Raw genomic sequence first — 72,089 nt, 5'->3', positions numbered from 1 at the left:
TACAATTTAGTCTCAGAAATCAATTTCCGACTTATAACGAAGTGTGTAGACTTTTTTGAGTTAACGTATATAAAATTCAACATTTTTATGAACTCTTTCTTTTTGTGTTGGCTTTGTCTTTCTATTTGATTCAAGATAGATGAAATTTGTTAGGATTTGGATTAGTTCTGCATGGCCTTTCATCTTTCTTCTATTGTGAAATTTGACTTCCTTCATATTTTCTTGAATCAACGTACATAGAAATGCAATTTTTACTAAACGTATTGCCTTAGAACATATTAATTGTAATTCCAATACATTTTTATAACTTTTTATGTTAAAGATGAGTTTATCTAGTTTACAATTTAGTCTCATAAATCAATTTCCGACTCATAACGAAGTGTGTAGACTTTTTTGAGTTAACGTATATTAAATTCAATATTTTTATGAACTCTTTCTTTTTGTGTTGGATTTGTCTTTCTATTTGATTCAAGATAGATGAAATTTGTTAGGATTTGGATTAGTTCTGCATGGTATTTCATCGTTCTTATATTGTGAAATTTGACTTCCTTCATATTTTCTTGAATCAACGTACATAGAAATGCAATTTTTGTTAGACGTATTGCCTTAGAACATATTAATTGTAATTCCAATACATTTTTATAACTTTTTCTGTTAAAGATGAGTTTATCTAGTTTACAATTTAGTCTCAGAAATAAATTTCCGACTTATAACGAAATGTGTAGAATTTTTTGAGTTAACGTATATAAAATTCAACATTTTTATGAACTCTTTCTTTTTGTGTTGGCTTTGTACTTTTATTTGATTCAAGATAGATGAAATTTGTTAGGATTTGGATTAGTTCTGCATGGCCTTTCATCTTTCTTCTATTGTGAAATTTGACTTCCTTCGTATTTTCTAAAATCAAATTACATAGAGATGCAATTTTCACTAGACGTATTGCCTTAGAACATATTAATTGTAATTACAATACATTTTTCAAACTTTTTCAATTAAAGATAACTTTATCTAGTTTACAATTTAGTCTCAGAAATCAATTTCCGACTTATAACGAAATGTGTAGACTTTTTTGAGTTAACGTATATAAAATTCAACATTTTTATGAACTCTTTCTTTTTATGCTGGCTTTATCTTTCTATCTGATTCAAGATAGATGAAATTTGTTAGGATTTGGATTAATTTTGCATGATATTTCATCTTTTTTCTATTGTGAAATTTGACTTCCTTGATATTTTCTTGAATCAACGTACATAGAAATGAAATTTTTATTAGAGGTATTACCTTAGAACATATTAATTGTAATTATAATATATTTTTTCAAACTTTTTCTATTAAATATGAATTTATCTAGTTTACAATTTAGTCTCAGAAATCAGCTTCCGACTTACAACGAAGTGTGTAGACTATTTTGAGTTAACGTATATAAAATTCAATAAATTTATTAACTCTTTATTTTTGTATTGGCTTTGTCTTTCTGTCTGATTCAAGATAGATGAAATTTGTTAGGATTTGGAATAGTTCTGCTTGGTCTTTGAACCTTCTTCTATTGTGAAGTTTGACTTCCTTGATATTTTCTTGAATTAACGTACATAGAAATGAAACTTTTATTAGAGGTATTACCTTAGAACATATTAATTGTAATTACAATATATTTTTCAAACTTTTTCTGTTAAAGATGAGATTATCTAGTTTACAATTTAGTCTCAGAAATCAATTTCCGACTTATAACGAAGTGTGTAGACTTTTTTGAGTTAACGTATATTAAATTCAACATTTTTATGAACTCTTTCTTTTTGTGTTGGCTTTTTATTTCTATTTGATTCAAGATAGATGAATTTTGTTAGGATTTGGATTAGTTCTGCATGGTATTTCATCCTTCTTATATTGTGAAATTTGACTTCCTTCATATTTTCTTGAATCAACGTACATAGAAATGCAATTTTTGTTAGACGTATTGCCTTAGAACATATTAATTGTAATTCCAATACATTTTTATAACTTTTTCTGTTAAAGATGAGTTTATCTAGTTTACAATTTAGTCTCAGAAATCAATTTCCGACTTATAACGAAATGTGTAGACTTTTTTGAGTTAACGTATATAAAATTCAACATTTTTATGAACTCTTTTTTGTTTTTGTGTTGGCTTTGTCTTTCTATTTGATTCAAGATAGATGAAATTTGTTAGGATTTGGATTAGTTCTGCATGGCCTTTCATCTTTCTTCTATTGTGAAATTTGACTTCCTTCGTATTTTCTTGAATCAAATTACATAGAAATGCATTTTTCACTAGACGTATTGCCTTAGAACATATTAATTGTAATTACAATACATTTTTCAAACTTTTTCTGTTAAAGATAACTTTATCTAGTTTACAATTTAGTCTCAGAAATCAATTTCCGACTTATAACGAAATGTGTAGACTTTTTTGAGTTAACGTATATAAAATTCAACATTTTTATGAACTCTTTTTTGTTTTTGTGTTGGCTTTGTCTTTCTATTTGATTCAAGATAGATGGAATTTGTTAGGATTTGGATTAGTTCTGCACGGCCTTGCATCTTTCTTTTATTGTGAAATTTGACTTCCTTCATATTTTCTTGAATCAACGTATACAGAAATGCAATTTTTACTTGACATATTTCCTTAGAACATATTAATTGTAATTACAATATATTTTTCAAACTTTTTCTGTTAAAGATGAATTTATCTAGTTTACGAAGAGGAAAGAGAATGTCCGTTTTTTTCTCTTTTTGGAGACTTTGGAAAACCAATTTCACGTTTAGGGTTTCAAGATTTACGTATTTGGATTATCAGAATCAATTCTTTGATTCATGATGATTCATTCTTCAGTTAACATTCCTAGTAGCTCAAATCAGAGCCATGCTAAAACAGTTTCTTTTGCTGAAAAAGTTAGGGAACGTAAAACCCTAAATCCAACTTCAGTTGATATTTCTTTGTTACCAAACCCTACTCTTGTTGAGGGTGAGCCAGCTCTTGTCATTCCTAATGATTATTATCAGGAAGGGTGTAAGCCATTTCAACATAGCTTCATAGCTAGGCTGGATGCTACAGGTTTAAAGTTTGTGGAGGTTCAAAAAATCCTTGAAAATCAATGAAAACTTAAGAATAGGTGTAAGTTTATACCTATGAGCAAAGGATTCTTTGTTATTATGTTATCATCAGAATTGGACAAGGAGAAGATACGTGCTGAAAAGTGGTTTGTCAATCAACAAATTCTGAGGTTGATTGATTGGTACCCAGATTTTAATCCTGATAAACAAAGAACGTCCCATGCAGCTGTTTGGGTACGTTTTCTTGGTCTCCCTATTGAGATATGGACTGAGAGATCATTACTTTCTATTGGGAAAATCCTTGGAACACCAATTGTGGTGAATCAAAGAACCCTAAATATGGAATATGGTCACTTCGCAGCTGTTTTGGTAGATATAGACTTCGCAAAGCATATTCCTGAGCGCATCTCTATCATTGCAGGAGGTAAAAAATTTTGGCAATATGTTGATATACCAAATTCACCTAAATTCTGTTTATCTTGCAATATTATTGGGCATGTTAATGGTGAATGCAAAAAGAAGAATAGCATGAAGACTGCTGGTAAGGAAAAAAAAATGTTTATAAACCTACAATCCAAGTTTGGCAAGCAAAATCAGCTAAAACTGATGAGGAAGAGGAGAAGTCTTTGAATCTGGATAATATGGAGGATAATACGATTGGTGCTTCAGCTGATGATACACAGTTGAAGGAGGAGCTTGATCGCTCTGAATCTGAGGTTTGTGAAGCTCAGCTTAGATTGCAAAACGCAATTGCAGCCAAGGAAGCGCTTGCTGCACGTACACAATCTGCTCATGCAGACCATGCAAAAGTTACGCAAGTGACATCTAATACTCAAATTCAGTCCGAGAAGAAGCAAAACTCTGAAGTTCAGTCCGTGTCTGAGTTGGAAACCCAGACAAGGGTCGTGAACAAACAAAATTTCGTGGCTAAATCTGTGACCAAAGATGGGATACATGCCGTGAACAAACCAAAACCTAAATCTTTTAAAACTTCAGAAACTGTTGGGTCTCGTGAAACTACATCTAAAGAAGATAATGCACGTACAGATTCTATCAATGTAGGCCATGCAGATGCACTTGAGTCTGGTGCTCAGTCCGTGGTTGAATTGATAAAACATAAAAACACTCCTACTGAAGTTATTGATGAAGCTAATCAGTTGGAAAAGGAGCTTGCTAAATCTGCTGTTGAGTTGCGTGAAGCTCAGATGAAGTTTATTCATTGTAAAAATGCTATTGCAGCTCAGAAAGATATAGCTTTACGTAAAAATCAGGAAGACATGGCTGCACAGAGTTTTTCTAATGACGAATGGACTGAAGTGAAAGGAAAGAAATCCCCTAGTAAAGGTACTTATTTCTCTTTTACTCCTTTTGAGAATGATTATACTCCTTTTGTGGATGAGTTGATGCAAACTGAAGTTGTGGTTAAAAACAAATTTGATGTCCTAGCATCTGAGTTAGGCCTTGATAATGTTATTATTGAGGAGGAGGAGGAACAATTGGAATCTAGTGACTCAAATGTTAGTATGGGCTCTAAAAATTGGTGTGAGGTTGATGCTGACATTTTAGCAAGGAAAAAAGCTAGGAAAGTTTCCAAACAGGCTGCTAATATTATAGCAAAGTGTTCATTGCAATCTAATTCAAGTTTGGAATCTTCTCCCAGCAAGTCTATTGAGGAATCTCCGAGCCGTGACACTAACATGGAAATTCAAGCGGGGTTGGTTGATACTGTTTTTGATAAGAATAATATTTTGTCTAAGGAAGAATTAGAGGTGGCAAGCAATATTCAGTTGGAAGATGTGCGTGCTCAGTTCATTAGAAGTCCATCTTTTAGACAAGAATATTTCAAAGAAAATAGGGAGCAAATGGAAAGAATGAATTCAAAGAAAAAATCTCCTAGTAAGTTGTCTCCTATTAAGCTTGTTCCTGGTAACTCCACTGAGGATGAAGACGGAGAGTTTTATGTGGATGAAGATGAAGATATCTTGGGTAATTATGCTTTTGATACGGATATTTTGGATGAAATTTTTTCTAAGAGCAAATCGTATAGAGTTGGTAGCAGCAGAAGTAAATTGAAAGGAGTTGGCTATAGATATAGGTAGATTCTTTTAATTTTCTTTTTTTGTGGTTATTACTTTTGTTATTTCTTAAAAGTTATTTAGAACCCTTTGGTTTATGGGGGTAGGGAGTTTTGTGCTCCAAATTTGTAATTCTTGTAATTACGTTTTTTTGTTATAATAAACTTTGGACTTAACAAATTTTTTTTTTTTATCTAGTTTAAAATTTAGTCTCAGAAATCAACTTCCGACTTATAAAGAAGTGTGTAGACTATTTTGAGTTAACGTATATAAAATTCAACATATTTATGAACTCTTTATTTTTGTATTGGCTTTGTCTTTCTATCTAAATCAAGATAGATGAAATTTGTTAGGATTTGAATTAGTTCTGCTTGGTCTTTCAACCTTCTTCTATTGTAAAATTTGACTTCCTTGATATTTTCTTGAATCAACGTACATAGAAATGAAATTAATATTAGAGGTATTACATTAGAACATATTAATTGTAATTACAATATATTTTTAAAACTTTTCTGTTAAAGATGAATTTATCTAGTTTACAATTTAGTCTCAGAAATAAACTTCCGACTTATAACGAAGTGTGTAGACTTTTTTCAGTTAACATATACAAAATTTAACATTTTTATGAACTCTTTCCTTTTGTGTTTGATTTGTCTTTCTATTTGATTCAAGATAGATAAAATTTGTCAGGATTTGGATTAGTTATGCTTGGTCTTTCAACCTTCTTCTATTGTGAAATTCGACTTCCTTCATATTTTCTTGAATCAACGTACATAGAAATGCAATTTTTACTAGATGTATTGCCTTAGAACATATTAATTCTGATTACAATACATTTTTCAAAATTTTCTGTTAAAGACGAGTTTATCTAGTTTACAATTTAGTCTCAGAAATCAATTTCCGACTTATAACAAAATGTGTAGACTTTTTTGAGTTAACGTATATAAAATTCAACATTTTTATGAACTCTTTATTTTTATGTTGGCTTTGTCTTTCTATCTGATTCAAGATAGATGAAATTTGTTAGGATTTGGATTAGTTCTGCATGATATTTCATCTTTTTTCTATTGTGAAATTTGACTTCCTTCATATTTTCTTGAATCAACGTACATAGAAATTAAATTTTTATTAAAGGTATTACCTTAGAACATATTAATTGTAATTACAATATATTTTCAATCTTTTTCTGTTAAAGATGAGTTTATCTAGTTTACAATTTAGTCTCAGAAATCAGCTACCGACTTATAAAGAAGTGTGTAGACTATTTTGAGTTAACGTATATAAAATTCAACATATTTATAAACTCTTTATTTTTGTATTGGCTTTGTCTTTCTATCTGATTCAAGATAGATGAAATTTGTTAGGATTTGGATTAGTTCTGCTTGGTGTTTCATCCTTCTTCTATTGTGAAATATGACTTCCTTCATATTTTCTTGAATCAACGTACATAGAAATGCAATTTTTACTAGACGTATTTCCTTAGAACATATTAATTGTAATTACAATATATTTTTAAAACTTTTTGTATTAAAGATGAGTTTATCTAGTTTACAATTTAATCTCAGAAATCAATTTCCGACTTATAATGAAATGTGTAGACTTTTTTGAGTTAACGTATATAAAATTCAACATTTTTATGAATTCTTTCTTTTTATATTGGCTTTGTCCTTCTATTTGATTCAAGATGATGAAATTTGTTAGGATTTGGATTAGTTTTGCATGGCCTTTCATCTTTCTTCTATTGTGAAATTCGACTTCCTTCATATTTTCTTGAATCAACGTACATATAAATGCAATTTTTACTAGATTTATTACCTTAGAACATATTAATTGTAATAACAATACATTTTTCAAACTTTTTCTGTTAAAGATGAGTTTATCTAGTTTACAATTTAGTCTCAGAAATAAATTTCCGACTTATAACGAAATGTGTAGACTTTTTTGAGTTAACGTATATAAAATTCAACATTTTTATGAACTATTTGTTTTTGTGTTGGATTTGTATTTCTATTTGATTCAAGATAGATGAAATTTGTTAGGATTTGGATTAGTTCTGCATGGCCTTTCATCTTTCTTCTATTGTGAAATTTGACTTCCTTCATATTTTCTTGAATCAACGTACATAGAAATGCAATTTTTACTAGACGTATTGCCTTAGAACATATTAATTGTGATTACAATACTTTTTGCAAACATTTTCTGTTAAAGATGAGTTTATCTAGTTTACAATTTAGTCTCAGAAGTCAATTTCGACTTATAACGAAGTGTGTATACTTTTTTGAGTTAACGTGTATAAAATTCAATATTTTTATGAACTCTTTCTTTTTATGTTGGCTTTGTCTTTCTATTTGATTCAAGATAGATGAAGTTTGTTAGGATTTGAATTAGTTCTGCATGGTCTTTCATCCTTCTTCTATTGTGAAATTTGACTTCCTTCATATTTTCTTGAATCAACGTACATAGAAATGCAATTTTTACTAGACGTATTGCCTTGGAACATATTAATTGTAATTACAATACATTTTTCAAACTTTTTCTGTTAAAGATGAATTTATCTAGTTTACAATTTAGTCTCAGAAATCAACTTCCGACTTATAACGAACTGTGTAGACTATTTTGAGTTAACATATATAAAATTCAACATATTTATGAACTTTTTATATTGGTATTGGCTTTGTGTTGCTATCTGATTCAAGATAGATGAAATTTGTTAGGATTTGGATTAGTTCTGCATGGCCTTTCATCTTTCTTCTATTGTGAAATTTGACTTCCTTCATATTTTCTTGAATCAACGTACATAGAAATGCAATTTTTACTAGACGTATTGCCTTCGAACATATTAATTATAATTACAATACATTTTTCAAACTTTTTCTGTTAAAGATGAGTTTATCTAGTTTACAATTTAGTCTCAGAAATCAATTTCCGGCTTATAACAAAGTGTGTAGCCTTTTTTGAGTTAACGTATATTAAATTCAACATTTTTATGAACTCTTTCTTTTTCTGTTGGCTTTGTCTTTCTATTTGATTCAAGATAGATGAAATTTGTTAGGATTTGGATTAGTTCTGCACTATCTTTCAACTTTCTTCTATTGTGAAATTTGACTTCCTTGATATTTTCTTGAATCAACGTACATAGAAATGAAATTTTTATTAGAGGTATTACCTTAGAACATATTGATTGTAATTACAATATATTTTTCAAACTTTTTCAGTTAAAGATGAATTTATCTAGTTTACAATTTAGTCTCAGAAATCAACTTCCGACTTATAACGAAGTGTGTAGACTATTTTGAGCTAACGTATATAAAATTCAACATATTTATGAACTCTTTATTTTTGTATTTGCTATGCCTTTCTATCTGATTCAATATAGATGAAATTTGTTAGGATTTGGATTAGTTCTGCTTGGTCTTTCAACCTTCTTCTACTGTGAAATTTGACTTCCTTCATATTTTCTTGAATCAACGTACATAGAAATGTAATTTTTACTTGACGTATTGCCTTAGAACATATTAATTGCGATTACAATACATTTTTCAAATTTTTTCTGTTAAAGATGAGTTTATCTAGTTTACAATTTAGTCTCAGAAATCAATTTCCGACTTATAACGAAGTGTGTAGACTTTTTTGAATTAACATATCTAAAATTCAACATTTTTGGGAACTCTTTCTTCTTGTGTTAGATTTCTCTTTCGATTTGATTCAAGATAGATGAAATTAATTAGGATTGATGGATTAGTTCTGCATGGTCTTTCATCCTTTTTCTATTTTGAAAATTGACTTCCTTCATATTTTCTTGAATCAACGTACATAGAAATGCAATTTTTACTATATGTATTGCCTTAGAACATATTAATTGTAATCACAATACATTTTTCAAACTTTTTCTGTTAAAGATGAGTTTATCTAGTATACAATTTAGTCCCAGAAATCAATTTCCGACTAATAACGAAGTGTGTAGACTTTTTTCAGTTAACATATATAAAATTTAACATTTTTATGAACTCTTTCTTTTTGTGTTGGCTTTGCCTTTCTATTTGATTCAAGATAGATGGAATATGTTAGGACTTGGATTAGTTTTTCTTGGTCTTTCATCCTTCTTCTATGGTGAAATTTGACTTCCTTCATATTTTCTTGAATCAACGTACATAGAAATGCAATTTTTACTAGATGTATTGCCTTAGAACATATTAATTGTAATTACAATACATTTTTCAAACTTTTTCTGTTAAAGATAAGTTTATCTAGTTTACAATTTAGTCTCAGAAATCAATTTCCGACTTATAACGAAGTGCGTAGACTTTTTGAGTTAACTTATATAAATTCAACATTTTTATGAAAAGTTTCTTTTTGTGTTGGCTTTGTATTTCTATTTGATTCAAGATAGATGAAATTTGTTAGGATTTGGGTTACTTCTGCTTGGTCTTTCGTCCTTCTTCTATAGTGAAATTTGACTTCCTTCATATTTTCTTGAATCAACGTACATAGAAATGCAATTTTTACTAGACGGAATGCCTTAGAACATATTATTTGTAATTACAATACATTTTTCAAACTTTTTCTGTTAAAGATGAGTTTATCTAGTTTACAATTTAGTCCCAGAAATCAACTTCCGACTTATAACGAACTGTGTAGACTATTTTGAGTTAACGTATATAAAATTCAACATATTTATGAACTCTTTATTTTTGTATTGGATTTGCCTTTCTATCTGATTCAATATAGATGAAATTTGTTAGGATTTGGATTTGTTCTGCTTGGTCTTTCAACCTTCTTCTACTGTGAAATTTGACTTCCTTCATATTTTCTTGAATCAACGTACATAGAAATGCAATTTTTTCTAGACGTACTGCCTTAGAACATATTAATTGCGATTACAATACATTTTTCAAATTTTTTCTATTAAAGATGAGTTTATCTAGTTTACAATTTAGTCTCAGAAATCAACTTACGACTTATAACGAAGAGTGTAGATTATTTTTTATTGGCTTTGTCTTTTAATTTGATTCAAATAGATGAAATTTGTTAGAATTTTGATTAGTTCTGGCGGTCTTTCATCCTTCTTATATTGTGAAATTTGACTTCCTTCATAATTTCTTGAATCAACGTACATAGAAATGCAATTTTCACTAGACGTAATGCCTTAGAACATATTATTTGTGATTACAATACATTTTTCTAGACTATTTTAGATAGATTGATGAAGTGCGTGCTAAATTCATTAGAGATCCAGTTTATAGACAAGACTATTTCAAAGAAAAAAAAGAGCAACTAGATAGAATGTTAACTAGAAAAAAGCTCAATCTCCTATTAAGCTTGTTCCAGGTGGTAGTTATGCTTCAGATGAAAATGAAGAGAATTGTGACTATGCTGAAACTTATGCTGATTATGAAGATGATTACAAAGAGACTTATGGTGACTATGATTTGACTCAAATTATGGTTGGTCTCATTCCCAAGAAGAAGAATTTTAGATTTGGAAATAAGGGGCGAAAACGTTTCTAATTTACCTAGTTTTCTTCTTTATGTTGTTTTTAAGTGTTTAGGAGCTTATTTTATGTGTTTTAAATATTTTTTTGCCCCTTTGGTTTATGGGGGTAGGGAGGCCTTGAGCCTCCCATTTTGTAATTCTTGTAATTAAGTTTTTTTGCTTTAATAAACCATTTTGACAGAGCAAAAAAAAAACATTTTTCAACCTTTTTCTGTTAAAGATGAGTTTATCTAGTTTATAATATAGTCTCAGAAATCAATTTCCGACTTACAACCAAGTGTGTAGACTTTATGAGTTAACGTATATAAAATTCAACATTTTTATGAATACTTTCTTTTTGTGTTGGCTTTGTATTTCTATTTGATTCAAAATAGATGAAATTTGTTAGGATTTGGATTAGTTCTGCTTGGTCTTTCGTCCTTCTTCTATAGTGACATTCGACATCCTTCATATATTCTTGAATCAACGTACATAGAAATGCAATTTTTACTAGACATACTGCCTAAGAACATATTAATTGTGATTACAATACATATTTCAAACTTTTTCTGTTACAGATGAGTTTATCTTGTTTACAATTTAGTCTCAGAAATCAACTTCCGACTTATAACGAAGAGTGTAGACTTTTTTGAGTTAACGTATAAAAAAATCAACATTTTTATGAACTCTTTATTTTTGTCTTGGCTTTGTCTTTCAATTTGATTCAAATAGATGAAATTTGTTTGAATTTGGATTAGTTCTGGCTGGTCATTCATCCTTCTTATATTGTGAAATTTGACTTCCTTCATATTTTCTTGAATCAACGTACACAGAAATGCAATTTGAACTAGACGTAATGGCTTAGAACATATTAATTGTGATTACAATACATTTTTCAAAATTTTTCTGTTAAAGATGAGTTTATCTTTTTTAACATTTAGTCTCAGAAATCAACTTCCGACTTATAACAAAGAGTGTAGACTTTTTTGAGTTAACGTATACAAAATTCAACATTTTTATGAACTCTTTTTTTGTATTGGCTTTGCCTTTCAATTTGATTCAAATAGATGAAATTTGTTACAATTTGGATTAGTTCTGGCTGGTCTTTCATCCTTCTTCTATTGTGAAATTTGGCTTCCTTCATATTTTCTTGAATTAACGTACATAGAAATGCACTTTTTACTAGACGTAATTCCTTAGAACATATTTGTGATTAAAATACATTTTTTAAACTTTTTCTGTTAAAGATGAGTTTATCTAGTTTACAATTTAGTCTCAGAAATCAATTTCCGACTTATAACGAAGTGTGTAGACTTTTTTGAATTAACATATCTAAAATTAACATTTTTGGGAACTCTTTCTTCTTGTGTTAGATTTCTCTTTCGATTTGATTCAAGATAGATGAAATTTGTTAGGATTGATGGATTAGTTCTGCATGGTCTTTCATCCTTGTTCTATTTTGAAAATTGACTTCCTTCATATTTTCTTGAATCAACGTACATAGAAATGCAATTTTTACTAGATGTATTGCCTTAGAACATATTATTGTAATCACAATACATTTTTCAAACTTTTTCTGTTAAAGATGAGTTTATCTAGTATACAATTTAGTCCCAGAAATCAATTCCGACTAATAACGAAGTGTGTAGACTTTTTTCAGTTAACATATAAAATTTAACATTTTTATGAACTCTTTCTTTTTGTGTTGGCTTTGCCTTTCTATTAGATTCAAGATAGATGGAATATTCTAGGACTTGGATTAGTTTTTCTTGGTCTTTCATCCTTCTTCTATGTGAAATTTGACTTCCTTCATATTTTCTTGAATCAACGTACATAGAAATGCAATTTTCACTAGACGTAATGCCTTAGAACATATTATTTGTGATTACAATACATTTTTCTAGACTATTTTAGATAGATTGATGAAGTGCGTGCTAAATTCATTAGAGATCCAGTTTATAGACAAGACTATTTCAAAGAAAAAAAGAGCAACTAGATAGAATGTTAACTAGAAAAAAGCTCAATCTCCTATTAAGCTTGTTCCGGTGGTAGTTATGCTTCAGATGAAAATGAAGAGAATTGTGACTATGCTGAAACTTATGCTGATTATGAAGATGATTACAAAGAGACTTATGGTGACTATGATTTGACTCGAATTATGGTTGGTCTCATTCCCAAGAAGAGAATTTTAGATTTGGAAATAAGGGGCGAAAACGTTTCTAATTTACCTAGTTTTCTTCTTTATGTTGTTTTAAGTGTTTAGGAGCTTATTTTATGTGTTTTAAATATTTTTTGCCCCTTTGGTTTATGGGGGTAGGGAGGCCTTGAGCCTCCCATTTTGTAATTCTTGTAATTAAGTTTTTTTGCTTTAATAAACCATTTTGACAGAGCAAAAAAAAAAACATTTTCAACCTTTTTCTGTTAAAGATGAGTTTATCTAGTTTATATATAGTCTCAGAAATCAATTTCCGACTTACAACCAAGTGTGTAGACTTTATGAGTTAACGTATATAAAATTCAACATTTTTATGAATACTTTCTTTTTGTGTTGGCTTTGTATTTCTATTTGATTCAAAATAGATGAAATTTGTTAGGATTTGGATTAGTTCTGCTTGGTCTTTCGTCCTTCTTCTATAGTGACATTCGACATCCTTCATATATTCTTGAATCAACGTACATAGAAATGCAATTTTACTAGACATACTGCCTAAGAACATATTAATTGTGATTACAATACATATTTCAAACTTTTTCTGTTACAGATGAGTTTATTTGTTTACAATTTAGTCTCAGAAATCAACTTCCGACTTATAACGAAGAGTGTAGACTTTTTTGAGTTAACGTATAAAAAAATCAACATTTTTATGAACTCTTTATTTTTGTCTGGCTTTGTCTTTCAATTTGATTCAAATAGATGAAATTTGTTGAATTTGGATTAGTTCTGGCTGGTCATTCATCCTTTTATATTGTGAAATTTGACTTCCTTCATATTTTCTTGAATCAACGTACACAGAAATGCAATTTGAACTAGACGTAATGGCTTAGAACATATTAATTGTGATTACAATACATTTTTCAAATTTTTCTGTTAAAGATGAGTTATATTTTTAAATTTAGTCTCAGAAATCAACTTCCGACTTAAAAAGAGTGTAGACTTTTTTGAGTTAACGTATAAAATTCAACATTTTTATGAACTCTTTATTTTTGTATTGGCTTTGCCTTTCAATTTGATTCAAATAGATGAAATTTGTTACATTTGGATTAGTTTGGCTGGTCTTTCATCCTTCTTCTATTGTGAAATTTGGCTTCCTTCATATTTTCTTGAATTAACGTACATAGAAATGCACTTTTTACTAGACGTAATTCCTTAGAACATATAATTGTGATTAAATACATTTTTAAACTTTTTCTGTTAAAGATGAGTTTATCTAGTTTACAATTTAGTCTCAGAAATCAATTTCCGACTTATAACGAAGTGTGTAGACTTTTTGAATTAACATATCTAAAATTCAACATTTTTGGGAACTCTTTCTTCTTGTGTTAGATTTCTCTTTCGATTTGATTCAAGATAGATGAAATTTGTTAGGATTGATGGATTAGTTCTGCATGGTCTTTCATCCTTGTTCTATTTTGAAAATTGACTTCCTTCATATTTCTTGAATCAACGCACATAGAAATGCAAATTTTTACTAGATGTATTGCCTTAGAACATATTAATTGTAATCACAATACATTTTTCAAACTTTTCTGTTAAAGATGAGTTTATCTAGTATACAATTTAGTCCCGAAATCAATTTCCGACTAATAACGAAGTGTGTAGACTTTTTTCAGTTAACTATATAAAATTTAACATTTTTATGAACTCTTTCTTTTTGTGTTGGATTTGCCTTTCTATTTGATTCAAGATAGATGGAATATGTTAGGACTTGGATTAGTTTTTCTTGGTCTTTCATCCTTCTTCTATGTGTGAAATTTGACTTCCTTCATATTTTCTTGAATCAACGTACATAGAAATGCAATTTTCACTAGACGTAATGCCTTAGAACATATTATTTGTGATTACAATACATTTTTCTAGACTATTTAGATAGATTGATGAAGTGCGTGCTAAATTCATTAGAGATCCAGTTTATAGACAAGACTATTTCAAAGAAAAAAAAGAGCAACTAGATAGAATGTTAACTAGAAAAAGCTCAATCTCCTATTAAGCTTGTTCCAGGTGGGGTATATGCTTCAGATGAAAATGAAGGAATTGTGACTATGCTGAAACTATGCTGATATGAAGATGATTACAAAGAGACTTATGGTGACTATGATTTGACTCAAATTATGGTTGGTCTCATTCCCAAGAAGAAGAATTTTAGATTTGGAAATAAGGGGCGAAAACGTTTCTAATTTACCTAGTTTTTTTTATGTTGTTTTTAAGTGTTTAGGAGCTTATTTTATGTGTTTTAAATATTTTTTGCCCCTTTGGTTTATGGGGGTAGGGAGGCCTTGAGCCTCCCATTTTGTAATTCTTGTAATTAAGTTTTTTGCTTTAATAAACCATTTTGACAGAGCAAAAAAAAAACATTTTTCAACCTTTTTCTGTTAAAGATGAGTTTATCTAGTTTATAATATAGTCTCAGAAATCAATTTCCGACTTACCCAAGTGTGTAGACTTATGAGTTAACGTATATAAAATTCAACATTTTATGAATACTTTCTTTTTGTGTTGGCTTTGTATTTCTATTTGATTCAAAATAGATGAAATTTGTTAGGATTTGGATTAGTTCTGCTTGGTCTTTCGTCCTTCTTCTATAGTGACATTCGACATCCTTCATATATTCTTGAATCAACGTACATAGAAATGCAATTTTTACTAGACATACTGCCTAAGAACATATTAATTGTGATTACAATACATATTTCAAACTTTTTCTGTTACAGATGAGTTTATCTTGTTTACAATTTAGTCTCAGAAATCAACTTCCGACTTATAACGAAGAGTGTAGACTTTTTGAGTAACGTATAAAAAATCAACATTTTATGAACTCTTTATTTTTGTCTTGGCTTTGTCTTTCAATTTGATTCAAATAGATGAAATTTGTTTGAATTTGGATTAGTTCTGGCTGGTCATTCCTTCTTATATTGTGAAATTTGACTTCCTTCATATTTTCTTGAATCAACGTACACAGAAATGCAATTTGAACTAGACGTAATGGCTTAGAACATATTAATTGTGATTACAATACATTTTTCAAAATTTTTCTGTTAAAGATGAGTTTATATTTTTTAAAATTTAGTCTCAGAAATCAACTTCCGACTTATAACAAAGAGTGTAGACTTTTTTGAGTTAACGTATACAAAATTCAACATTTTTATGAACTCTTTATTTTTGTATTGGCTTTGCCTTTCAATTTGATTCAAATAGATGAAATTTGTTACAATTTGGATTAGTTCTGGCTGGTCTTTCATCCTTCTTCTATTGTGAAATTTGGCTTCCTTCATATTTTCTTGAATTAACGTACATAGAAATGCACTTTTTACTAGACGTAATTCCTTAGAACATATAATTTGTGATTAAAATACATTTTTTAAACTTTTTCTGTTAAAGATGAGTTTATCTAGTTTACAATTTAGTCTCAGAAATCAATTTCCGACTTATAACGAAGTGTGTAGACTTTTTTGAATTAACATATCTAAAATTCAACATTTTTGGGAACTCTTTCTTCTTGTGTTAGATTTCTCTTTCGATTTGATTCAAGATAGATGAAATTTGTTAGGATTGATGGATTAGTTCTGCATGGTCTTTCATCCTTGTTCTATTTTGAAAATTGACTTCCTTCATATTTTCTTGAATCAACGCACATAGAAATGCAATTTTTACTAGATGTATTGCCTTAGAACATATTAATTGTAATCACAATACATTTTTCAAACTTTTTCTGTTAAAGATGAGTTTATCTAGTATACAATTTAGTCCAGAAATCAATTTCCGACTAATAACGAAGTGTGTAGACTTTTTTCAGTTAACATATATAAAATTTAACATTTTTATGAACTCTTTCTTTTTGTGTTGGATTTGCCTTTCTATTTGATTCAAGATAGATGGAATATGTTAGGACTTGGATTAGTTTTTCTTGGTCTTTCATCCTTCTTCTATGGTGAAATTTGACTTCCTTCATATTTTCTTGAATCAACGTACATAGAAATGCAATTTTCACTAGACGTAATGCCTTAGAACATATTATTTGTGATTACAATACATTTTTCTAGACTATTTTAGATAGATTGATGAAGTGCGTGCTAAATTCATTAGAGATCCAGTTTATAGACAAGACTATTTCAAAGAAAAAAAAGAGCAACTAGATAGAATGTTAACTAGAAAAAAGCTCAATCTCCTATTAAGCTTGTTCCAGGTGGTAGTTATGCTTCAGATGAAAATGAAGAGAATTGTGACTATGCTGAAACTTATGCTGATTATGAAGATGATTACAAAGAGACTTATGGTGACTATGATTTGACTCAAATTATGGTTGGTCTCATTCCCAAGAAGAAGAATTTTAGATTTGGAAATAAGGGGCGAAAACGTTTCTAATTTACCTAGTTTTCTTCTTTATGTTGTTTTTAAGTGTTTAGGAGCTTATTTTATGTGTTTTAAATATTTTTTTGCCCCTTTGGTTTATGGGGGTAGGGAGGCCTTGAGCCTCCCATTTTGTAATTCTTGTAATTAAGTTTTTTTGCTTTAATAAACCATTTTGACAGAGCAAAAAAAAAACATTTTTCAACCTTTTTCTGTTAAAGATGAGTTTATCTAGTTTATAATATAGTCTCAGAAATCAATTTCCGACTTACAACCAAGTGTGTAGACTTTATGAGTTAACGTATATAAAATTCAACATTTTTATGAATACTTTCTTTTTGTGTTGGCTTTGTATTTCTATTTGATTCAAAATAGATGAAATTTGTTAGGATTTGGATTAGTTCTGCTTGGTCTTTCGTCCTTCTTCTATAGTGACATTCGACATCCTTCATATATTCTTGAATCAACGTACATAGAAATGCAATTTTTACTAGACATACTGCCTAAGAACATATTAATTGTGATTACAATACATATTTCAAACTTTTTCTGTTACAGATGAGTTTATCTTGTTTACAATTTAGTCTCAGAAATCAACTTCCGACTTATAACGAAGAGTGTAGACTTTTTTGAGTTAACGTATAAAAAAATCAACATTTTTATGAACTCTTTATTTTTGTCTTGGCTTTGTCTTTCAATTTGATTCAAATAGATGAAATTTGTTTGAATTTGGATTAGTTCTGGCTGGTCATTCATCCTTCTTATATTGTGAAATTTGACTTCCTTCATATTTTCTTGAATCAACGTACACAGAAATGCAATTTGAACTAGACGTAATGGCTTAGAACATATTAATTGTGATTACAATACATTTTTCAAAATTTTTCTGTTAAAGATGAGTTTATATTTTTTAAAATTTAGTCTCAGAAATCAACTTCCGACTTATAACAAAGAGTGTAGACTTTTTTGAGTTAACGTATACAAAATTCAACATTTTTATGAACTCTTTATTTTTGTATTGGCTTTGCCTTTCAATTTGATTCAAATAGATGAAATTTGTTACAATTTGGATTAGTTCTGGCTGGTCTTTCATCCTTCTTCTATTGTGAAATTTGGCTTCCTTCATATTTTCTTGAATTAACGTACATAGAAATGCACTTTTTACTAGACGTAATTCCTTAGAACATATAATTTGTGATTAAAATACATTTTTTAAACTTTTTCTGTTAAAGATGAGTTTATCTAGTTTACAATTTAGTCTCAGAAATCAATTTCCGACTTATAACGAAGTGTGTAGACTTTTTTGAATTAACATATCTAAAATTTAACATTTTTGGGAACTCTTTCTTCTTGTGTTAGATTTCTCTTTCGATTTGATTCAAGATAGATGAAATTTGTTAGGATTGATGGATTAGTTCTGCATGGTCTTTCATCCTTGTTCTATTTTGAAAATTGACTTCCTTCATATTTTCTTGAATCAACGTACATAGAAATGCAATTTTTACTAGATGTATTGCCTTAGAACATATTAATTGTAATCACAATACATTTTTCAAACTTTTTCTGTTAAAGATGAGTTTATCTAGTATACAATTTAGTCCCAGAAATCAATTTCCGACTAATAACGAAGTGTGTAGACTTTTTTCAGTTAACATATATAAAATTTAACATTTTTATGAACTCTTTCTTTTTGTGTTGGCTTTGCCTTTCTATTTGATTCAAGATAGATGGAATATGTTAGGACTTGGATTAGTTTTTCTTGGTCTTTCATCCTTCTTCTATGGTGAAATTTGACTTCCTTCATATTTTCTTGAATCAACGTACATAGAAATGCAATTTTCACTAGACGTAATGCCTTAGAACATATTATTTGTGATTACAATACATTTTTCTAGACTATTTTAGATAGATTGATGAAGTGCGTGCTAAATTCATTAGAGATCCAGTTTATAGACAAGACTATTTCAAAGAAAAAAAAGAACAACTAGATAGAATGTTAACTAGAAAAAAGCTCAATCTCCTATTAAGCTTGTTCCAGGTGGTAGTTATGCTTCAGATGAAAATGAAGAGAATTGTGACTATGCTGAAACTTATGCTGATTATGAAGATGATTACAAAGAGACTTATGGTGACTATGATTTGACTCAAATTATGGTTGGTCTCATTCCCAAGAAGAAGAATTTTAGATTTGGAAATAAGGGGCGAAAACGTTTCTAATTTACCTAGTTTTCTTCTTTATGTTGTTTTTAAGTGTTTAGGAGCTTATTTTATGTGTTTTAAATATTTTTTTGCCCCTTTGGTTTATGGGGGTAGGGAGGCCTTGAGCCTCCCATTTTGTAATTCTTGTAATTAAGTTTTTTTGCTTTAATAAACCATTTTGACAGAGCAAAAAAAAAACATTTTTCAACCTTTTTCTGTTAAAGATGAGTTTATCTAGTTTATAATATAGTCTCAGAAATCAATTTCCGACTTACAACCAAGTGTGTAGACTTTATGAGTTAACGTATATAAAATTCAACATTTTTATGAATACTTTCTTTTTGTGTTGGCTTTGTATTTCTATTTGATTCAAAATAGATGAAATTTGTTAGGATTTGGATTAGTTCTGCTTGGTCTTTCGTCCTTCTTCTATAGTGACATTCGACATCCTTCATATATTCTTGAATCAACGTACATAGAAATGCAATTTTTACTAGACATACTGCCTAAGAACATATTAATTGTGATTACAATACATATTTCAAACTTTTTCTGTTACAGATGAGTTTATCTTGTTTACAATTTAGTCTCAGAAATCAACTTCCGACTTATAACGAAGAGTGTAGACTTTTTTGAGTTAACGTATAAAAAAATCAACATTTTTATGAACTCTTTATTTTTGTCTTGGCTTTGTCTTTCAATTTGATTCAAATAGATGAAATTTGTTTGAATTTGGATTAGTTCTGGCTGGTCATTCATCCTTCTTATATTGTGAAATTTGACTTCCTTCATATTTTCTTGAATCAACGTACACAGAAATGCAATTTGAACTAGACGTAATGGCTTAGAACATATTAATTGTGATTACAATACATTTTTCAAAATTTTTCTGTTAAAGATGAGTTTATATTTTTTAAAATTTAGTCTCAGAAATCAACTTCCGACTTATAACAAAGAGTGTAGACTTTTTTGAGTTAACGTATACAAAATTCAACATTTTTATGAACTCTTTATTTTTGTATTGGCTTTGCCTTTCAATTTGATTCAAATAGATGAAATTTGTTACAATTTGGATTAGTTCTGGCTGGTCTTTCATCCTTCTTCTATTGTGAAATTTGGCTTCCTTCATATTTTCTTGAATTAACGTACATAGAAATGCACTTTTTACTAGACGTAATTCCTTAGAACATATAATTTGTGATTAAAATACATTTTTTAAACTTTTTCTGTTAAAGATGAGTTTATCTAGTTTACAATTTAGTCTCAGAAATCAATTTCCGACTTATAACGAAGTGTGTAGACTTTTTTGAATTAACATATCTAAAATTCAACATTTTTGGGAACTCTTTCTTCTTGTGTTAGATTTCTCTTTCGATTTGATTCAAGATAGATGAAATTTGTTAGGATTGATGGATTAGTTCTGCATGGTCTTTCATCCTTGTTCTATTTTGAAAATTGACTTCCTTCATATTTTCTTGAATCAACGCACATAGAAATGCAATTTTTACTAGATGTATTGCCTTAGAACATATTAATTGTAATCACAATACATTTTTCAAACTTTTTCTGTTAAAGATGAGTTTATCTAGTATACAATTTAGTCCCAGAAATCAATTTCCGACTAATAACGAAGTGTGTAGACTTTTTTCAGTTAACATATATAAAATTTAACATTTTTATGAACTCTTTCTTTTTGTGTTGGCTTTGCCTTTCTATTTGATTCAAGATAGATGGAATATGTTAGGACTTGGATTAGTTTTTCTTGGTCTTTCATCCTTCTTCTATGGTGAAATTTGACTTCCTTCATATTTTCTTGAATCAACGTACATAGAAATGCAATTTTCACTAGACGTAATGCCTTAGAACATATTATTTGTGATTACAATACATTTTTCTAGACTATTTTAGATAGATTGATGAAGTGCGTGCTAAATTCATTAGAGATCCAGTTTATAGACAAGACTATTTCAAAGAAAAAAAAGAACAACTAGATAGAATGTTAACTAGAAAAAAGCTCAATCTCCTATTAAGCTTGTTCCAGGTGGTAGTTATGCTTCAGATGAAAATGAAGAGAATTGTGACTATGCTGAAACTTATGCTGATTATGAAGATGATTACAAAGAGACTTATGGTGACTATGATTTGACTCAAATTATGGTTGGTCTCATTCCCAAGAAGAAGAATTTTAGATTTGGAAATAAGGGGCGAAAACGTTTCTAATTTACCTAGTTTCTTCTTTATGTTGTTTTTAAGTGTTTAGGAGCTTATTTTATGTGTTTTAAATATTTTTTGCCCCTTTGGTTTATGGGGGTAGGGAGGCCTTGAGCCTCCCATTTTGTAATTCTTGTAATTAAGTTTTTTGCTTTAATAAACCATTTTGACAGAGCAAAAAAAAAACATTTTTCAACCTTTTTCTGTTAAAGATGAGTTTATCTAGTTTATAATATAGTCTCAGAAATCAATTTCCGACTTACAACCAAGTGTGTAGACTTTATGAGTTAACGTATATAAAATTCAACATTTTTATGAATACTTTCTTTTTGTGTTGGCTTTGTATTTCTATTTGATTCAAAATAGATGAAATTTGTTAGGATTTGGATTAGTTCTGCTTGGTCTTTCGTCCTTCTTCTATAGTGACATTCGACATCCTTCATATATTCTTGAATCAACGTACATAGAAATGCAATTTTTACTAGACATACTGCCTAAGAACATATTAATTGTGATTACAATACATATTTCAAACTTTTTCTGTTACAGATGAGTTTATCTTGTTTACAATTTAGTCTCAGAAATCAACTTCCGACTTATAACGAAGAGTGTAGACTTTTTTGAGTTAACGTATAAAAAAATCAACATTTTTATGAACTCTTTATTTTGTCTTGGCTTTGTCTTTCAATTTGATTCAAATAGATGAAATTTGTTTGAATTTGGATTAGTTCTGGCTGGTCATTCATCCTTCTTATATTGTGAAATTTGACTTCCTTCATATTTTCTTGAATCAACGTACACAGAAATGCAATTTGAACTAGACGTAATGGCTTAGAACATATTAATTGTGATTACAATACATTTTTCAAAATTTTTCTGTTAAAGATGAGTTTATTTTTTAAAATTTAGTCTCAGAAATCAACTTCCGACTTATAACAAAGAGTGTAGATTTTTTGAGTTAACGTATACAAAATTCAACATTTTTATGAACTCTTTATTTTGTATTGGCTTTGCCTTTCAATTTGATTCAAATAGATGATGAAATTTGTTACAATTTGGATTAGTTCTGGCTGGTCTTTCATCCTTCTTCTATTGTGAAATTTGGCTTCCTTCATATTTTCTTGAATTAACGTACATAGAAATGCACTTTTTACTAGACGTAATTCCTTAGAACATATAATTTGTGATTAAAATACATTTTTTAAACTTTTTCTGTTAAAGATGAGTTTATCTAGTTTACAATTTAGTCTCAGAAATCAATTTCCGACTTATAACGAAGTGTGTAGACTTTTTTGAATTAACATATCTAAAATTCAACATTTTTGGGAACTCTTTCTTCTTGTGTTAGATTTCTCTTTCGATTTGATTCAAGATAGATGAAATTTGTTAGGATTGATGGATTAGTTCTGCATGGTCTTTCATCCTTGTTCTATTTTGAAAATTGACTTCCTTCATATTTTCTTGAATCAACGCACATAGAAATGCAATTTTTACTAGATGTATTGCCTTAGAACATATTAATTGTAATCACAATACATTTTTCAAACTTTTTCTGTTAAAGATGAGTTTATCTAGTATACAATTTAGTCCCAGAAATCAATTTCCGACTAATAACGAAGTGTGTAGACTTTTTTCAGTTAACATATATAAAATTTAACATTTTTATGAACTCTTTCTTTTTGTGTTGGATTTGCCTTTCTATTTGATTCAAGATAGATGGAATATGTTAGGACTTGGATTAGTTTTTCTTGGTCTTTCATCCTTCTTCTATGGTGAAATTTGACTTCCTTCATATTTTCTTGAATCAACGTACATAGAAATGCAATTTTCACTAGACGTAATGCCTTAGAACATATTATTTGTGATTACAATACATTTTTCTAGACTATTTTAGATAGATTGATGAAGTGCGTGCTAAATTCATTAGAGATCCAGTTTATAGACAAGACTATTTCAAAGAAAAAAAAGAGCAACTAGATAGAATGTTAACTAGAAAAAAGCTCAATCTCCTATTAAGCTTGTTCCAGGTGGTAGTTATGCTTCAGATGAAAATGAAGAGAATTGTGACTATGCTGAAACTTATGCTGATTATGAAGATGATTACAAAGAGACTTATGGTGACTATGATTTGACTCAAATTATGGTTGGTCTCATTCCCAAGAAGAAGAATTTTAGATTTGGAAATAAGGGGCGAAAACGTTTCTAATTTACCTAGTTTTCTTCTTTATGTTGTTTTTAAGTGTTTAGGAGCTTATTTTATGTGTTTTAAATTTTTTTTTGCCCCTTTGGTTTATGGGGGTAGGGAGGCCTTGAGACTCCCATTTTGTAATTCTTGTAATTAAGTTTTTTTGCTTTAATAAACCATTTTGACAGAGCAAAAAAAAAACATTTTTCAACCTTTTTCTGTTAAAGATGAGTTTATCTAGTTTATAATATAGTCTCAGAAATCAATTTCCGACTTACAACCAAGTGTGTAGACTTTATGAGTTAACGTATATAAAATTCAACATTTTTATGAATACTTTCTTTTTGTGTTGGCTTTGTATTTCTATTTGATTCAAAATAGATGAAATTTGTTAGGATTTGGATTAGTTCTGCTTGGTCTTTCGTCCTTCTTCTATAGTGACATTCGACATCCTTCATATATTCTTGAATCAACGTACATAGAAATGCAATTTTTACTAGACATACTGCCTAAGAACATATTAATTGTGATTACAATACATATTTCAAACTTTTTCTGTTACAGATGAGTTTATCTTGTTTACAATTTAGTCTCAGAAATCAACTTCCGACTTATAACGAAGAGTGTAGACTTTTTTGAGTTAACGTATAAAAAAATCAACATTTTTATGAACTCTTTATTTTTGTCTTGGCTTTGTCTTTCAATTTGATTCAAATAGATGAAATTTGTTTGAATTTGGATTAGTTCTGGCTGGTCATTCATCCTTCTTATATTGTGAAATTTGACTTCCTTCATATTTTCTTGAATCAACGTACACAGAAATGCAATTTGAACTAGACGTAATGGCTTAGAACATATTAATTGTGATTACAATACATTTTTCAAAATTTTTCTGTTAAAGATGAGTTTATCTTTTTTAAAATTTAGTCTCAGAAATCAACTTCCGACTTATAACAAAGAGTGTAGACTTTTTTGAGTTAACGTATACAAAATTCAACATTTTTATGAACTCTTTATTTTTGTATTGGCTTTGCCTTTCAATTTGATTCAAATAGATGAAATTTGTTACAATTTGGATTAGTTCTGGCTGGTCTTTCATCCTTCTTCTATTGTGAAATTTGGCTTCCTTCATATTTTCTTGAATTAACGTACATAGAAATGCACTTTTTACTAGACGTAATTCCTTAGAACATATAATTTGTGATTAAAATACATTTTTTAAACTTTTTCTGTTAAAGATGAGTTTATCTAGTTTACAATTTAGTCTCAGAAATCAATTTCCGACTTATAACGAAGTTTGTAGAGTTTTTTGATTAAACGTATAAAAAATTCAACATTTTTATGAACTCTTTATTTTTTTTATTGGCTTTGCCTTTCAATTTGATTCAAATAGATGAAATTTGTTACAATTTGGATTAGTTCTGGCTGGTCTTTCATCCTTCTTCTATTGTGAAATTTGGGTTCCTTCATATTTTCTTGAATTAACGTACATAGAAATGCAATTTTTACTAGACGTAATTCCTTAGAACATATAATTTATGATTAAAATACATTTTTCAAAATTTTTCTGTAAAAGATGAGTTTATCAAGTTTACAATTTAGTCTCAGAAATCAATTTCCGACTTATAACGAAGTTTATAGAGTTTTTTGAGTTAACGTATATAAAATTCAACATTTTTATGAACTCTTTCTTTTTGTGTTGCCTTTGTCTTTCTATTTGATTCAAGATAAATGAAATTGTTAGGATTTGGATTACTTCTGCTTGGCCTTTCTTACTTCTTCTATTGTGAAATTTGACTTCCTTCATATATTCTTGAATCAACGTACATAGAAATGCAATTTTTACTAGACGTAATCCCTTAGAACATATTATTTGTGATTACAATACATTTTTCAAACTTTTTCTGTTAAAGATGATTTTATCTAGTTTACAATTTAGTCTCAGAAATCAACTTCCGACTTATAACGAAGAGTGTAGAGTTTTTTGAGTTAACGTATAAAAAATTCAACATTTTTATGAACTCTTTATTTTTGTATTGGCTTTGTCTTTCAATTTGATTCAAATAGATGAAATTTCTTAGAATTTGGATTAGTTCTGGATGGTCTTTCATCCTTCTTCTATTTTCAAATTTGACCTCCTTCATATTTTCTTGAATCAACGTACATAGAAATGCAATTTTTACTAGATGTAATGCCTTAGAACATATTATTTGTGATTACAATGCATTTTTCAAACTTTTTCTGTTAAAGATGAGTTTATCTAGTTTACAATTTAGTCTCAGAAATCAATTTCAGACGTATAACGAAGCGTGTAGACTTTTTGAATTAACATATATAAAACTCAACATTTTTATGAACACTTTCTTTTTGTGTTGGCTTTGTCTTTCTATTTGATTCAAGATAGATGAAATTTGTTAGGATCTGGATTAGTTCTTCTTGGTCTTTCATCCTTCTTCTATTGTGAAATTTGACTTCCTTCATATTTCCTTGAATCAACGTATTATTAAATTTAAGCTTTTCAAAGCTTATTTGGGTCTTCCTGAGATTTTTGGAGTTTCTCAGAGCTCTTTCAGGCCTCTTTACTGTTTTTATGGTTTTTAGTAAACATCCACAGATATTCTTCATTATTGTCGGGAATTTTGTTAGTATCATTCAATATAAAGAATTAAGTTACTTTAGTTGGCTTTAATGATTCCTCTGGCTAGTACATACCAGAGCTCTTTCAAATCTCTTTAGGGTTTTCAAGAAACATCCAAACATAATCTTCATTATTGTATGGTATTTTGTTAGTATCATTCTTTACAAAGAATTAAGTTACTTTCAGTTGCCTTTAATGAATCCCCTGGTAGAAGATACTAGTGCTACGAAATATAATCAACTTAAAGCTTTTTCAGAGCTTTTTAGAGTTTTTCAGAGCTCTTTAGATTTTTCAGATCTCTTTAGATATTTTAGGGCTTTTTAGAGTTTTCAGGGTCTTTTAGAGTTTTCAAGGCATTTTAGAGAACATTCAAAGTTGATCTTCACTATTGTAGGGATTTGTTATTATCTTTATTTATCGAATCTCCTAGCATGTAGATCCCAGTACTACGGAGTATTATTAAATTTAAGCTTTTTGGAGTCTTCCTCAGTTTTTTAGAGTTTCCCAGAGCTCTTTCAAATCTCTTTAGGGTTTTCAGGAAACATCCAAACATAATCTTCATTATTGTATGGTATTTTGTTTGTATCATTCTTTACAAAGTATATAATGAACTTAAAGGTTTTTTGGAGCTTTTTAGAGTTTTTCAGAGCTCTTTAGATAGTTTAGGGCTTTTTAGAGTTTTCAGGGGTTTTTAGATTTTCAAGGCTTTTTAGAGAACATTCAAATTTGATATGCACTTTGTAGAGATTTGTTATTATCTTTCTTTATCAAATCTCCTAGCTTGTAGATCCCATTGTTACAGAGTATTATTAAATTTAATCTTTTTGGAGTCTTCCTGAGCTTTTTAGAGTTTCCCAGAGCTCTTTCAGGGTTCTTTAGTGTTTTTAGGTTTTTAAGAAACATCTAAAGATAATATTCATTATTGTAGGGAATTTTGTTAGTATCATTCATTATAAAGAATTAAGTTACTTTGAGTTGGGTTTAACGATTCCCCTGGCTAGTACATACTAGTGCTACGAAATATAATTAACTTAAAGCTATTTTGGAGCTTTTTAGAGTTTTCCAGAGCTCTTTAGATATTTTAGGGCTTTTTAGAGTTTTCAGGGGGTTTTAGAATTTTCAAGGGTTTTTAGAGAACATTCAAAGTTGATCTGCACTATTGCAGGGATTTGTTATTATCTTTCTTTATCGAATCTCCTAGCATGTAGATCCCAGTACTACGGAGTATTATTAAATTTAAGCTTTTTGGAGTTTTCCTGAGTTTTTTAGAGTTTCCCAGAGCTCTTTCAAATATCTTTAGGGTTTTCAGGAAACATCCAAACATAATCTTCATTATTGTATGGTATTTTGTTAGTATCATTCTTTACAAAGAATTAAGTTACTTTCAGTTGGCTTTAACGAATCTCATGGATAGAAGATACTAGTGCTACGAAATATAATCAACTTAAAGCTTTTTCAGAGCTTTTTAGAGTTTTTCAGAGCTCTTTAGAATTTTCAGATCTCTTTAGATATTTTACGGCATTTTAGAGTTTTCAGGGTCTTTTAGAGTTTTCAAGGCATTTTAGAGAACATTCAAAGTTGATCTTCACTATTGTAGGGATTTGTTATTATCATTCTTTAACGAATCTCCTAGCTTGTAGATCCCAGTGCTACAGAGTATTATTAAATTTAAGCTTTTCAAAGCTTATCGGTGTCTTCCTAAGATTTTTAGAGTTTCTCAGAGCTCTTTCAGGGCTCTTTACTATTTTTAGGGTTTTTAGTAAACACCCACAGATAATCTTCATTATTTTAGGGAATTTTTTTAGTATCATTCATTATAAAGAATTAAGTTACTTTAGTTGGATTTAACGAATCCCCTAGCTAGTACATACTAGTGGTCGAAATATAATGAACTTAAAGGTTTTTTGGAGCTTTTTAGAGTTTTTCAGAGCTCTTTAGATAGTTTAGGGCTTTTTAGAGTTTTCAGGGGCTTTTAGAGTTTTCAAGGCATTTTAGAGAACATTCAAAGTTGAGCTTCACTATTGTAGGGATTTGTTATTATCTTTCTTAATCAAGTCTCCTAGCATGTAGATCCCAGTACTACGGAGTATTATTAAATTTAAGCTTTTTGGAGTCTTCCTGAGTTTTTTAGAGTTTCCCAGAGCTCTTTCAAATCTCTTTAGGGTTTTCAGGAAACATCCAAACATAATCTTCATTATTGTATGGTATTTTGTTAGTATCATTCTTTACAAAGAATTAAGTTACTTTCAGTTGGCTTTAACGAATCCTCTGGCTAGAAGATACTAGTGCTACGAAATATAATTAACTTAAAGCTTTTTTCAGAGCTTTTTAGAGTTTTTCAGAGCTCTTTAGAATTTTCAGATCTCTTTAGATATTTTACGGCATTTTAGAGTTTTCAGGGTCTTTTAGAGTTTTCAAGGCATTTTAGAGAACATTCAAAGTTGATCTTCACTATTGTAGGGATTTGTTATTATCATTCTTTAACGAATCTCCTAGCTTGTAGATCCCAGTGCTACAGAGTATTATTAAATTTAAGCTTTTCAAAGCTTATCGGTGTCTTCCTAAGATTTTTAGAGTTTCTCAGAGCTCTTTCAGGGCTCTTTACTATTTTTAGGGTTTTTAGTAAACACCCACAGATAATCTTCATTATTTTAGGGAATTTTTTTAGTATCATTCATTATAAAGAATTAAGTTACTTTAGTTGGATTTAACGAATCCCCTAGCTAGTACATACTAGTGGTCGAAATATAATGAACTTAAAGGTTTTTTGGAGCTTTTTAGAGTTTTTCAGAGCTCTTTAGATAGTTTAGGGCTTTTTAGAGTTTTCAGGGGCTTTTAGAGTTTTCAAGGCTTTTTAGAGAACATTCAAATTTGATCTGGACTATTGTAGGGATTTGTTATTATCTTTCTTTATCGAATCTCCTAGCTTGTAGATCCCAGTGCTACAGAGTATTATCAAATTTAAGCTTTTTGGAGTCTTCCTAAGCTTTTTAGAGTTTCCCAGAGCTCTTTTAGGGCTCTTTAGTGTTTTAGGTTTTTAAGAAACATCCAAAGATAATATCCATTATTGTAGGGAATTTTGTTAGTATCATTCATTATAAAGAATTAAGTTACTTTGAGTTGGCTTTAACGCATCCCATGGTTAGTAAATACTAGTCCTACGAAATATAATTAACTTAAAGCTTTTTCAGAGCTTTTTAGAGTTTTTCAGAGCTCTTTAGATTTTTCAGAGCTCTTTAGATATTTTAGGGCTTTTTAGAGTTTTCAGGGGTTTTTAGAGTTTTCAAGGCCTTTTATAGAACATTCAAAGTTGATCTTCACTATTGTAGGGATTTGTTATTATCTTTCTTTATCGAATCTCCTAGCTTGTAGATCCCAGTGCTAAGGAGTATTGTTAAATTTAAGCTTTTTGGAGTCTTCCTGAGCTTTTTAGAGTTTCCCAGAGCTCTTTCAGGGCTATTTAGGGTTTTTAGGAAACATCCAAACATATTCTTCATTATTGTAAGGAATTTTGTAAGTATCATTCATTATAAAGAATTAAGTTACTTTAAGTTGGCTTTAACGAATCCCATAGCTAGTACATACTAGTAGTACGAAATATAATTAACTTAAAGCTTTTTCAGAGGTTTTTAGAGTTTTTCAGAGCTCTTTAGATTTTTCAGAGCTCTTTAGATATTTTAGGGCCTTTTAGAGTTTTCAGGGTCTTTTAGACTTTTCAAGGCATTTTAGAGAACATTCAAAGTTGATCTTCACTATTGTCGGGATTTGTTATTATCATTCTTTAACGAATATCCTAGCTTTTAGATCCCAGTGCTACGAAGTATTATTAAATTTAAGCTTTTCAAAGCTTATTGGGGTCTTCCTGAGATTTTTGGAGTTTCTCAGAGCTCTTTCAGGGCTCTTTACTGTTTTTAGGGTTTTTAGTAAACACCCACAGATAATCTTCATTATTGTCGGGAATTTTGTAAATATCATTCATTATAAAGAATTAAGTTACTTTAGTTAGCTTTAACGAATCCCCTAGCTAGTACATACTAGTGGTACGAAATATAATGAACTTAAAGGTTTTTTGGAGCTTTTTAGAGTTTTTCAGAGCTCTTTAGATAGTTTAGGGCTTTTTAGAGTTTTCAGGGGTTTTTAGAGTTTTCAAGGCTTTTAAGAGAACATTCAAATTTGATCTGCACTATTGTAGGGATTTGTTATTATCTTTCTTTATCGAATCTCCTAGCTTGTAGATCCCAGTGCTACAGAGTATTATTAAATTTAAGCTTTTTAGAGTTTCCCAGAGCTCTTTCAGGGCTCTTTAGTGTTTTTAGGTTTTTAAGAAACATCCAAAGATAATATCCATTATTGTAGGGAATTTTGTTAATATCATTCATTATAAAGAATTAAGTTACTTTGAGTTGGCTTTAACGCATCCCATGGTTAGTAAATACTAGTCTTACGAAATATAATTAACGTAAAGCTTTTTTGGAGATTTTTAGAGTTTTTCAGAGCTCTTTAGATTTTTCAGAGCTCTTTAGATATTTTAGGGCTTTTTAGAGTTTTCAGGGGTTTTTAGAGTTTTCAAGGCTTTTTATAGAACATTCAAAGTTGATCTTCACTATTGTAGGGATTTGTTATTATCTTTCTTTATCGAATCTCCTAGCTTGTAGATCCCAGTGCTACGGAGTATTGTTAAATTTAAGCTTTTTGGAGTTTCCCAGAGCTCTTTCAGGGCTCTTTAGGGTTTTCAGGAAACATCCAAACATATTCATCATTATTGTAAGGAATTTTGTAAGTATCATTCATTATAAAGAATTAAGTTACTTTCAGTTTACGAATCCCATGGCTGTTACATACTAGTGCTACAAAATATAATTAACTTAAAGCTTTTTCAGATCTTTTTAGAGTTTTTCAGAGCTCTTTATATTTTTCAGAGTTCTATTATGGTGGGGGTTCTTTAAATAGGAGAGCTACTATTTCTGATTTTCCGGGAATGCCTATTGCTGGTTTTCCAGATAGGTATTTAGGGGTGAAGGTTATTCCTGGTACCGTTAAATATCATCATGTATCCAATTTTTTTGAGAAGATTAAGGAGCAATTATCGGGTTGGAAGGGAAGGATGCTTTCTTTTCAAGATAGAGTGATGTTGGTGAAATCTGTGATAGCTAGTTATTCAATTCATAATATGGCTGTTTATAAATGGCCAAGAAAATTTAATCGTGAGTGTGAAGTTGTTATTCGGAATTTTTATGGTCTGGTGATTCTACGGTGAGTAGATCTTTTGTTGTGGCTTATGAAAAAATTTGTGCTCCTTATGAAGAGAGTGGTTTGGGTTTAACCCAATTAAGTGTTATGAATAAGGCTCTTCTTGTGGGTCTTTGGTGGAAAATCCGTATCACTAAGAAAATCTGGGCATGTTTCCTTCATGCTAGATTCTTTAAGAGAAATGGTAACTTGGTGCACTACATTAAATCTTCCATTTTGCCAGGGATAAAATGTGTTTATTCTTTGGTGGAGGATAATTCCAAGGTGTTGATTGGTGATGGTCGTAGCACATCTTTATACTATGACGTGTGGGTGGGTGATATGGCTGTTGCGGATATTTTAGAGGATTTCACTCTTGACATGTCTGTTTTGGTGAGTGATATGCTTTCAAATGGTAACTTGAATCTTAGTGAAGAGTGTCGCAATACGCACCTTGCTGCAGGTACTGAAGAAGATGATCTTCCAGTCCCATTAAGTGGTGCTGATTGTCACGTTTGGAAGCCAAGTCAGTCTGGCAATTTTTCTATTAAATCTGCCAAGAATTTGATTCGTAGTAGGTATGAAAATATGGAGGGTGCGAATTTGATTTGGAGGAAGGCTATCCATCAAATTGAGTATGATTGTATGTGTGATAGCATCTACTATACCTGGAATATCAATGAACCCAATTATTGCAATTGCTCAGGATACCCTTTTTTAGCTTCTAGGGTCTATTTCTTAGTTCAAGATCCCTCTTACTAACTAGAATCAAAGAATTAGTAGACCTCTTCCGCTCAAAATGGGAATGGGCTGGGGTTACAGTGCGTAACTGGAAGATTTTAAGGGGGGGCGTGTGCTAATCTTGACAAAGTGAAAAGTCGCTTCAAAATTCAGGTAGTCAATAAGTGTTGTATGTGCAATTGCAAAGAGGAATCCTTGGAGCATTTGATTGGGTATTGCAGGTTTGTGCAGAGGGATTGGAACTGGATGTCGGACATCTTTGGTTTGCAGTCAAACGTGAATCTGTCAACAGCGTATAAAGCTGCTCGTGGGAAGAGTGGTATGATCAAGGAGCTATGGCTTCTTGCAAATCTTGTGGTTAGGTCTGAGCTGTGGCATACGAGAAACCTGTTTGTTTATGAGAATAAGAAAGTTTGATGGAGCTTTTTTTAGAAGAGCGTGTTCAACCAAGTCCAGGATTATTCGAGAAGACTTAAGGGCTTCATGTTTAATACCGTTGAGGACTATTGGTGCTGAATTTCTTCAAGGTGGCGCACAGGAGGGTTAAGATGACAATGCCGGTTGAATGCAGGTGGATTCATCCAGCTATAGACGAACTGTTATTGTGCTGCGATGGAGCTGTTCGTGGGAATCCAGGGATTTCCGGAGATGGTGTTGTTACACGAGATCATGATGCAAATGTTATTGGTGTTATTAGTGCAGGTTTGGGTAGCACTACTAATTATCTGTCCGAGCTTCTGGGTATTATTTCAGGTTTGGAATGGGCTAGACAATGGGGTTATGTGAAGATTTGTATCCGTTCTGACTCGATGAGTGCAGTCACGGCTTTTTCATTTTCTACTATTCTGTGGTTCTTTAGACATCGTTGGAGTGCAGTTTCCTCTCAATATGAGGTTATAAGATTTGAACACACATATAGGGAGGCTAACTTTGATGCGGAAAATATGGCTAAAAGAGGTTGTAGTCTACCTAATAGAGAGATCACACAGTTTATGGGGCGTCCTGATTTCTTAAGTTCAATTGAACTTCCACATGTATCTTATTTTAGTTTCAAATGAGTAGTAAGTTTTTGGGGTTTCTGTGACCTCTTTTCTTACTAATCATTTTGCTTTGTAATTTTGGTTATTTTCTAATACATTTTGGATTTACCAAAAAAATAAATTTAAGAGCTCTTTAGATATTTTAAGGCTTTCTAGAATTTTCAGGGTTTTTTAGAGTTTTCAAGACTTTTTAGAGAACATTCAAAGTTGATCTTCACTATTGTAGGGATTTGTTATTATCATTCTTTAACGAATCTCTTATCTTGTAGATCCCAGTGCTACGGAGTATTATTAAATTTAAGCTTTTCAAGGCTTATTGGGGTCTTCCTGAGCTTTTTAGAGTTTCTCAGAGCTCTTTCAGGGCTCTTTAGTGTTTTTAGGGTTTTTAGGAAACATCCAAAGATAATCTTCATTATTGTAGGGAATTTTGTTAGTATCATTCATTATAAAGAATTAAGTTACTTTCAGTTGGCTTTAACGAATCCCATGGCTAGTAAATACTAGTGCTATGAAATATAATCAACTTAAAGCTTTTTCAGAGCTTTTTAGAATTTTTCAGAGATTTTTAGACTTTTCAGAGCTCTTTTGATATCTTAGGGCTTTTTAGAGTTTTCAGGATTTTTTAGAGTTTTCAAGGCTTTTTAGAGAACATTCAAAGTTGATCTTCACTATTGTAGGGATTTGTTATTATCATTCTTTAACGGATATCCTAGCTTGTAGATCCCAGTGCTATGGAGTATTATTCAATTTAAGCTTTTCAAAGCTTATTGGAGTTTTCCTGAGCTTTTTAGAGTTTCCCAGAGCTCTTTCAGGGCTCTTTAGTGTTTTTAGGGTTTTTAGGAAACATCCAAAGATAATCTTCATTGTTGTCGGGAATTTTGTTAGTATTATTCATTATAAAGAATTAAGTTACTTTCAGTTGGCTTTAACGAATCCCCTAGCTAGTACATACTAGTGCTACGAAATATAATTAACTTAAAAGCTTTTTCAGAGCTTTTTAGAGTTTTTCAGATCTCTTTAGATATTTTAGGGCTTTTTATAGTTTTCAGGGCTTTTTAAACTTTTCAACGCTTATTAGAGAACATTCAAAGTTTATCTTCACTATTGGAGGGATTTGTTATTATCATTCTTTATCGAATCTCCTAGCTTGTAGATCCCAGTGCTACGGAGTATTATTAAATTTAAGTTTTCAAGGCTTTTTAGAGAACATTCAAAGTTGATATTCACTATTATAGGGATTTGTTATTATCATTTTTTAACGAATCTCCTAGCTTGTAGATCCCAGTGCTACGGAGTATTATTAAATTTAAGCTTTTCAAAGCTTATTGGAGTCTTTTTAGAGTTTCTCACAGCTCTTTCAGGTCTCTTTAGTGTTTTTAGGTTTTTAAGAAACATCCAAAGATAATCTTCATTATTGTAGGGTATTTTGTTAGTATCATTCATTATAAAGAATTAAGTTACTTTCAGTTGGCTTTAACGAATCCCCTGGATAGTAGATACTAGTGCTATGAAATATAATTAACTTAAAGCTTTTTGAGAGCTTTTTAGAGTTTTTCAGAGCTTTTTAGTTTTCAGAGCTCTTTAGATTTTTCAGAGCTTTTTTAATATTTTAGGGCTTTTTAGAGTTTTCAGGGTTTTTTACAGTTTTCAACGCTTTTAAGAGAACATTCAAAGTTGATCTTCACCATTGGAGGGATTTTTTATTATCATTCTTTATCGAATATCCTAGCTTGTAGATCCCAGTGCTACGGAGTATTATTAAATTTAAGTTTTTCAAAGCTTTTTGGAGTCTTCCTGAGCTTTTTGGAGTTTCTCAGAGCTCTTTCAAGGCTCTTTAGTGTTTTTAGGGTTTTTAGGAAACATCCAAAGATAATCTTCATTATTGTAGGGAATTTTGTTAGTATCATTCATTATAAAGAATTAAGTTACTTTCAGTTGGCTTTTACGAGTCCCCTGAATAGTATATACTAGTGCTACGAAATATAATTAACTTAAAGCTTTTTCAGAGCTTTTTAGAGTTTTTCAGCGCTCTTTAGATATTTTAGGGCTTTTTAGAGTTTTAAGGGTTTTTTAGAGTTTTCAAGGCTTTTTAGAGAACATTCAAAGTTGATCTTCACTATTGTAGGGATTTTTTATTATCATTCTTTAACGAAACTCCTAGCTTGTAGATCCCAGTGCTACGGAGTATTATTAAATTTAAGCTTTTCAAAGCTTATCGGAGTCTTCCTGAGCTTTTTAGAGTTTCTCAGTGCTCTTTCAGGGCTCTTTATTTTTTGAGAAAATTTTAAGGTTTTTTTTGCAAATAGTATTTTTTAATTTTTTCTTGATTCTCTTTTGGGTTTCGTGATGGGGGGTCAATCTGATCCGTCCCATGCAAAACCTCTTACGTATTCTGAGAAACTTGTTGGGAAGAAAACGCTACCAACAACCTCTTATGACCTAAGCTCGCTTCCAAACCCTACTGTTAAAGAGGGTAAGCCATCGGTGATAATTCCTGAAGATTTTTATAAAGAGGGTTGTGAAATATGGAAGTTTAGTCTCATTGGGGGACTAGATTTTAACGATCTTAATTTCATTGATGTGAAGAAAACCTTTGAATCTCAATGGCATCTTGGTGATGGGCGTGTCCACTTCATTCCTATGGTTCGTGGATTTTTTATTATCAAATTGAAATCGCAGGAAGATAAGGATAAGTTGTTTGATGCTGAAGCATGGATTGTTGAACATCAAAAGCTTAGTCTTTTGGAATGGTACCCTAGTTTTGATCCTCAAAGACAAAAAACATCCCATGCTTCCGTGTGGGTTAAGTTTCCAGGCTTGCCAATGGAGTTTTGGTTGGAGAAGACGCTGTTATCTATGGCAAAATCTTTGGGGACTCCTATTGTGGTGGATAAGCGTACTTTAGCGCATTAATATGGGTATTATTCTTCAGTTCTTATTGATATCAATTTTGATAAGCTAGATACTAATGGCATTCATGTCACAGTCGGAGGTTTAAATTTTTGGCAGCCAATTGATATTTGTAAGAAACCAAAATTCTGTACTCATTGTAAAATCATTGGGCATAATGATGGAGAATGCAGAAAGAAGCAAAATAACGTGAGCAAACAACAAGGGAATGCTCGGCAGAACATTGTTGAAAAGAATGCGAGTGGTTTAATTATTTCGGAATGGAAGCCAAAGAAGAATGGTACTAACAGTACTATACAACATGGGGATTCTCAAGGTTCAGTTGGGGATAACGAGCAGGTTCAGAGTGCAGCTCATTGTCTGAACACGCAAGTAAATGGGACTACTGTTGGGGGCAGTAATGTTCCTAATAGTAACACTGAATGGCAGGAAGCTGAGCATAAGAAAAAAGGAAAGAAAGCTCCAGTCACTGTGTAGCAAGCTGATGTTGTGCATGGTCATCATGGGGGTGCGTTTTCTCAGTTAATTGATGAAGACTATACACTAGCAGATGACGCTCAACACAATGGTAAGCAGCAATTTGAATTCAGTTCGGAAAACCTTGAACTTCTTGCACAGCTCAAAGCTCAAGTGGAACAAGGTGTTGAATTAAGTGCTGAAGAGCGTATTGTTTTGGAGCTTGGAAAAAAAATGGAAGAAGATTTAGCTAATTTAAAGAAGATTCGTGAGGATTTGAAAAGAACTACACAGGCGAAAGTTAATGCTAGAGGAGTTTTATCTCCGAACAAATTTAGTGTGTTACAGTCCAAGGAAAACACGGAAATCCAAACGCACTTATACTTTGGACGTGAAGAATTTGAAACCAACAAGGACTCTTTTTGCTCGGATTCAAAGTCGGGCTTGCATACCCAGACCAAGGTGAGTGCTACTCAGTTAACAAAAGAAGAACATGATATTTTTTTACAATTACAAAATTTGATATCCAACAAAAGTTTTTGAAGGATTTATTTTTTCGAAAAGAGTTTATCAAGGAAACGCAAGATCAAGCTATAAGAATAAAGACTCCAAAGAAGAAAACTAAAGGAGGTAAAAATACTTAATCTCATTTTTGAGAGAAGTGTTTGTTGGATTCTTGGTGTTTTAGAGCGTTAAGGAATTTAAAAGTTTAGTCTTCTTTTTCCTTTTTCTCTGTTTATTATTCTTCAGTTTTTAGAAGTTATTTATTTTACCCTTTTGGTTTTTGGGGGTAGGGGGCCTTGTGTCCTCTGCTTGTAATTCTTGTAATTACGTGTTTTTTTTTTGCTAAGTCCAATAGTTTATTAAAGCAAAAAACGTAATTACAAGGTAGGCTCAAAGGCCTCCCACCCCTATAAACCAAAAGGGTAAAAAAATAACAAAAAAGAACCTTACGAGACTCTTAAAAATAACTAAAAAACAAAAGAGGAGTTATCTACGTCTCATTCTTCTTCTTTGGTTGCCGACTTTGCACACTTTACCCTTGGATAAAATGGTGTCCAAGTCTTCAACTCATAAAATTCTCCCTCTTCATCTTCATGCGAAGCACAATTACCAGGGACAAACTTGATTGGAGTTTGAGTAACCGGAGAAACAATCCAAAATATTCCCTTCAAAATCCGTTCTTCCTTCCAACATCGCATGAGCTAGGAGAGAAACCTCCCTTTGAGATTTTAGAGTATCCTTTTTTTTTTTTGCTAGGTCAAAATGGTTTATTAAAGCAAAAAAACGTAATTACAAGAATTACAAAATGGGAGGTTCTAGACCTCCCCACCCCCATAAACCAAAGGGGAAAAAAGCTCTAAAAACTCATAAAATAAGCTCCTAAACATTAAAAAATTAGCATAAAGAAGATAAATAGGAAATTAAAAACGTTTTCGTCTTCCAACTCTAAAATTCTTCTTCTTGGGATGAGATCATCAATTATTTGAGTTAAATCATAGGGCTCCTTGTATCATCTTCATAATCATCATAGCCATAATCCTCTTCATTTTCCTCTAAAGCATAATTTCCACCTGGAACAAGCTTAATGGGAGATTGAGCTGTCTTCTTAGTTGACATTCTATCCATTTTCTCCTTTTTTTCCTTGAAATAATCTTGTCTAAAGGCTGGATCTCTAATGAATTTAGCACGCACTTCATCAATCTGAATAGTACTTGCTTCCTCTAATTCCTCCCTAGACAAAATATTACCCATATCAAAAACATTTTCCTCCAACCCTGCTTGAATATCCTTGTTATGCTCACGGCTTGGACTGCCCTCATTATACTTTGAATTCATAGCCATGATCTTGGCAGCTTGATTGGCCACTTTTCTAGCTTGCTTCCTGGCTAGAATATCTGCATCAACTTCACCCCAATCTTTCGAACCCATACTATTGTCCGAGTCACTAGAATCATCTTGTTCCTCCTCCACCAAAACCTCACTAGAATCATTAGCAAGGCCTAACTCAGATTCTAGGGCACCATACTTGTTATTCACCACAAGTTCAGTTTGAAAAAGCTCATCCACAAAAGGAGTTTCAAAATATTTAAATTTAAAAGATGTACCTTTATTAGGGGAGTTCTTACCCATAACTATTTTCCAATCCTCTTTAGGTTTCCCTGGATTAGTAAGATTTTGCTTGGACACGGAATTTGAAGTAATTTCCGTAACTGAAATTGGCGTTGGATTTTCAGAATCATACTTGGTCCCAGACTGAATATTTGGAATATCTTCCAAATTCTTTTTAGACACGGACTCTTGCTGGGCTTTAGAAGTTTGCACGGACTGAATTTGCACGGACTCTTGCTGAGCTTCCCTAGTTTGCACGGACTCTTGCTGAGCTTCCCTAGTTTGCACGAACTTCCCTTGTCTAATATCTGCATTGTCAATATGGACAGAATTATCACGTAAAGCAAGATCTTTTTTGGCTGAAATATTGTTTTTATCTCATCAACTTAATCTGCGCTTCACGATACTCATTAAAAGCTTTTTCGAGCTGCTCTTCTAGTTGTTTATCATCAGACTTCTCATGAATTGATTCCATAATCACGTTCCCAGACTTCTCAATATCATCAGAAACAACAACCTCATGAACTGAATTTATACTCTCCTTACCAGCCTTCACATTATTGACATTAATTGCATGGCCTGCATGGGAAGCTTCACCAACTTTTTTCCAAACATATTTGATTGATTTTCCTTCTTTGTCATTCTTAATGGTCACAGTAGGTGACTTCTTTACAGCATTAGAACCTCCCAAAATTTTCTTTGCAGCAAGGCAATTCTCAAATTTGTATCCCATAAACTTACAATGAGTGCAGAATTTGACATTCTCTAAGTCTTGAATTTCAATATACTGCCAGAACTCTTTTCCATTTGCATTCAAGCGAATTCTTTTAGGAATCAACTTAGGAAAGTCAATATCAATCAGAACCGCAGCATAGTTTCCAACATCATGATCCAATGTCTTTTGATCAATAGCAATCGGTTTTCCAATAATTTTAGCAATGGAAAGAAGAATTTTCTTAGTCCATAACTCAATGTACAAACCAGGGAAACTTACCCAAACTGAAGCTCTTGAAGTTTGCTGTCTTTCTGGATCAAAATTTGGGTAAAAATTAAAAACCCTAAGCTGTTGATTCTGTATAACCCAAGTATCACCATGCCATACACGTTCCTTGTCATCTGATGAAGTTAACTTTATGATAAAAAACCCTTTTGTCATTGGAACTAACTTACATCTTCCAGCACCGAAACCCCATTGTTCCTCCAAACTCTTTTGAACATCAGCAAGTTTTAAGCCCTTAAAGTTCAATCTCCCAATGACACTGAACTGAAATATATCACGTCCCTCTTGAAGAAGATTATTTGGCAAAACCAAAGATGGTTCTTCCAAATATGTTGATGCCTCAGGGAGAGATAAGAAATCTGAATCTGTTAACATATAGGGTTTTTTACCCTTAACCAAAGTAGCAAAAGATACCTTATTGTTCCCATGATTATTCACGTTTGAATCAGAGTTTTCCCCCATCCTAAATCACCAAAGATGATCTAGAATGAAGGAAAAACGTTGATGAAAGTTGGAAACCCTAAAAAAAAAATTCGCCAATTTTTTGGAGAGAAAAATTCGCATGGATGTTAGTATAAAACAAGACCTTTTTAACAACTGGGCGGCGGGGATTGAACCCCTGACTTCCTCCTTACTGGAGTTTATGGGATACCACTGAGCTATGCTCTTGGACCCCTTCACTCCCACCTTAAATTTGGACCATTTCTCGATTTGTGCGTGTCATCCTTGCGCAGGGACCATGCTAATCTTCTCTGTATCGTTCCAATTTTATCAGATGTCCCCGAGGGGACTTAAAGAAAAGAGGAGTTATCTACGTCTCATTCTTCTTTTAGAGTATCCAAACGATCCCGGAATGCTTCTGATTTATCTTCAAATCTGGACCCTCTCTTTCCCATTTCGAGCATTCCTTGCAATACTCCTTTCGAAAAGATAAGTCGTTTAAAAACTTTTGTTGAATATCGAACTTCGTAATTGTAAAAAGAACCTCATGCTCCTCTTTTGTTAACTGAAAATAATTATTAGCACTTGATATAGGCTTCACGCTGGTACTTTCACGGAATGCAACATCAGGCCCATTCTGTTCTGAAATTCCCATATCATCAGACCCATCCAAGCTTGGACCCACAGTCCTAATATCTTCACCACCATTCACCAAATCCAAACCGGACTCAGCAATTTCCTGAGCCACTTGCGCTGTAGACACAGGTGAATCATTGAACTCGGAAACCTTAGTCTCGAAAACCAAGCTACGATCCCCCTGATATTTTCGCTCAGCCAACCTAGCCACTGTTTTAGCTTCCCACTTATCGAAAAAATCTGCATCCACATCCTCCCTGTCATTCTCTATTTCCGTTTCAACTTCAGTTTCTAGCATTACATTACTGTCATTAGCAAGACCTAATTCCCTATCAAGAGCACCAAATTTATTCTGATGTAAAAAACTCTCGGAGAAAAGCTCATTAACCCGTGGTGTAGGAGAAGTATAGTTTTCAGCTGTTAGAGCAACATGCTGAAAAACCACACCACTTTTCCACCATTCTTCTTGTGATGAACTTCACGCCATTCCTTATGGCCTTCATCCTTCTACCAACATGTTCTAGCAAGTTCGCATTAACTGGAAACATACCAGAATCAACCCTACCCTGACCTAGCATCCATTGTTGTTCAAGGGAGGTTTTAACATCATTAAAATCAGATCCCTTAAAAACAATGCGACCAATAAGACTAAATCGCCAAATCTCGCAGCCCTCCATGAAGAAATCACGAGGTATTTCAACAGCAGGTTTTCCATCCTTTGTGGTAGGATTAGGCAGAGAACTTACATCCACGGAAGTGGAAATATGAAGTTTCTTTTCAGCAGCGTTTAGGGTATTTTTACCCTTAACCATGTCTGCAAAGGATGCAGGCATTTGAGACGTATCATTTGGAACCAGAACATGCTTTTATCCCATTGCCAACCATCCAAAGATGATCAAAACAAGGGAGAAACGTGAAAAAAAACCCTAAAAAAAACCAAGCAAAATCGCAAGAATTTTTAGGAGAGAGAAAAAAGTCAAAAAATATTATAGAGGACTATTACGTTTTTTTGCTTAATAAACTATTGGACTTAGCAAAAAAAATTCAGGGCTCTTTAGTGTTTTTAGGATTTTTAGGAAACATCTAAAGATAATCTTCATTATTGTAGGGAAATTTTGTTAGTATCTTTCATTATAAAGAATTAAATTACTTTTAGTTGGCTTTAACGAATCCCATGGCTAGTACATACTAGTGCTACGAAATATAATTAACTTAAAGTTTTTTCAGAGCTTTTTAGAGTTTTTCAGAGCTCTTTAGATTTTTCAGAGCTCTTTAGATATTTTAGGGCTTTTTAGAGTTTTCAAGGTTTTTCAGAGTTTTCAAGGCTTTTTAGAGAACATTCAAAGTTGATCTTCACTATTGTAGGGATTTGTTATTATCATTCATTAACGAATCTCTTATCTTGTAGATCCCAGTGCTACGGAGTATTATTAAATTTAATCTTTTCAAAGCTTATTGGAGTTTTCCTGAGCTTTTTAGAATTTCTTAGAGCTCTTTTAGGGCTCTTTAGTGTTTTTAGGGTTTTTTGGAGATATCCAAAGATAATCTTCATTATTTTAGGGAATTTTGTTAGTATCATTCATTATAAAGAATTAAGTTACTTTCAGTTGGCTTTAACGAATCCCATGGCTAGTACATACTAGTGCTACGAAATATAATTAACTAAAAGCTTTTTCAGAGCTTTTTAGAGTTTTTCAGAGCTCTTTATATTTTTCAGAGCTCTTTAGATATTTCAGGGCTTTTTGGAGTTTTCAGGGTTTTTTAGAGTTTTCAAGGCTTTTTAGAGAAGATTCAAAGTTGATCTTCACTATTGTAGGGATTTGTAATTATCATTCTTTAAGGAATCTCCTAGCTTGTATATCCCAGTGCTACGGAGTATTAATTTAAGCTTTTCAAAGCATATTGGAGTCTTCCTGAGCTTTTTAGAGTTTTCCAGAGCTCTTTCGGGGCTCTTTAGTGTTTTTAGGGTTTTTAGGAAACATCCAAAGATAATCTTCATTATTGTCAGGAATTTCGTTAGTATCATTCATTATGAAGAATTAAGTTACTTTCAGTTGGCTTTAACGAATCCCTTGGATAGCAAATACTAGTGCTACGAAATATAATTAACTTAATGATATTTTAGAGCTTTTTAGAGTTTTTAAGAGTTCTTTAGAGTTTTCAGAGCTCTTTATATATTTTAGGGCTTTTTATAGGTTTCAGGATTTTTTAGAGTTTTTATGGCATTTTAGAGAACATTCAAAGTTGATCTTCACTATTGTAGGGATTTGTTGTTATCATTCAAAGCTTATTGGAGTTTTCGTGAGCTTTTTAGAGTTTCCCAGAGCTCTTTCAGAGTTCTTTAGTGTTTTTAGGGTTTTTAGGAAACATCCAAAGATAACCTTCATTATTATAGGGAATTTTGTTACTATCATTCATTATTAAGAATTAAGTTACATTCAGTTGGCTTTAACAAGTCCCCTGGCTAGTAGATACTAGTGCTAAGAAATATAATTAACTTAAAGCTTTTTCAGAGCTTTTTAGAGTTTTTCAGAGCTCTTTAGATTTTTCATAGCTCTTTCGAAATTTTAGGGCTTTTTAGAATTTTCAGGGTTTTTTAGAGTTTTCAAGGCTTTTTAGAGAAGATTCAAAGTTGATCTTCACTATTATATGGATTTGTTATTATCACTCTTTAACGAATTTCCTAGCTTGTAGATCCCAGTGCTACGGGGTATTATTAAATTTAAGCCTTTCAAAGCTTATTGGAGTTTTCCTGAGCTTTTTAGAGTTTCCCAGAGCTCTTTCAGGGCTCTTTAGTGTTTTAAGGGTTTTTAGGACACATCCAAAGATAATCCTCATTATTGTCGGGAATTTTTTTAGTATCATTCATTATAAAGAATTAAATTACTGTCAGTTGGCTTTAACGAATTCCCTGGCGAGTACATACTAGTGCTACGAAATATAATTAACTGAAATCTTTTTAGAGTTTTTCAGAGGCCTCTCGATTTTGCAGCGCTCTTTAGATATTTTAGGGCTTTTTAGAGTTTTCAGGGTTTTGTAGAGTTTTCAAGGCTTTTTAGAGAACATTCAAAGTTGATCTTCACTATTGTAGGGATTTGTTATTATCATTCTTTAACGAATCTCCTAGCTTGTAGATCCCAATGATACGGAGTATTAATTTAATCTTTTCAAAGCTTATTGGAGTCTTCCTGAGCTTTTTAGAGTTTCCCAGAGCTCTTTCAGGGCTCTTTAGTGTTTTTAGGGTTTTTAGGAAACATCCAAAGATAATCTTCATTATTGTCAGGAATTTCGTTAGTATCATTCATTATAAAGAATTAAGTTACTTTCAGTTGACTTTAACGAATCCCCTGGCTAGTACATACTAGTGCTACGAAATATAATTAACTTAAAGCTTTTTCAGAGCTTTTTAGAGTTATTCAGCGCTCTTTAGATTTTTCAGAGCTCTTTAGATATTTTAGGGCTTTTTAGAGTTTTCAGGGTTTTTTAGAGTTTTCAAATCTTTTTAGAGAACATTCAAATTTAAGCTTTTCAAAGCTTATTGGAGTCTTCCTGAGCTTTTTAGAGTTTCTCAGAGCTCTTTAAGGGGTCTTTAGTGTTTTTAGGGTTTTCACGAAACATCCAAAGATAATCTTCTTTATTGTAGGGAATTTTTTTAGTATCATTCATTATAAAGAATCAAGTTACTTTCTGTTGGCTTTAATGAATCCAATGGCTAGCAAATACTAGTGCTACGAAATATAATTAACTTAAAGATTTTTCAGAGCTTTTTAGAGTTTTTCAGAGCTCTTTAGATTTTTCAGAGCTCTTTAGATATTTTAGGGCTTTTTAGAATTTATAGGGTTTTTTAGAGTTTTCAAGGCTTTTTAAAGAAGATTCAAAGTTGATCTTCACTATTGTATGGATTTGTTATTATCATTCTTTAACGAATTTCCTAGCTTGTAGATCCCAGTGCTATGGGGTATTATTAAATTTAAGCTTTACAAAGCTTTTCTAGAGCTCTTTCAGGGCTCTTTAGTGTTTTTATGGGTTTTTAGGTTTTTTTTTGGGTTTTTAGGACACATCCAAAGATAATCCTCATTATTGTCGGGAATTGTTTTAGTATCATTCATTATAGAGAATTAAATTATTGTTAGTTGGCTTTAACGAATTCCTTGGCCAGTACATACTAGTGCTACGAAATATAATTAACCGAAAGCTTTTTAGAGTTTTTCAGAGCTCTTTAGATTTTGCAGAGCTCTTTAGATATTTTTGGGCTTTTTAGAGTTTTCAGGGTTTTTTAGAGTTTTCAAGGCTTTTTAGATTTTTTTTTGATAAGTCAAAAAATTGTATTAAATAAAAGAATTATTTACAAGATAGTACATGAGAAAAGAGGTCACGGCAACCCCAAAATCTCAAAATACTATTTCAAACGAAAACAGGAAACATAAGGGAACTCTATTGACTTTAACAAATCAGGACGACCAACAAAAGTGAGTCTCACTCCATTATCTAAGAAGCAACCAGTCTTCGCCATTTTGTCAGCAGCGAAATTGGCTTCACGGTAAGTGTGCACAAAATTTATAGAATCAAACATGCCCTTTACATCATACCATCTCTGTTTAGCAAACCAAGGAATAGAATCCCCTTCCAAAGATGTTATGACACTTGATGAATCAGTCCGCGTTAGAACATCCCGGTATCCCCATTGTACTTCCCATTCTAAACCAATCAGAATGCCATATAACTCAGCCAAATAATTGGAAATAACTCCAAGACCAACACACATCGCCCCAACCACTTCACAAGCAGAATTCCTTGCCACCACACCAGCACCCGCCACCCCTGGATTGCCTTTAGTGTCCCCTTCACAGCATAGCAAAAGCTGATTGTGCCTAGGAGGTTGCCAAAAACACTCAACAGGCTCTACCATCTTCACCCTACGACATTTAACTCTGAAAAATTTCAGAATCTCAAGATCTTCTATCTTATTGAACATACATCCTGTCATTCTAGCCGAGTACTCATGAATGAAGTTAAAAACACGTTTTTTGAAGAAGGTCCAGCAAGGCTTCTTCTGTTCATAGACCATCTTATTCCTTTGGAACCACAGCTCCGAACGCAGCACCAAAATTGAGACTAACCATAGGTCTTTAATCATTCTACTACGCCCTTTCGCTCCCTTGTTAGCAGCAAGCAAGTTATAATGAGGACTAATATGAAAAATACCTGCCAGCCATTGCCAAGCCCGATTCGCCGCACTACAGCTCCAAAGAACATGTTCCAAAGACTCCTCCGCAATCTGACACACACTGCACCTCGACGGAAGAGCTATCTTGAACCTGCTCTTAACTTTATCCAAAGTTGCACAAGATCCCCTGACAAACTTCCAATTTTGCGCCGCCAAAGAAGGGTGCACAACAGTCTTCCATAAAAGATTCGCTTCCTCCAGCACCGGATACCTCATCCTCACCATCTCCCTTGCAGACTTAACAGAGAAAACACCTTTAAGGTCCGGCATCCATATCTTCCTATCACTGCCTGTGTGCCTCCTTGGCAAGCTCTCCAGATTCACACCAGCACTGACAAGGTCGTGCATATGAACTCCTTCCAGCCTCCATTGATCCTGCACAATGATATCATTCACCCTGGCATTTCTGTCAAGGTCAGGTTGCTGCAAAACATCTGCCAAAGATTCAGACCCATACCATACATCATAAAATAGAGAAGTTTCTCTACCATCACCAATTAAATATTTAGTATTGCGCATAACTTCCGTGTGCACCCAACGAATCCCAGGAAGAATTGAAGATTTAACTCCAGCCAACTTCAGCCGACCATCCCTACAAGTGAATTTCAATTCCAGAAATCTAGCCCATTTCTTCGTAGAAGCTTTAATGTTCCACCACAACTTCATAATCAGAGCCTTGTTCATGTTGCTTAGGCTAGTAAGCCCAAGACCCCCTTCCCGCACTGGACTGCAGATCTTGCTATAACCAACCACAAAAGCTCTAGCTAAACTTGAATCTCCCGACCAGAGAAAATTACGAATCACTCGTTCACATTGGTTAACAAATTTAACAGGCCATTTAGACACAGCCATGTTATGAATCGCATAACTAGAAAGGACTGTTTTAACAAGAACAACACGATCCTGAAAGGAAAGCATCTTACCTTTGTAAACCAAAAGATGATCCTTCAGTTTGTCCACCACGTTACTAATATGGCTATACTTCACCATTCCAGGCATCACCTTAACCCCCAAATATCTATCTGGGAAATAAGTCACTCCCATGCCTAGGAAGTCTACAATAGATTGTCTCCTCTTCAAAGACCCACCTCCAAAATATATTTTACTCTTCTCCCAGCAAACTCGCTGACCAGAAGCTTGTTCATAATCTCTCAGGAGCTTCACTAAGTTTGTTAGACTCATCATATTACCCTTGCAAATGATCATAATATCATCATCAAAAAATAAATGAGTTGGAGCAATACCATTACGCTTCACCATATAATTCAAGGCTTTTTAGAGAACATTCAAAGTTGATCTTCACTATTGTAGGTATTTGTTATTATCATTCTTTAACGAATATCCTAGCTTGTAGATCCCAGTGCTATAGAGTATTAATTTAAGCTTTTCAAAGCTTATTGGAGTCTTCCTGAGATTTTTAGAGTTTCCCAGAGCTCTTTCAGGGCTCTTTAGTGTTTTTAGAGTTTTTAGGAAACATCCAAAGATAATCTTCATTATTGTCAGGAATTTCATTAGTATCATTCATTATAAAGAATTAAGTTACTTACAGTTGGCTTTAGCGAATCCCCTGGCTAGTACATACTAGTGCTACGAAATATAATTAACTTAAAGCTTTTTCAGAGCTTTTTAGAGTTATTCAGCGCTCTTTAGATTTTTCAGAGCTCTTTAGATATTTTAGGGCTTTTTAGAGTTTTCAGGGTTATTTAGAGTTTTCAAATCTTTTTAGAGAACATTCAAATTTAAGCTTTTCAAAGCTTATTGGAGTCTTCCTGAGCTTTTTAGAGTTTCTCAGAGCTCTTTAAGGGGTCTTTAGTGTTTTTAGGGTTTTCGCGAAACATCCAAAGATAATCTTCTTTATTGTAAGGAATTTTGTTAGTATCATTCATTATAAAGAATCAAGTTATTTTCTGTTGGCTTTAACGAATCCCATGGATAGCAAATACTAGTGCTACGAAAAATAATTAACTTAAAGATTTTTCAGAGCTTTTTAGAGTTTTTCAGAGCTCTTTAGAGTTTTCAGAGCTCTTTATATATTTTAGGGCTTTTTAGAGGTTTCAGGTTTTTTTTAGAGTTTTTAAGGCATTTTAGAGAACATTCAAAGTTGATCTTCACTATTGTAGGGATTTGTTATTATCAATCAAAGCTTATTGGAGTTTTCCTGAGCTTTTTAGAGTTTCCCAGAGCTCTTTCAGAGTTCTTTAGTATTTTTAGGGTTCTTAGGAAACATCCAAAGATAATCTTCATTATTGTAGGGAATTTTGTTACTATCATTCATTATTAAGAATTAAGTTACATTCAGTTGGCTTTAACAAGTCCCCTGGCTAGTAGATACTAGTCTACGAAATATAATTAACTTAAAGCTTTTTCAGAGCTTTTTAGAGTTTTTCAGAGCTCTTTAGATTTTTCAGAGCTCTTTAGATATTTTAGGGCTTCTTAGAATTTTAAGGGTTTTTTAGAGTTTTCAAGGCTTTTTAGAGAAGATTCAAAGTTGATCGTCACTATTGTAGGGATTTGTTATTATCATTCTTTAACGAATCTCCTAGCTTGTAGATCCCAGTGCTATGGAGTATTATTAAATTTAAGCTTTTCAAAGCTTATTGGAGTTTTCCTGAGCTTTTTAGAGTTTCCCAGAGCTCTTTCAGAGCTCTTTAGTGTTTTTAGGGTTTTTAGGACACATCCAAAGATAATCCTCATTATTGTCGGGAATTTTTTTAGTATCATTCATTATAAAGAATTAAATTACTGTCAGTTAGCTTTAACGAATTCCCTGGCCAGTACATACTAGTGCTACGAAATATAATTAACTGAAAGCTTTTTAGAGTTTTTCAGAGCTCTTTAGATTTTGCAGAGCTCTTTAGATATTTTAGGGCTTTTTAGAGTTTTCAGGGTTTTTTTTAGAGTTTTCAGGCTTTTTAGAGAACATTCAAAGTTGATCTTCACTATTGTAGGGATTTGCTATAATCATTCTTTAACGAATATCCTAGCTTGTAGATCCCAGTGCTACAGAGTATTAATTTAAGCTTTTCAAAGCTTATTGGAGTCTTCTTGAGCTTTTTAGAGTTTCCCAGAGCTCTTTCAGCACTCTTTAGTGTTTTTAGGGTTTTTAGGAACTATCCAAAGATAATCTTCATTATTGTCAGGAATTTCGTTAGTATCATTCATTATAAATAATTAAGTTATTTTCAGTTGGCTTTAACGAATCCCCTGGCTAGTACATACTAGTGCTACGAAATATAATTAACTTAAAGTTTTTTCAGAGCCTTTTAGAGTTATTCAGCGCTCTTTAGATTTTTCAGAGCTCTTTAGATATTTGAGGGCTTTTTAGAGTTTTCAGGGTTTTTTTAGAGTTTTCAAATATTTTTAAAGAACAATCAAATTTAAGCTTTTCAAAGCTTATTAGAATCTTCCTGAGCTTTTTTGAGTTTCTCAGAGCTCTTTAAGGGGTCTTTAGTGTTTTTAGGGTTTTTACGAAACATCCGAAGATAATCTTCTTTATTGTAGGGAATTTTGTTAGTATCATTCATTATAAAGAATCAAGTTACTTTCTGTTGGCTTTAACGAATCCCATGGCTAGCAAATACTAGTGCTACGAAATATAATTAACTTAAAGATTTTTCAGAGCTTTTTAGAGTTTTTGAGAGGTCTTTAGATTTTCAGAGCTCTTTATATATTTTAGGGCTTTTTAGAGGTTTCAGGGTTTTTTAGAGTTTTTAAGGCATTTTAGAGAACATTCAAAGTTGATCTTCACTATTATAGGGATTTGTTATTATCATTCAAAGCTTATTGGAGTTTTCCTGAGATTTTTAGAGTTTCCTAGAGCTCTTTCAGAGTTGTTTAGTGTTTTTAGGAAACATCCAAAGATAATCTTCATTATTATAGGGAATTTTGTTACTATCATTCATTATTAAGAATTAAGTTACATTCAGTTGGATTTAACAAGTCCCTTGGCTAGTAGATACTAGTGCTACGAAATATAATTAACTTAAAGCTTTTTCAGAGCTTTTTAGAGTTTTTCAGAGGTCTTTAGATTTTTCAGAGCTCTTTAGATATTTTAGGGCTTTTTAGAATTTTCAGGGTTTTTTAGAGTTTTCAAGGCTTTTTAGAGAAGATTCAAAGTTGATCTTCACTATTGTATGGATTTGTTATTATCATTCTTTAACGAAATTCCTAGCTTGTAGATCCTAGTGCTACGGGGTATTATTAGATTTAAGCTTTTCAAAGCTTATTGGAGTTTTCCTGAGCTTTTTAGAGTTTCCCAGAGCTCTTTCAGGTCTCTTTAGTGTTTTTAGTGTTTTTAGGACACATCCAAAGATAATTCTCATTATTGTCGGGAATTTAATTAGTATCATTCATTATAAAGAATTAAATTATTGTCAGTTGGCTTTGTTATGGAAACATAAAACTTCAGAATCCAAGTCTGACTCGGACACTGAGGTGAATGATTTGGGTATTAGAGTGCGCAAAGGTTTCTCTCCAGTTATGGAAAAAAGGGTTCCGCCTAAGAATCCTAAGTTATCTTCTAAATCAAATCTGCTTGGTTCCCAATGAGAGTTCTATATTGGAATGTCAATGGGGTGTCGAAGGTGGAGGCTGGTTTGAAGCTGCGTGAATTAGTTAGGGAGTTTAGGTCGGTTATCATTTGTATTGCTGAGCCGAAAATTCCATATGCTGATGGTGTGATGCTTCGTCTAAATTTAGATGGTTTTGTTAAAAAAGCAATTCATAATTCTTCTTCTAGTTCTATTGGTAATCTTTGGATACTTTGGAGTGAGGATATTGAAGAGCCAGTGGTGCTAAATAGCACAAGACAAGCTGTTACGGTGAAAACTGAAGGAGTCTTTGTTTCTTGTGTTCATGCAAGTTATATTCAGGTGTTTAGAAGGAGATTATGGTGTCAACTAGCTTCGGTAGATACTACTACTCCTTGGCTGGTAATTGGAGATTTTAATTGTGTTCTTCGCAATGAGGAGAAAAAAGGAGGTAGAGAGGTAATTTCTTATAGTATTAATGAGTTCAGTGATTGGATGGAGGATAATGGTCTTTTTGAGGCTGATTCTTTGGGTTCTAAATTCACTTGGACTAATGGTCAGTTGGGAGGGAGAAGAATTGTTAGTAAGCTGGATCGTGCCATTATCAATGAGCCTTGGTTAAAATAAGTTTTCGAATTGGAGGTGTAAAGCTCTTCCTAGGGAAGTTTCTGATCATTCGACTCTTATTGGTTATTCTTTTGTGGCTTCTAGACCGAAACGTGCTCCTTTCAGAATTCAGAAGATGTGGTTTACGCATTCAGATGTTATGAGAATGGTTGAAGTTTCTTGGAGTGCCCCGGTGTATGGTAATCCTGATTTTGTTTTTCCCTTCAAGCTAAAGAGATTGAAGGTGGCTATGAAAGTGTGGAATCAGCAGGTGTTTGGTAATGTGAATGCAAGGCTAAGTCAGGCTCAATTGAGGTTTGAAGTGGCTAGTAGGAATTCTGATGAAGACCCGTTTGACACTTTCAAGCAAAATGAGATGAAGGATGCGTTGGCGTTGGTTAATGACGCACGTATGCAGCAACATATTATGTTGAAGCAAAAATCTCGAAATAAATGGATTTTGGAGGGTTCAAGTAATTCTTCTTATTTTCATAGTTCAATTAAAACTCGTAGAAGTTCTAACACAATTTCGGAGTTGGTGAATGAGGAGGGGTGTATTATTAATGAGCCGGACCAGTTAAGAGACCATGTTGTTTCTTATTATGAAAACAAGTTCAATGGAGTGGATGAGCCGATTAAGGATAGTTTGTTTGGGTATGAGCATAATTCAATCTCACATGAGGAAAGGCTGATGTTGGATTCTATTCCTTCTTTAGATGAAATTAAGGGAGCGGTTTTTGATTTGAATGCGGATAGTGCTCCAGGTCCAGATGGTTTCTCAGGGTGTTTTTATAGGCATTGTTGGGATTTAATTCATGAGGACTTAGAGAAGGCTATTATATATTGTTGGAGTTCCAAAGTTATTCCTAATGGGGCTAATTCTAGTCTCATTCTTCTGCTGGCTAAGGTGAGAGGGGCTGATAGTTTGAAGAAATATATGCCAATTGGTCTTAGTAATTTTTTCTTCAAAAGTTTTACCAAAATTCTAGCAACTAGACTTGTTAAAGTCTTGGATAAGTTGGTCTCGGAGGAGCAGGTGGCGTTTATGAAAGGGAGGAACATTCATGAGAATATTAGTTTGGCTTCTGAATTGGTTAATGAGTTGCACATTAAAAGAAAGGATGGAAACTTAGGTCTCAAGCTGGATATCTCTCAAACATTTGATACGGTTAGTTGGCATTTTGTTTTGGAGGTTTCTCTAAGGTATGGGTTCTCAGAAGGTTGGTGTACTTGGATTCACAATATTCTGAGTTCTGCTAGAATTTCTATTCTTCTCAATGGTAGTCCGGAGGGTTTCTTTAAGATTAATAGAGGTTTGCGTCAGGGGGATCCTCTTTCTCCTCTTATTTTTGTTTTGATTGAGGATGTTCTTAGTAGGAACATTACCAAACTCTTTCAAAATAAGTGTATGACTCATATGGTGAAGCGTAATGGTATTGCTCCAACTCATTTGTTTTTTGCTGATGATATTATGATTTTTTGCAAGGGGAATCAGAAGAGTCTGACAAACTCGTTGAGGTTGCTTGAGGTTTATCAACAGGCGTCTGGTCAAAGGGTTTGTAGGGAGAAGAGCAAAATTTATTTTGGAGGTGGGTCGTTGCATAGGAGGCAGGCTATTGCTAATTTCTTAGGCATGGGTGTTACTTTCTTTCCGGATAGATATTTGGGAGTTAAGGTGATGCCTGGTAGGGTGAAATATAGTCATATTAGTAATGTGGTGGATAAGTTGAAGGATCATCTCTCGGTGTATAAAGGTAAAATGCTTTCCTTTCAGGATCGTGTAGTGCTTATTAAATCTGTCCTTGCAAGCTATGACATTTATAACATGGTTGTGTATAGGTGGCCTGTTAAATTTGTTAAGCAAAGTGAACGTGTTATTCGTAATTTTCTTTGGTCGGGAGATTCAGACTTGGCTAAATCTTTTGTGGTGGGATATGATAAGATTTGTAGTCCGGTGAAGGAAGGGGGTCTTGGGCTTACTAGCTTGAGTAATATGAACAAGGCTCTGATCATGAAGTTGTGGTGGAGTATTAAAACTTCTAAGAAGAATTGGGCTAGATTTATGGAGTCGAAATACACTTGTAGAGATGGTCGTCTGAAGATGGCAGGAGTTAAATCTTCAATTTTGCCGGGTATTCGATGGGTGCACACCGAAGTTATGCGCAATACTAAATCCTTAATAGGTGATGGTAGGGAAACTTCTTTATTTTTTGATGTTTGGTATGGTTCTGTAACTTTGGCTGAGGTCTTGCAGAGAACTGACCTTGACAGACGTGCGAGAGTTAGTGATATCATAGTGCAGAATCAATGGCATTTGGAGGGAGAGCATATGCGTGACCTTGCAAGTGCTGGTGTGGCTAGGGCGAATTTACCAATAAGGCTTATGGGAAGTGATGAGAGGATTTGGATGCCAGATCTAAAGGGAATGTTTTCTGTCAGGTCTGCAAGGGATTTGGTGCGCAGCAAGTATCCTTTGCTTCTTGAAGCAAATATGTTGTGGAGGAGGGTGGTGCACCCGGCTTTAGCAGCTCAGAATTGGAAATTTGTTAGGAGAGCTTGTGCAACTCTGGACAAAGTTAAGAGTAGATTCAAGATTGCTCTTCCATCTCGGTGCAGTGTGTGTCAGATTGAGGAGGAGTCTTTGGAGCATATTCTCTGGAGATGTAGTGCTGCTAAACGTGCTTGGCAGTGGTTGGAAGGTATTTTTCATCTTAAATCTTGTTATAACTTGATTGCTTCTAATAAACAAACAAAAGGTTGTAGTAGAATGGTTAAAGATCTGTGGCTTCTCTCCAATCTAGTGGTGCGTTCAGAACTGTGGTTTCAAAGGAATAAGATGGTTTATGAGAAGAAGAAACCTTGCTGGAATTTCTTCAAGAAGCGTGTGTTTAATTTCATTCATGAATACTCAGATAGAATGAAGGGGTGTATGCTTAACAGGGTTGAAGATCTGGAGATATTGGATTTTTTCAGAGTTAAATGCCGTAAGGTGAAGATCTTGGAACCTGTTGAGTGTCTTTGGCAGCCTCCAATGCAAAATCAACTCTTGTTGTTTTGTGATGGAGCTTCTAGAGGTAACCCAGGGGCGGCCGGAGCTGGAGTGGTGGCTAGGAATTCAGCTTGTGAAGTGGTGGGAGCAATGTGTGTTGTCCTTGGTGTTATTTCTAATTCTTTGGCGGAATTATATAGCATTCTAATTGGCTTAGATTGGGCAGTTCAATGGGGTTACAGAGATGTGCTTTTAAGGACTGATTCTATGAGTGTTATAACTGCTTTGGAAGGGGATAATATACCATGGTTTGCAAGACAGAGATGGTATGAAGCTAAAGTCAAGTTTGATTCTATTCAATTGGTGCATACGTTTCGTGAAGCAAATTTTGCAGCTGATAAGATGGCAAAGACTGGTTGTTTTTTAGATTCTGGAGTGAGACTCAATTTTGTTGGGCGTCCTCTTTTGTTAAACTTAATTGAGTATCCTAATGTTTCTTATTTTCGTTTTAAATAGTTTTTGAGTTTTTGGGGTTGCTGTGACCTCTTTTCTCAAATTCTATGATGTAAATATCTCTTTTCATTTCAATACAATTTTTGTCTTATAAAAAAAATGGCTTTAACGAATTCCCTGGACAGTACATACTAGTGCTACGAAATATAATTAACTGAAAGCTTTTTAGAGTTTTTCAGAGCTCTTTAGATATTTTAGGGCTTTTTAGAGTTTTCAGGGTTTTTTAGAGTTTTCAAGGCTTTTTAGAGAACATTCAAGGTACTAATTGCTGGAAAGAGAAAATAATTCCTCAAGGTACTAATTCTAGTCTTTTGATTTTATTAGCCAAAGTTAGAGGAGCCAACACTCTTCGCAACTTTAGGCCCATCGGTCTTAGTAATTTTTTCTTTAAAATTTTTACTAAGATTTTGGCTACAAAACTGGATAGTGTTCTTGATAATCTTGTTTCAGAAGAACAAGTTGTTTTTATGAAAGGGAGGAACATTCATGAAAACATTAGCGTGGCTTCTGAGATGGTAAATGATCTTAAAACTAAATGTAAGGATGGCAATGTGGGTCTTAAACTTGACATCACACACCTTTGACACGGTTAGTTGGTCTTTTTCCTTAGAAGTTTTTCGGAGGTATGGTTTTTCTGAGAATTGGTGTGCTTGGATCATTACAATTCTTAGCTCGGCTTGTATTTCCATACTTCTTAATGGTAATCCATAGGGTTTCTTCAAGATTAATAGATGTTTAAGGCAAGGAGATCCGTTATCCTCTCTTATTTTTGCTTTGATTGAAGATGTTCTTAGTAGAAACCTTACCAAGTTATTTCTTGAGAAGAAGATGACGCCAATGCTTTCAAAAAAAGGTATTTCTCCCAATCACCTTTTCTTTGCTGATGACATAACGATTTTTTGTAAGGGCAACATGAAGAGTTTGCATAATCTTCTTGATTTGCTTGGTAAATATCAAACGGCCTCGGGACAAAATGTTTGTCGTCAAAAGAGTAAGGTTTACTATGGTGGTGGTTCCTTGAGTCGCTGTAGACCAATCACTAATTTACTTGGTATGAAAGTTTCTACTTTTCCGGACAGGTATCTAGGTGTTCAAATTATGCCCGCAGCTGTAAAGTATCGACACATTAGCAATGTGATTGATAAAATTAAGAATTAGCTTGCTGTTAGGAAAGGAAAATTACTCTCTTTTCAAGACAGAATTGTTCTTATTAATTCGGTGATTGATAGCTATGCCATTCACAACATGGCTGTTTATAAATGGCCTAAGAAGTTCATTCAACAAGATGAGAGGGTTATTCGAAACTTTCTTTGGTCCGGAGATGCTGAAGTTGCTAGAAAATTTGTTGTCGGTTTTCCTAAGGTTTGTTTACTTTTGAAGGAAGGTGGGTTGGGTATTACAAGCATGGCTGTCACTAATAAGGCTCTTCTTATGAAATTATGGTGGAGCATTCGTTCTTCCAGCAAGAAATGGGCTCGTTTCTTATGGGCGAAATATACTTCTCGGCTTGGTAGAATTAAGCAATATGGTGTGAATTCTTCGATTCTTCCGGGCATTAGACTAATTCATACTACTGTGGACAGAAATACCAAAGTGCTTCTTGGTGATGGGAGGAATACATCTCTTTATTTTGATGTTTGGTATGGTAATGAGTGTATAGTTGATATTTAACGCGACAAAGATCTAGATAGTACTGTCATGGTGAGTGCTGTTGCTAATAATGCTCGGCAGGTGCAGGGAGAACATGCTCAGAATTTGGCCAGGGCTGGAGTTGATCTTAATAATCTGCCAGTTTTGCAAGGTGGAACTGACACCAGAGTTTGGATGCCAGATTTAAATGGTAAATTCAATGTACGATCAGCAAAACAGCTTGTGAGGAAGCAATATCCAGTCTTGGAGGTTTATGGCCTGTTGTGGAGGAAGGCTATTCATCCAAAGTTAGCTTTGGATAACTGGAAAATAATAAGGGAGGCTTGTGCTACGTCTGACAAGGTTAGGAGCAGGTTTAAAATTGAGCTGGCAAACAGATGTTACCTGTGCAAAGCTGAAGAGGAATCCTTAGAGCATATTTTGTGGAGCTATTCTTATGCTACACACATTTGGGAGTGGATTTCAGGTATTTTCAACCTTCGGCCTTACTATGATATTGTTACTGGTTACAAGTCTGCTAAAGGAAGAAGTAGGATTGTTAAGGATTTATGGCTTTTATCTATTTTGGTCATTCGTTCGGAGTTGTGGCAGACTAGAAACCTTGGATATTTTGAGAACAAAACAGTTACAATTCATTTTTTCAAGCAGCGAATCTTTCATTTGATTCATGATTACTCAGTGCGTTTGAAAAGCTTTATGCACAACACAACGTCAGATTTGGAGATCCTGAATTTTTTCCGTGTAAAGCATAGAGAGGTGAAGCAAACTATGCCAGTCGAATGTTTTTGGATCCCTCCAGGCAGGGACGAGCTACTTTTGTGTTGTGATGGCGCAGCCAAAGAAAATCCTGGTGTTGCAGGTGCAGGGGTTATTGCTCGTGATCATGATTGTAATTTTGTAGGGGCTATGAGCATTGGCCTGGGTAGAACAACTAACTTCTTGGCGGAGATTTATGTTGTGATAGTTGGGCTGGAATGGGCTAGGAAGTGGGATTTTAGAAGAATTTTAATTCGCTCGGATTCAATGGGAGCGATTAAAGCTTTTTCAGATTCTAATATTCCTTGGTTTGCTAGGAAACGGTGGAGAAGTATTCAACAGAGTTATAATTCAATTCGGTTTGTTCACACTTATCGTGAAGCAAAATTTGTTGTTGATTCCATGTCCAAAAGAGGTTGTCTTCTTAGAAATGGTGAAGGATTGAATTATGATGAGAGACCATATTTTCTATATTCTTTAGAATTTCCTGATGTCTGTTATTTCAGATTTAATTAATTTGTAAGTTTTTGGGGTCTTTGGACCTCTTTTCTTGTAAACTTTTTTGTAATTATCTGTTATTCATCAATTCAATTTAGGACTTACCAAAAAAAGAAGTGTTTTCAGGGTTTTTTAGAGTTTTCAAGGCTTTTTAGAGAACATTCAAAGTTGATTCACTATTGTAGGGAATTGTTATTATCATTCTTTAACGAATCTCCTAGCTTGTAGATCCCAGTTCTATGGAGTATTATTAAATTTCAGCTTTTCAAAGCTTATTGAAGTCTTCCTGAGCTTTTTAGAGTTTCCCAGAGCTCTTTCAGGGCTCTTTAGTGTTTTTAGGGTTTTTAGGAAACATCAAAAGATAATCTTCATTTTTGTAGGGAAATTTTGTTAATATCATTCATTATAAAGAATTAAGTTACTTTCAGTTGGCTTTAACGAATCCCATGGCTAGTACATACTAGTGCTACGAAATATAATTAACTTAAAGCATTTTCAGAGCTTTTTAGAGTTTTTCAGAGCTCTTAAGATATTTTAGGGCTTTTTAGAGTTTTCAGGATTTTTTAGAGTTTTCAAGGCTTTTTAGAGAACATTCAAAGTTGATCTTCACTATTGTAGGGATTTGTTATTATCATTCTTTAACGAATCTCATAGCTTGTAGATCCCAGTGCTACGGAGTATTATTAATTTTAAGCTTTTCAAAGATTATTGGAGTCTTCTTGATCTTTTTAGAGTTTCTAAGATCTCTTTCAGGGCTCTTTAATGTTTTTAGGGTTTTTAGGAAACATCCAAAGATAATCTTCATTATTGTAGGGAATTTTGTTAGTATCATTCATTATAAAAAATTAAGTTACTTTCAGTTGGCATTAGCGAATCCCCTGGCTAGAAGATACTAGTGCTATAAAATATAATTAACTTAAAGCTTTTTCAGAGCTTTTTAGAGTTTTTCAGAGCTCTTTAGATATTTTAGGGATTTTTAGAGTTTTCAGGGTTTTTTAGAGTTTTCAAGGATTTTTAGAGAACATTCAAAGTTGATCTTCACTATTGTAGGGATTTGCTATTATCATTCTTTATCGAATCTCCTAGCTTGTAGATCCCATTACTACAAAGTATTATTAAATTTAACTTTTTCAAAGCTTGTTAGAGTCTTCTTGAGCATTTTAGAGTGTCTCAGAGCTCTTTCAAGGCTCTTTAGTGTTTTTAGGGTTTTTAGGAAACGTCCAAAGATAATCTTCATTATTGTAGGGAATTTTGTTAGTATCATTCATTATAAAGAATTAAGTTACTTTCAGTTGGCTTTGACGAATCCCCTGGATAGTAGATACTAGTGCTACGAAATTTAATTAACTTAAAGCTTTTTCAGAGCTTTTTAGAGTTTTTCAGAGCTCTTTAGATACTTTAGGGATTTTTCGGGTTTTCAGGGTTTTTAGAGTTCTCAACGCTTTTTAGAGAACATTCAAAGTAGATCTTTACTATTGTAGGGATTTATTATTATCATTCTTTATCGAATCTCCTAGCTTGTAGATCCCATTTCTACGAAGTATTATTCAATTTAAGATTTTCAAAGCTTATTGTAGTCTTTCTGAGCTTTTTAGAGTTTCTGATAGCTCTTTCAGGGTTATTTAGCGTTATTAGGGTTTTTAGGAAACATCCAAAGATAACCTTCATTATTGTAGGGAATTTTGTTAGTATCATTCATTATAAAGAATTAAGTTACTTTAAGTTTGCTTTAAAGAATCCCCTGGCTAGTAGATAATAGTGCTACGAAATATAATTAACTTTAAGCTTTTTCATAGCTCTTTAGATACTTTAGGGCTTTTTCGAGTTTTCAGAGTTTTTTAGAGTTTTCAAGGCATTTTAGATAACATTCAAAGTTGATCTTCACTATTGTAGGGATTTGTTATTATCATTCTTTAATGAATATCCTAGCTTGTAGATCCCAGTGCTATGGAGTATTATAAAATTTAAGTTTTTCAAAGATTTTTGGAATCTTCCTCAGCTTTTTAGAGTTTGTCAGAGCTCTTTCAGGGCTCTTTAGTGTTTTTAGGATTTTTAGGAAACATACAAAGATAATCTTCATTATTATAGGGAATTTTGTGAGTATCATTCATTATAAAGAATTAATTTACTTTCAGTTGGCTTTAACGAATCCCTTGTCTAGTAGATACTAGTGCTACAAAATAGAATTAACTTGAAGCTTTTTTAGAGTTTTCCAGAGCTCTTTAGATATTTTAGGGCTTTTTAGAGTTTTCATGGTTTTTTAGAGTTTTCAAGGCTTTTTAGAGAACATTCAAAGTTGATCTTCATTATTGTAGGGAATTTTGTTAGTATCATTCATTATAAAGAATTAAGTTACTTTCAGTTGGCTTTAACGAATCCCTGGCTAGTACATACTAGTGCTACGAAATATAATTAACTTAAAGCTTTTTCAGAGCTTTTTAGAGTTTTTCAGAACTCTTTTGATATTTTAGGGCTTTTTAGAGTTTTCAGGGATTTTTAGAGTTTTCAACGCTTTTTAGAGAACATTCAAAGTTGATCTTCACTATTGTAGGGATTTGTTATTATCATTCTTTAACGAATCTCCTACTTGTAGATCCCAGTGCTACGGAGTATTATTAAATTTAATCTTTTTAAAGCTTATTGGAGGCTTCCTGAGCTTTTTAGAGTTTCACAGAGCTCTTTCAGGGCTCTTTAGTGTTTTTAGGATTTTTAGGAAACATCCAAAGATAATCTTCATTATTATAGGGAATTTTGTGAGTATCATTCATTATAAAGAATTAATTTACTTTTAGTTGGCTTTAACGAATCCCCTGTCTAGTAGATACTAGTGCTACGTAATAGAATTAACTTGAAGCTTTTTTAGAGTTTTCCAGAGCTCTTTAGATATTTTAGGGCTTTTGAGAGTTTTCAGGGTTTTTTAGAGTTTTCAAGGCTTTTTAGAGAACACTCAAAGTTGATCTTCATTATTGTAGGGAATTTTGTTAGTTCATTCATTATAAAGAATTAAGTTACTTTCAGTTGGCTTTAACGAATCCCATGGCTAGTACATACTAGTGCTACGAAATAGAATTAACTTGAAGCTTTTTCAAAGCTCTTTTGAGTTTTACAGAGCTCTTTAGATATTTTAGGCGTTCTTAGAGTTTTCAGGGTTTTTTTAGAGTTTTCAAGGCTTTTTAGAGAACATTCAAAGTTGATCTTCACTATTGTAGAGATTTTCTGTTATCATTCTTTATCGAATCTCCTAGCTTGTAGATCCCAGTACTATAGAGTATTATTAAATTTAACTTTTTCAAAGCTTATTAGAGTCTTCTTGAGCATTTTAGAGTTTCTCAGAGCTCTTTCAGGGCTCTTTAGTGTTTTTAGGGTTTTTAGGAAACATCCAAAGATAATCTTCATTATTGTAGGGAATTTTGTTAATATCATTCATTATAAAGAATTAAGTTGATTTCAATTTGCTTTGACGAATCCCCTGGCTAGTAGATATTAGTGTTACGAAATATAATTAACTTAAAGCTTTTTCAGAGCTTTTTAGAGTTTTTCAGAGCTCTTTAGATACTTTAGGGATTTTTCGGGTTTTCAGGGTTTTTTAGAGTTCTCAACGCTTTTTAGAGAACATTCAAAGTTGATCTTCATTATTGTAGGGAATTTTTTTAGTATCATTCATTATAAAGAATTAAGTTACTTTCAGTTGGCTTTAACAAATCCCTGGCAAGTACATACTAGTGCTACGAAATATAATTAACTTAAAGCTTTTTCAGAGCTTTTTAGAGTTTTTCAGAACTCTTTAGATATTTTAGGGATTTTTAAAGTTTTCAGGGATTTTTAGAGTTTTCAACGCTTTTTAGAGAACATTCAAAGTTGATCTTCACTATTGTAGGGATTTGTTATTATCATTCTTTAACGAATATCCTAGCTTGTAGATCCCAGTGCTACGGAGTATTATTAAATTTAAGCTTTTCAAAGCTTATTGGAGGCTTCCTGAGCTTTTTAGAGTTTCCCAGATCTATTTCAGGGCTCTTTAGTGTTTTTAGGAAACATCCAAAGTTAATCTTCATTATTGTAGGGAAATTTTGTTAGTATCATTCATTATAAATAGTTAAGTTACTTTCAGTCGGCTTTAACGAATCCCATGGCTAGTACATACTAGTGCTACGAAATATAATTAACTTAAAGCTTTTTCAGAGCTTTTTAGAGTTTTTCAGAACTCTTTTGATATTTTAGGGCTTTTTAGAGTTTTCAAGGTTTTTTAGAGTTTTCAAGGCTTTTTAGAGAACATTCAAAGTTGATCTTCACTATTGTAGGGATTTGCTATTATCATTATTTATCGAATCTCCTAGCTTGTAGATCCCAGTACTACAGAGTATTATTAAATTTAACTTTTTCAAATCTTATTAGAGTCTTCTTGAGCATTTTAGAGTTTCTCAGAGCTCTTTAGTGTTTTTAGGGTTTTTAGGAAACAACCAAAGATAATCTTCATTATTGTAGGGAATTTTGTTAGTATCATTAATTATAAAGAATTAAGTTACTTTCAGTTGGCTTTGACGAATCCCCTGGCTAGTAGATACTAGTGCTACGAAATATAATTAACTTAAAGCTTTTTCAGAGCTTTTTAGAGTTTTTCAGATCTCTTTAGATACATTAGGGATTTTTCGGGTTTTCAGGGTTTTTTAGAGTTCTCAACGCTTTTTAGAGAACATTCAAAGTTGATCTTCACTATTGTAAAGATTTATTATTATCATTATTTATCGAATCTCCTAGCCTGTAGATCCAAGTTCTACGGAGTATTATTAAATTTAAGCTTTTCAAAGCTTATTGGAGTCTTTCTGAGCTTTTTAGAGTTTTTGATAGCTCTTTCAGGGCTCTTTAGCGTTATTAGGGTTTTTAGGAAACATCCAAAGATAACCTTCATTATTGTAGGGAATTTTGTTAGTATCATTCATTATAAAGAATTAAATTACTTTCAGTTGGCTTTATAAAATACCCTGGCTAGTAGATACTAGTGCTACGAAATATAATTAACTTAAAGCTTTTTCAGAGCTCTTTAGATACTTTAGGGCTTTTTCGGGTTTTCAGAGTTTTTTAGAGTTTTCAAGGCTTTTTAGAGAACATTCAATGTTGATCTTCACTATTGTAGGGATTTGTTATTATCATTCTTCAATGAATATCCTAGCTTGTAGATCCCAGTGCTATGGAGTATTATAAAATTTAAGTTTTTCAAAGCTTTTTGGAATCTTCCTGAGCTTTTTAGAGTTTCTCACAGCTCTTTCAGGGCTCTTTAGTGTTTTTAGGAAACATCCAAAGATAATCATCATTATTATAGGGAATGTTTTTAGTATCATTCATTACAAATAATTAATTTACTTTCAGTTGGCTTTAACGAATCCCATGGCTAGTACATACTAGTGCTACGAAATATAATTAACTTAAAGCTTTTTCAGAGCTCTTTAGATTTTTCAGAGCTCTTTAGATATTTTAAGGCTTTTAAGAGTTTTCAGGGTTTTTAGAGTTTTCAGGGTTTTTTAGAGTTTTCAAGGCTTTTTAGAGAACATTCAAAGTTGATCTTCATTATTGTTGGGAATTTTGTTAGTATCATTCATTATAAAGAATTAAGTTACTTTCAGTTGGCTTTAACGAATCCCTGGCTAGTACATACTAGTGCTACGAAATATAATTAACTTAAAGCTTTTTCAGAGCTTTTTAGAGTTTTTCAGAACTCTTTTGATATTTTAGGGCTTTTTAGAGTTTTCAGGGATTTTTAGAGTTTTCAACGCTTTTTAGAGAACATTCAAAGTTGATCTTCACTATTGTAGGTATTTATTATTATCATTCTTTATCGAATCTCCTAGCTTGTAGATCCCAGTTCTACGGAGTATTATTAAATTTAAGCTTTTCAAAGCTTATTGGAGTCTTTCTGAGCTTTTTAGAGTTTCTGATAGCTCTTTCAGGGCTCTTTAGCGTTATTAGGGTTTTTAGGAAACATCCAAAGATAACCTTCATTATTGTAGGGAATTTTGTTAGTATCATAATTATAAAGAATTAAGTTACTTTAAGTTTGCTTTAAAGAATCCCCTGGCTAGTAAATACTAGTGCTACGAAATATAATTAACTTTAAGCTTTTTCAGAGCTCTTTAGATACTTTAGGGCTTTTTCGAGTTTTCAGAGTTTTTTAGACTTTTCAAGGCTTTTTAGAGAACATTCAAAGTTGATCTTCACTATTTTAGGGATTTTTTATTATCATTCTTTAATGAATATCCTAGCTTGTAGATCCCAGAGCTATGGAGTATTATAAAATTTAAGTTTTTCAAAGCTTTTTGGAATCTTCCTGAGCTTTTTAGAGTTTCTCAGAGCTCTTTCAGTGCTCTTTAGTGTTTTTAGGATTTTTAGGAAACATCCAAAGATAATCTTCATTATTATATGGAATTTTGTGAGTATCATTCATTATAAAGAATTAATTTACTTTCAGTTGGCTTTAACGAATCCCCTGTCTAGTAGATACTAGTGCTACGAAATAGAACTAACCTGAAGCTTTTTTAGAGTTTTCCAGAGCTCTTTAGATATTTTAGGGCTTTTTAGAGTTTTCAGGGTTTTTTAGAGTTTTCAAGGCTTTTTAGAGAACATTCAAAGTTGATCTTCATTATTGTAGGGAATTTTGTTAGTATCATTCATTATAAAGAATTAAGTTACTTTCAGTTGGCTTTAACGAATCCCATGGCTAGTACATACTAGAGCTACGAAATAGAATTAACTTGAAGCTTTTTCAAAGCTCTTTTGAGTTTTACAGAGCTCTTTAGATATTTTAGGGCTTTTTAGAGTTTTCAGGGTTTTTTTTAGAGTTTTCAAGGCTTTTTAGAGAACATTCAAAGTTGATCTTCACTATTGTAGAGATTTGCTATTATCATTCTTTATCGAATCTCCTAGCTTGTAGATCCCAGTACTATAGAGTATTATTAAATTTAACTTTTTCAAAGCTTATTAGAGTCTTCTTGAGCATTTTAGAGTTTCTCAGAGCTCTTTCAGTGCTCTTTAGTGTTTTTAGGATTTTTAGGAAACACCCAAAGATAATCTTCATTATTATATGGAATTTTGTGAGTATCATTAATTATAAAGAATTAATTTACTTTCAGTTGGCTTTAACGAATCCCCTGTCTAGTAGATACTAGTGCTACGAAATAGAATTAACTTGAAGCTTTTTTAGAGTTTTCCAGAGCTCTTTAGATATTTTAGGGCTTTTTAGGGTTTTCAGGGTTTTTTAGAGTTTTCAACGCTTTTTAGACAACATTCAAAGTTGATCTTCACTATTGTAGGGATTTGTTATTATCATTCTTTAATGAATATCCTAGCTTGTAGATCCCAGTGCTATGGAGTATTATAAAATTTAAGTTTTTCAAAGCTTTTTGGAATCTTCCTGAGCTTTTTAGAGTTTCTCAGAGCTCTTTCAGGGCTCTTTAGTGTCTTTAGGATTTTTAGGAAACATCCAAAGATAATCTTCATTATTATAGGGAATCATTGAGTATCATTCATTATAAAGAATTAATTTACTTTCAGTTGGCTTTAACGAATCCCCTGTCTAGTAGATACTAGTGCTACGAAATAGAATTACTTGAAGCTTTTTTAGAGTTTTCCAGAGCTCTTTAGATATTTTAGGGCTTTTTAGAGTTTTCAGGGTTTTTTAGAGTTTTCAAGGCTTTTTAGACAACATTCAAAGTTGATCTTCACTATTGTAGGGATTTGTTATTATCATTCTTTAATGAATATCCTAGCTTGTAGATCCCAGTGCTATGGAGTATTGTAAAATTTAAGTTTTTCAAAGCTTTTTGGAATCTTCCTGAGCTTTTTAGAGTTTCTCAGAGCTCTTTCGGGGCTCTTTAGTTTATTTAGGATTTTTAGGAAACATCCAAAGATAATCTTCATTATTATAGAGAATTTGTGAGTATCATTCATTATAAAGAATTAATTTACTTTTACTTGTCTTTAACGAATCCCCTGTCTAGTAGATACTAGTGCTACGAAATAGAATTAACCTGAAGCTTTATTAGAGTTTTCCAGAGCTCTTTAGATATTTTAGGGCTTTTTAGAGTTTTCAGGGTTTTTTAGAGTTTTCAAGGCTTTTTAGAGAACATTCAAAGTTGATCTTCATTATTGTAGGGAATTTTTTTAGTATCATTCATTATAAAGAATTAAGTTACTTTCAGTTGGCTTTAACGAATCCCATGGCTAGTACATACTAGAGCTACGAAATAGAATTAACTTGAAGCTTTTTCAAAGCTCTTTTGAGTTTTACAGAGCTCTTTAGATATTTTAGGGCTTTTTAGAGTTTTCAGGGTTTTCTAGAGTTTTCAAGGATTTTTAGAGAACATTCAAAGTTGATCTTCACTATTATAGAGATTTTCTATTAACATTCTATATCGAATCTCCTAGCTTGTAGATCCCAGTACTATAGAGTATTATTAAATTTAACTTTTTCAAAGCTTATTAGAGTCTTCTTGAGCATTTTAGAGTTTCTCAGAGCTCTTTCAGTGCTCTTTAGTGTTTTTAGGATTTTTAGGAAACATCCAAAGATAATCTTCATTATTATATGGAATTTTGTGAGTATCATTAATTATAAAGAATTAATTTACTTTCAGTTGGCTTTAACGAATCCCCTGTCTAGTAGATACTACTGCTACGAAATAGAATTAACTTGAAGCTTTTTTAGAGTTTTCCAGAGCTCTTTAGATATTTTAGGGCTTTTTAGAGTTTTCAGGGTTTTTTAGAGTTTTCAAGGCTTTTTAGACAACATTCAAAGTTGATCTTCACTATTGTAGGGATTTGTTATTATCATTCTTTAATGAATATCCTAGCTTGTAGATCCCAGTGCTATGGAGTATTATAAAATTTAAGTTTTTCAAAGCTTTTTGGAATCTTCTTGAGTTTTTTAGAGTTTCTCAGAGCTCTTTCAGGGCTCTTTAGTGTTTTTAGGATTTTTAGGAAACTTCCAAAGATAATCTTCATTATTATAGGGAATCATTGAGTATCATTCATTATAAAGAATTAATTTACTTTCAGTCGGCTTTAACGAATCCCCTATCTAGTAGATACTAGTGCTACGAAATAGAATTACTTGAAGCTTTTTTAGAGTTTTCCAGAGCTCTTTAGATATTTTAGGGCTTTTTAGAGTTTTCAGGGTTTTTTAGAGTTTTCAAGGCTTTTTAGAGAACATTCAAAGTTGATCTTCATTATTGTAGGGAATTTTGTTAGTATCATTCATTATAAAGAATTAAGTTACTTTCAGTTGGCTTTAGCGAATCCCTGGCTAGTACATACTAGTGCTACGAAATATTCTCAGAGCTCTTTCAGGGCTCTTTAGGGTTTTTAGGGTTTTTGGGAAACATCCAAAGATAATATTCATTATTGTAGGGAATTTTGTTAGTATCATTCATTATAAAGAATTAAGTTACTTTCCGTTGGCTTTAACGAATCCCCTGGCTTTTTTTTTTGCTAGGTCCAAATGGTTTACAAAAGCAAAAAACGTAATTACAAGATAAGAGGCTTCATGAAACCCCCTGGCTAGTAGATACTAGTGCTACGAAATATAATTAACTTAAAGCTTTTTCAGAGCTTTTTTGAGTTTTTCAGAGCTCTTTAGATTTTTCAGAGCTCTTTAGACATTTTAGGGCTTTTTAGAGTTTTCAGGGTTTTTAGAATTTTCAACGCTTTTTAGAGAACATTCAAAGTTTATCTTCACTATTGGAGGGATTTATTATTATCATTCTTTACTGAATCTCCTAGCTTGTAGATCCCAGTGCTACGGAGTATTATTAAATTTAAGCTTTTCAAAGTCTTCCTGAGCTTTTAAGAGTTTCTCAAAGCTCTTTCAGGGCTCTTTAGTGTTTTTAGGGTTTTTAGGAATCATCCAAACATAATCTTCACTATTGTAGGGAATTTTGTTAGTATCATTAATTATAAAGAATTAAATTACTTTCAGTTGGCTTTAACGAATCCCCTGGCTAGTAGATACTAGTGCTACGAAATATAATTAACTTAAAGCTTTTTCAGAGCTTTTTAGAGTTGTTCAGAGCTCTTTAGATTTTTCAGAGCTCTTTAGTTATTTTAGGGCTTTTTAGAGTTTTTAGTGTTTTTTAGAGTTTTCAAGGCTTTTTAGAGAACATTCAAAGTTGTTCTTCACTATTGTAGGGATTTGTTATTATCATTCTTTAACGAATCTCCTAGCTTGTAAAGTTGATCTTCACTATTGTAGGGATTTGTTATTATCATTCTTTAACGAATCTCCTAGCTTGTAGATCCCAATGCTACGGAGTATTATATTAAATTTAAGCTTTTCAAAGCTTATTGGAGTCTTCTTGAGATTTTTAGAGTTTCTCTGAGCTCTTTCAGGGCTCTTTAGTGTTTTTAGGTTTTTAGGAAACATCCAAAGATAATCTTCATTATTGTAGGGAATTTTGTTAGTATCATTCATTATAAAGAATTAAGTTACTTTCAGTTGGCTTTAACGAATTCCCTGGCTAGTAGATACTAGTGCTATTAAATATAATTAACTTAAAGCTTTTTTGGAGCTTTTTAGAGTTTTTCAGAGCTCTTTAGATTTTTCAGAGCTCTTTAGATATTTTAGTGCTTTTTTGAGTTTTCAGGGGCTTTTAGAGTTTTCAAGCCTTTTCAGAGAACATTCAAAGTTGATCTTCACTATTGTACGGATTTGTTATTATCATTCTTTATCGAATCTCCTAGCTTGCAGATCCGAGTGCTACGGAGTATTATAAAATTTAAGCTTTTTGGAGTTTTCCTAAGCTTTTTTGAGTTTCTCAGAGCTCTTTCAAGGCTCTTTAGTGTTTTTAGGGTTTTAGGGAAACATCCAAAGATAATCTTCATTATTGTAGGGAATTTAGTTGTATCATTCATTATAAAGAATTAAGTTATTTTCAGTTGGCTTTAACGAATCCCTTGGATAGTAGATACTAGTGCTACGAAATATAATTAACTTAAAGCTTTTTCAGAGATTTTTAGAGTTTTTCAGAGCTCTTTAGATTTTTCAGAGCGCTTTAGACATTTTAGGAATTTTTATAGTTTTCAAGGTTTTTAGAGTTTTCAACGCTTTTTCGAGAACATTCAAAGTTGATCTTCACTATTGTAGGGATTTGTTATTATCAAATCATCTAGCTTGTAGATCCCAGTGCTACGGAGTATCATTAAATTTAAGCTTTTTGGAGTCTTTCTAAGCTTTTAAGAGTTTCCAAGAGCTCTTTCAGGGCTCTTTAGTGTTTTTATGGTTTTTAGGAATCATCCAAAGATAATCTTCATTATTGTAGGGAATTTTGTTAGTATCATTAATTATAAAAAATTAAATTACTTTCAGTTGGCTTTAACGAATTCCCTGGCTAGAAGATACTAGTGCTACGAAATATAATTAACTTAAAGCTTTTTAAGAGCTTTTTAGAGTTTTTCAGAGCTCTTTAGATTTTTCAGAGCTCTTTAGATATTTTAGGGCTTTTTAGAGTTTTGAGGGTTTTTTTAGAGTTTTCAACGTTTTTAAGAGAACATTCAAAGTTGATCTTCACTACTATAGGGATTTGTTATTATCATTCTTTAACGAATCTCCTAGCTTGTAGATCCCAGTGCTACGGAGTATTACTAAATTTAAGCTTTTCAAAGCTTTTTATAGTTTTCCTGAGCTTTTTTGAGTTTCGCAGAGCTCTTTCAGGGCTCTTTAGTGTTTTTAGGGTTTTTGGGAAACATCCAAAGATAATCTTCATTATTGTAGGGAATTTTGTCAGTATCATTCATTATAAAGAATTAAGTTACTTTCAGATGGCTTTAACGAATCCCCTGGCTTTTTTTTTTTTGCTAAGTCAAAATGGTTTATTAAAGCAAAAAAAAAAACAAAATTACAAGAATTAAAAAATGGGAGGCTTTAACAAATCCCCTGGCTAGTAGATACTAGTGCTACAAAATATAATTAATTTAAAGATTTTTCAGAGCTTTTTAGAGTTTTTCAGAGCTCTTTAGATTTTTCAGAGCACTTTAGTTATTTTAAAGCTTTTTAGAGTTTTCAGGGTTTTTAGAATTTTCAACGATTTTTAGAGAACATTCAAAGTTGATCTTCACTATTGGAGGGATTTGTTATTATCATTCTTTAAGGAATATCCTAGCTTGTAGATCCCAGTGCTACGGAGTATTATTAAATTTAAGCTTTTCAAAGCTTATTGGAGTCTTCCTGAACTTTTTAGAGTTTCTCAGATCTCTTTCAGGGATCTTTAGTGGTTTTAGTTATTCAGGAAACATCCAAAGATAATCTTCATTATTGTAGGGAATTTTGTTAGTATCATTCATTATAAAGAATTAAGTTACTTTCCGTTGGCTTTAACGAATCCCCTGGCTTTTTTTTTTGCTAGGTCCAAATGGTTTACAAAAGCAAAAAACGTAATTACAAGATAAGAGGCTTCATGAAACCCCCTGGCTAGTAGATACTAGTGCTACGAAATATAATTAACTTAAAGCTTTTTCAGAGCTTTTTTGAGTTTTTCAGAGCTCTTTAGATTTTTCAGAGCTCTTTAGACATTTTAGGGCTTTTTAGAGTTTTCAGGGTTTTTAGAATTTTCAACGCTTTTTAGAGAACATTCAAAGTTTATCTTCACTATTGGAGGGATTTATTATTATCATTCTTTACTGAATCTCCTAGCTTGTAGATCCCAGTGCTACGGAGTATTATTAAATTTAAGCTTTTCAAAGTCTTCCTGAGCTTTTAAGAGTTTCTCAAAGCTCTTTCAGGGCTCTTTAGTGTTTTTAGGGTTTTTAGGAATCATCCAAACATAATCTTCACTATTGTAGGGAATTTTGTTAGTATCATTAATTATAAAGAATTAAATTACTTTCAGTTGGCTTTAACGAATCCCCTGGCTAGTAGATACTAGTGCTACGAAATATAATTAACTTAAAGCTTTTTCAGAGCTTTTTAGAGTTGTTCAGAGCTCTTTAGATTTTTCAGAGCTCTTTAGTTATTTTAGGGCTTTTTAGTGTTTTTAGTGTTTTTTAGAGTTTTCAAGGCTTTTTAGAGAACATTCAAAGTTGTTCTTCACTATTGTAGGGATTTGTTATTATCATTCTTTAACGAATCTCCTAGCTTGTAAAGTTGATCTTCACTATTGTAGGGATTTGTTATTATCATTCTTTAACGAATCTCCTAGCTTGTAGATCCCAATGCTACGGAGTATTATATTAAATTTAAGCTTTTCAAAGCTTATTGGAGTCTTCTTGAGATTTTTAGAGTTTCTCTGAGCTCTTTCAGGGCTCTTTAGTGTTTTTAGGTTTTTAGGAAACATCCAAAGATAATCTTCATTATTGTAGGGAATTTTGTTAGTATCATTCATTATAAAGAATTAAGTTACTTTCAGTTGGCTTTAACGAATTCCCTGGCTAGTAGATACTAGTGCTATTAAATATAATTAACTTAAAGCTTTTTTAGAGCTTTTTAGAGTTTTTCAGAGCTCTTTAGATTTTTCAGAGCTCTTTAGATATTTTAGTGCTTTTTTGAGTTTTCAGGGGCTTTTAGAGTTTTCAAGCCTTTTCAGAGAACATTCAAAGTTGATCTTCACTATTGTATGGATTTGTTATTATCATTCTTTATCGAATCTCCTAGCTTGCAGATCCGAGTGCTACGGAGTATTATAAAATTTAAGCTTTTCAAAGCTTTTTGGAGTTTTCCTAAGCTTTTTTGAGTTTCTCAGAGCTCTTTCAAGGCTCTTTAGTGTTTTTAGGGTTTTAGGGAAACATCCAAAGATAATCTTCATTATTGTAGGGAATTTAGTTGTATCATTCATTATAAAGAATTAAGTTATTTTCAGTTGGCTTTAACGAATCCCTTGGATAGAAGATACTAGTGCTACGAAATATAATTAACTTAAAGCTTTTTCAGAGATTTTTAGAGTTTTTCAAAGCTCTTTAGATTTTTCAGAGCGCTTTAGACATTTTAGGAATTTTTATAGTTTTCAAGGTTTTTAGAGTTTTCAACGCTTTTTCGAGAACATTCAAAGTTGATCTTCACTATTGTAGGGATTTGTTATTATCAAATCATCTAGCTTGTAGATCCCAGTGCTACGGAGTATCATTATATTTAAGCTTTTTGGAGTCTTTCTAAGCTTTTAAGAGTTTCCAAGAGCTCTTTCAGGGCTCTTTAGTGTTTTTATGGTTTTTAGGAATCATCCAAAGATAATCTTCATTATTGTAGGGAATTTTGTTAGTATCATTAATTATAAAAAATTAAATTACTTTCAGTTGGCTTTAACGAATTCCCTGGCTAGAAGATACTAGTGCTACGAAATATAATTAACTTAAAGCTTTTTAAGAGCTTT

At 32.2% G+C, this 72,089-nt stretch overlaps 3 protein-coding genes and 1 non-coding gene across 4 annotated transcripts; 3 read left to right on the top strand and 1 right to left on the bottom strand.

The window, feature by feature from the left end:
* Positions 1-35,770: 35,770 nt before the first annotated feature.
* Positions 35,771-37,609, top strand: LOC113272828. Its single transcript, XM_026522624.1, has 4 exons — positions 35,771-36,320; positions 36,411-36,799; positions 36,857-37,252; positions 37,541-37,609. Exons 1-4 carry the CDS (start codon positions 35,771-35,773, stop codon positions 37,607-37,609), a joined length of 1,404 nt encoding a protein of 467 aa, XP_026378409.1.
* A 2,981-nt stretch (positions 37,610-40,590) lies between these two features.
* On the bottom strand, positions 40,591-40,693 carry LOC113276943. Its single transcript, XR_003324727.1, has one exon. It is a non-coding gene; the product is annotated as a U6 spliceosomal RNA (small nuclear RNA).
* A 10,814-nt stretch (positions 40,694-51,507) lies between these two features.
* On the top strand, positions 51,508-56,514 carry LOC113272826. Its single transcript, XM_026522623.1, has 6 exons — positions 51,508-52,114; positions 52,331-52,509; positions 52,828-54,765; positions 55,248-55,358; positions 55,750-55,922; positions 56,013-56,514. Exons 1-6 carry the CDS (start codon positions 51,508-51,510, stop codon positions 56,512-56,514), a joined length of 3,510 nt encoding a protein of 1,169 aa, XP_026378408.1.
* Positions 56,515-56,541: 27 nt separating this feature from the next.
* Positions 56,542-57,765, top strand: LOC113272825. The gene has a single exon (XM_026522622.1). It carries the CDS (start codon positions 56,542-56,544, stop codon positions 57,763-57,765), a length of 1,224 nt encoding a protein of 407 aa, XP_026378407.1.
* The last annotated feature ends 14,324 nt before the right edge of the window (positions 57,766-72,089 follow it).

This window comes from Papaver somniferum, chromosome 4 (genome assembly GCF_003573695.1).
Source record: "Papaver somniferum cultivar HN1 chromosome 4, ASM357369v1, whole genome shotgun sequence".
Classification (NCBI taxonomy): Eukaryota; Viridiplantae; Streptophyta; class Magnoliopsida; order Ranunculales; family Papaveraceae; genus Papaver; species Papaver somniferum.
The sequence above is the reverse complement of the archived record's forward strand: the minus strand, read 5'-3'. Positions and strand labels throughout refer to the sequence as shown.

Excerpts from the sequence above, each read along its gene's own strand:
- LOC113272826 (XM_026522623.1), top strand. The coding sequence starts at position 51,508 with ATGGTTGAAGTTTCTTGGAGTGCCCCGGTGTATGGTAATCCTGATTTT. Across the intron at positions 54,766-55,247 it reads GTTGTTTTTTAGATTCTGGA|ATTTTGGCTACAAAACTGGA; the intron begins GTGAGACTCAAT and ends ATTTTTACTAAG. Across the intron at positions 55,923-56,012 it reads GTTTCTACTTTTCCGGACAG|GAAAGGAAAATTACTCTCTT; the intron begins GTATCTAGGTGT and ends GCTTGCTGTTAG.
- LOC113272828 (XM_026522624.1), top strand. The coding sequence starts at position 35,771 with ATGGGGGGTCAATCTGATCCGTCCCATGCAAAACCTCTTACGTATTCT. Across the intron at positions 36,800-36,856 it reads AAAAAGGAAAGAAAGCTCCA|TTAATTGATGAAGACTATAC; the intron begins GTCACTGTGTAG and ends GCGTTTTCTCAG. Across the intron at positions 37,253-37,540 it reads GCTTGCATACCCAGACCAAG|TTTTTAGAAGTTATTTATTT; the intron begins GTGAGTGCTACT and ends ATTATTCTTCAG.
- LOC113272825 (XM_026522622.1), top strand. The coding sequence starts at position 56,542 with ATGGTGAGTGCTGTTGCTAATAATGCTCGGCAGGTGCAGGGAGAACAT.